The following is a 71,906-nucleotide window of genomic DNA, read 5'->3' on the forward strand; positions in this document are numbered from 1 at the left end:
AAACTAACATAGCATTAAATCAATGCTATTTTAGTATAAATAAAAATCTTTAAAAAATGATCAAATGGTAATTATGTTGTACATCTTATATCACAAGAAATTTGAATAACATTGAAATGAAAATAAAATGGTTGCAAAATATTATATAAATAGAAAATACTTAGAAACCAACCTGACAAAAGAAGTGAAAACTAAAAAGTATTAATAAAGGAATTTGAAATGGAAGAATATCACAAGCTCCTTTATTGGAAGCATTAAATTGTTAATATGGTCATGCTGCTGCTGCTAAGTTGCTTCAGTCGTGTCCGACTCTGTGCGACCCCATAGACGGCAGCCCACCAGGCTCCTGCGTCCCTGAGATTCTCCAGGCAAGAACACTGGAGTGGGTTGCCATTGCCTCCTCCAGTGCATGAAAGTGAAAAGTGAAAGTGAAGTCGCGCAGTCGTGTCCAACTCTTAGTGACCTCATGGACTGCAGCCCACCAGGCTCCTCTGTCCATGGGAATTTCCAGGCAAGAGTACTGGAGTGGGGTGCCATTGCCTTCTCCGTAAAATGGCCATACTACCCCATGAAATCTACAGATTTAATGCAATCTCTATCAAAATATCCGTGAACATGTTTTTATAGAGTTAGAACCAATAATACTGAAATTTATATGGAAGCATTAATGACCCAATATTGTCCAAAAAAATCCTCAGGACAAAGAACAGATCAGGAGGCATAGCCCTCTCCAGACATCAGGCAATACAGCAGAGCAACAGTCATCAAAACAACGTGGTACTGGCACAAAAACAGACCTATGGATCAATGCAACAGAAGAGAGAGCCCAGGAGCAAACCCACACACCTACAGTCAACTAATCTTGCACAAAGGAAACAAGGATATGCAATGGGGACAAGAGAATCTCCTCAGCAAGGGATGGGAAAGTTGGAGAGCTGCATGGAAATCAATGGAATCAGAACACACCCCTCACATCATACATGGCAGTGAACTCAAAATACTAAAGGACTTAAATCCAGGCATCACACCATATAAGTTTTAGAGGAAATCATAGGCAAAACATTCTCTGACATAAAATGTATGAGTGTTTCCTTAGGCTACTCTCTCAATACAATAAAAATAAAAGCAAAAAGAAACAAATGCTACCTAATCGACAGTTAAGTCCACTCAGTTGTGTCCGACTCTTTGCGACCCCATGGACTGCAGCACACTAGGCCTCCTTATCCATCACCAACTCCTGGAATTTACTCAAACTCATGTCCACTGAGTTGGTGATGCCATCCAACTTTCTCATCCTCTGTCATCCCCTTCTCCTCCTGCCTTCAATCTTTCCCAGCATCAGGGTCTTTTCCAATGAGTCAGCTCTTCGCATCAGGTGGACAAAGTATTGGAGTTTCAGTTTCAGCATCAGTCCTTCCAATGGATATTCAGGATTTATTTCCTTTAGGATGGACTGATTGGATCTCTTTGCAGTCCAAGGGACTCTCAAGAGTCTTCTCCAACACCACAGTTCAAAAGCATCAATTCTTTGGCGCTCAGCTTTCTTTACAGTCAAACTCACACATCCATACATGACTAATGGAAAAACCATTGCTTTGACTAGATGGACCTCTGTTGGCAAAGTAATGTCTCTGCTTTTTAATATGCTGTCTAGGTTGGTCACAGCTTTTCTTCCAATGACTAAGTGTCTTTTAATTTCATGGCTGCAGTCACCATCTGCAGTGATCTTGGAGCCCCAAAAAACAAAGTCTGCCACTGTTTCCCCATCTATTTGCCATGAAGTGAAGGGACTGGATACCATGATCTTAGTTTTCTGAATGTTGAGCTTTCCGCCAACTTTTCATTCTCCTCTTTCACTTTCATCAAGAAGCTCTTTAGTTCTTCTTCACTTTCTGCCATAACAGTGGTGTCATCTGCATATCTGAGGTTATTGATATTTCTCCTGGCAATCTTGATTCCAGCTTGTGCTTCATCCAGCCCACTGTTTCACATGATGTATTCTGCATATAAGTCAAATAAGCAGGGTGACAATATACAGTCTTGACGTACTTCTTTTCCTATTTGGAACCAGTCTGTTGTTCCATGTCCAGTTCTAACTGTTGCTTCTTGACCGGCATACAGATTTCTCAAGAGGCAGGTCAGGTGGTCTGGAATTACCACCTCATTCAGAATTTTCCACAGTTTGTTGTGATCCACACGGTGAAAGGCTTTGGCATAGTCAATAAAGCAGAAGTAGATGTTTTTTTGGAACTCTCTTGCTTTTTTGATGATCCAATGGAGGTTGGCAATTTGATCTCTGGTTCCTCTGCCTTTTCTAAATCCAGCCTGAACATCTGGAAGTTCACAGTTCATGTACTGTTGAAGCCTGGCTTGGAGAATTTTGAGCATTACTTTGCTAGTGTGTGAGATGAGTGCAATTGTGCAGAAGTTTGAACATTTTTTGGCATTGCCTTTCTTTGGGATTGCAATGAAAACTGACTTTTTCCAGTCCTGTGGCCACTGCTGAGTTTCCCATATTCACTGGCATATTGAGTGCAGCACTTTCACAGCATCATCTTTCGGGATTTGAAATAGCTCAACTAGAATTTCATCACCTCCACTAGCTTTGTTCGTAGTGATGCTTCTTCCTAAGGCCCACTTGACTTCACATTCCCAGGATGTCTGGCTCTAGGGGAGCGATCACACCATCGTGATTACCTGCGTTGTGAAGATGTTTTTTGTTCAGTTCTTCTGTGTATTCTTGCCACCTCTTCTTAATATCTTCTGCTTCTGTTAGGTCCATACCATTTCTGTCCTTTATTGTGCCCATCTTTGCATGAAATGTTCCCTTGGTATCTCTAATTTTCTTGAAGAGATCTCCAGTCTCTCCCATTCTCTTGTTTTCCTCTATTTCTTTGCACTGATTACTGAGGAAGGCTTTCTTATCTCTCCTTGCTATTCTTTGGAACTCTGTATTCAGATGGATATATCTTTCCTTTTCTTCTTTGCTTTTCACTTCTCTTCATTTCATAGCTATTTGTAAGGGCTCCTTAGACAGCCATTTGGATTTTTTGCATTTCTTTTTCTTGGGAATGGTCTTGATCCCTGACTCCTGTACAATGTCATGAACCTCTGTCCATAGTTCTTCAGGCACTCTGTGTATCAGATCTAGTCCCTTAAATCTATTTCTCACTTCCAGTGTATAATCATAAGGGATCTGATTTAGGTCATACCTGAATGGTCTAGTGGTTTTCCCCACTTTCTTCAATTTAAGTCTGAATTTGGCAATAAGGAGTTCATGATCTGAGCCATAGTCAGCTCCTGGTCTTGTTTTTGCTGACTGTATAGAGCTAATCTTACTCATGAGCTTTTGAACAGCAAGATAACCACAAACAAAATGAAAAGACAATCCATAGAATGGCAGAAAATATTTGTAAACAATGGGACAGACTGGGGACTAATCTCCAAAATATACAAACAGCTCATTCACCTAAATATTCAAAAAATATAACTCATTCACTTCAATATTCACAAAGTGTTTTGAACCCATTCAAAAAATGGGCAGAAGATCTACATAGACATTTCTCCAAAGACGACACGTGTGTGTGTGTGTTAATCACTCAATTGTGTCTAATTCTCTGTGACTCTATGGACTGTACCCTGCCAGACTCCTCTGACTGTGGAATTCTCCAGGCTCGTTAAGAATACTGAAGTAGGAAGACTTTCCCTTCTCCAGGGGATCTTCCAAACCTGGGGATCAAACCCAGGCCTCTTGCATTACAGGCCGATTCTTTACTGTCTGAGGAACGAGGGAAGGAAAAAGACATACAGATGGCCAAAGATCACATATAAATATGTGCGACATTAATATTTGAGAAATGCAAATAAAATCTACAATCAAGGATCACTACCCAAGTATCCACATAATGCTCAAAATTCTCCAAGCCAGGCTTCAACAGTATGTGAACTGTGAACTTCCAGATGTTCAAGCTGGTTTGAGAAAAGGCAGAGGAACCAGAGATCAAATTGCCAACTTCCACTGGATCATCGAAAAAGCAAGAGAGTTCCAGAAAAACATCTACTTCTGCTTTATTGACTATGCCAAAGCCTTTGACTGTGTGGATCACAACAAACTGTGGAAAATTCTGAATGAGGTGGGAATTCCAGACCACCTGACCTGCCTCTTGAGAAATCTGTATGCCGGTCAAGAAGCAACAGTTAGAACTGGACATGGAACAAGAGACTGGCTCCAAATCGAGAAAGGAGTTTGTCAAGGCTGTATATCATCATCTTGCTTATTTAACTTATAAGCAGAATACATCATGAGAAACGGTGGGCTGGATGAAGCACAAGCTGGAATCAAGATTGCCAGGAGAAATATTAATAACCTCAGATATGCAGATGACACCACCCTTATGGCAGAAAGTGGAGAAGAACTAAAGAGCCTCTTGATGGAAGTGAAAGAGGAGAATGGAAAGTGGCGTAAAGCTCAACATTCAGAAAACTAAGATCATGGCATCTGGTCCCATCACTCCATGGCAAATAGATGAAGAAACAATGGAGACAGACTTTATATTTTTGGGCTCCAAGATCACTGCAGATGGTGACTGCAGTCATGAAATTAAAAGACACTTGCTCCTTGGGAGAAAAGCTATGACCAACCTAAATAGCATATTAAAAAGCAGAGACATTACTTTGCCAACCAAAGTCTGTCTAGTCAAAGCTATGGTTTTTCCATTAGTCATGTATGGATGTGAGAGTTTGACTGTAAAGAAAGCTGAGCGCCAAAGAATTGATGCTTTTGAACTGTGGTGTTGGAGAAGACTCTTGAGAGTCCCTTGGACTACAAGGAGAACCAGTCAATTCTAAAGGAAATCAGCCCTAAATATTCATTGGAAGGACTGATCCTGAAGCTGAAACTCCAATACTTTGACCACCTGACACAAAGAATCGACTCATTTGAAAAGACCCTGATGCTGGGAAAGATTGAAGGCAGGAGGAGAAGGGGATGACAGAGGATAACATGGTTGGATGGCATCACCAACTCAATGGACATGAGTTTGAGCAAGTTCCAGGAGTTGGTGATGGACGGGGAAGCCTGGCAATGCTGCAGTACATGGGGTCTCAAAGAGTCAGACATGACTGAGAGATTGAGCTGAACTGAACCCAACTCTCAGAATGTTCATAATTAAAATGTCTACAAAGAAATTCTGGAGAGGTCATAGATTAAAAGGAACCCTTCTATACTGTTTTGAGAATGTACATTCATTCACCCACTATGCAGTACAGTATAGAAGTTCCTTAAAAATTAAATGAAGTTATTTACAAAACAGAAACACACTCACAGATGCAGAGACTGAGAAAACAAACTTATCTTCACCAAAGTGGAAAAGTGGTGGGAGAGAATGAATAAGTTTCAGATTAACATATACACACTACTATATACAAAATATATGATCAATAAGGACCTACTGTATAGCACAGGGAACTCTATTTAAAACTCTGTACATTCTATATGAGCAAAGAATCTGAAAAAAAAAAGAACTTGTATATAAGCACATCACTAGGGTGTACAAGTGAAATTAACACAACATTGTAAATTAACTCTACTCCAATATAAAAGAAAAAGTTTTAATGATTAAGATGATAAATGTTTTGTTATGCATATTGTACCACATTAAAAAAGTGTTAAAAGTATAAAATAAAATTACATCAAAATAAAATACTTAGGAATAAACCTGACTAAGGAGATGAAAGACTTACATGCTGAGAGTCATAATACGCTAAAAGTAAAATTGAAGAGGACTCAAAGAAATGGAAGATACCTCATGCTTTTGGATTGACAGCAGTAATATTTTCACAATGACTATACTACCCAAAGCAATCTACAGATTTAATGCAATCCCTGTCAAATTACCCATGCCATTTTACACAGAACTAGAACCAATATTCCTAAAATACACAGGAAATCATACGTGACCCAGAACTGCCAAAGCAATCCTGAGAATGAAGAACAAAGCAGGAGACATAACCCTCAGACATCACACAATACACTGTAAGTTACAGAATTCAAAGCAAAGAGGTCCTGGCTCAAAAACAGATGCATAAAACAATGGAAAAGGACAGAAACCCCAGTCCCCAACCCAACACACCTATGGTCTACCCCCATGGCCAATCTCTGACAGAGGAAGCAGGAATACACAAGGGGGAAAAGATAGGTTCCTCAGCACGTGGTGCTGGCCAGCCACAGTAAATTCCTGAAAGTAGATCCACATACACACCCTTCAATGAAAAGCAACCCAAAACAGCTTGAGGACTTAAACCGGAAACATCATACCCTGCACTCACAGAGAAAAACACAGGCAAAACATTCTCTGACAGCAATCGTTACCTATTTTTTCTTACATCAATTCTCCCAATAGAAAACAAATAAATAAACAAATGCAACCTAATCAACTCATGAGCTTTTTGCACAGCAAAGGAAGCCATAAACAAAATGAAAAGGTATCTATGGAATGGCAGGAGACGTCTGGAAATGATGTGGCAGATAAGGCACTCATCTCCAGCTCATTCAGCTCAAATGCAAAAAGCACAAACAACTGAATCAAAAGTTGGGCAGAAGATGTAACAACATAATTCCCCAAAGACTTACAGCTGGCCAACATGGAAAGATGCTCAACATCGATACTGATTAGAGAAATGCAAACCAAAGCCATAATGTGGTTTTGATCTGTAACACCTCACACCCATCAGAATGGCCCTCATGAAAAAGTCTACACAAATAATACATGTGGACATGAAAAAATCTACACAAATAATAAACTCTGGAGAGGGTGTGGAAAAAAGGGACCCCTCCTACACTGTTGGTGTGTGCCTGCTAAGTTGCTTCAGTCATGTCTGACTCTGTGACCCATGGACAAAGGAACCTGGCAGGCTACAGGATTCCTGAACAATCCCCATGGACAGAGAAGGCTGGTGGGCTGCAGTCCATGGGGATTCTCCAGGCCAGAATACTGGAGTGGGTAGCCTTTCCCTTCTCCAGGGGATCTTCCCAACCCAAGGATCAAACTCAGGTCTCCTGCATTGCAGGTGGATTCTTTACCAGCTGAGCTACCAGGGAAGCCCAAGAATACTGGAGTGGGTAGCCTATCCCTTCTCCAGGGGATCTCCCCAACCTAGAATCAAACTGGGGTCTCCTTCACTGCATGTGGATTCTTTATCTGCTGAGTTTCCCGGAAAGCCCTAAAATGATAATAGCATCTATTTAACCCAACTTTAGCAGAATGTTTGTTTTACACATCTGTTTTTGTGCCAGGATCTCTTTGTTTTGAGTTCTGTAGCTCACAATGTATTGTGTGATGTCTGGGAGGGTTATGTCTCCTACTTTGTTCTTCGTTGCCACGATTGCTTTGGGAATTCTGGGTCATGTATGATTTCGTGTATATTTTAGGATTATTGGTTCTAGGTTTGGGGATCTGGCTTGGTGTTTTTGATACAGTAGGTTTCCAAAACATTAATTGAGGCCTAATTATAAATAGCATACAGTTAGGAAATCAAAGATTTCCATAGGTAATTTTATCAGAAGGAAATCTTTTTAATGTTGAGGCAAGAATCTTTGTGTGTGTGTTGAGTTTGACTTACTGTGGAGGCCCCAGAGAGGGTAGCATGTGGGAAAGAGAAGGATCTGAGATTCAAAGGGGAATTTCATTTTTACTAAAATAAAATGCACGAGTGAATCATGAGAGCAGCAAGAATTTAAAAGATAGGGAAAAACAGATAATGCATGAAAAAAATGTTCATGAGGAGACATCTGAGAAGGACATTTTTGGTATGAAAAGTGAAAGTCCATCAGTCCTGTCGGACTCTCTGTGACCCCACGGACTGTAGTCCATGGAATTCTCTAGGCCAGAATACTGGAGTGGGTAGCCTTTCACTTCTCCAGGGGATCCTCCCAACCAGGGTTTGAACCCAGGTCTCCCACATTGCAGGTGGATTCTTTACCAGCTGAGCCACAGGGGAAGCTGAGCTTGGACCACCTGAATCAGCAAGACTAACAGAATCCTGTTGACTTACTTCAGGCTCAACCAGTGGGGAGATTCATTTCAGTTCACTTCAGTTCAGTCGCTCAGTCATGGCCAACTCTTTGCAACCCCATGGACTGCAGCACGCTAGGCCTCCCTTTCCATCACCAACTCCCGGAGTTTGCTCAAACTCATGTCCATTGAGTCAGTGATGCCATCCAACCATCTCATCCTCTGTCGTTGCCTTCTCCTTCTGCCTTCAATCTTTCCCAGCATCAGGGTCTTTCCAATGAGTCAGTTCTTCACATCAGGTGGCCAAAGTAATGGAGTTTCAGCTTCAGGATCAGTCCTTCCAATGAATATTCAGGACTGATTTCCTTTAGGATGCACTGGTTCAATCTCCTTGCAGTCCAAGGGACTCGCAAGAGTCTTCTCCAACATCACAGTTCAAAAGCATCAATTCCTCAGCACTCAGCTTACTTGATTTCTCACATCCATGCACGACTACTGGAAAAACCATAGCTTTGATTAGATGGACATTTGTTGGCAAAGTAATGCCTCTGCTTTTAAATATGCTTTCTAGGTTAGTCATAACTTTCCTTCCAAGGAGCAAGCTTCTTTTAATTTCATGGCTGCAGTCACCATCTGCAATGGTTTTGGAGCCTAAAAATATAAAGTCTGTCACTGTTTCCCCATCTATTTGCCATGGAGTGATGGGACCATAAGCCATGATCTTAGCTTTCTGAATGTTGAGCTTTAAGCCAACTTTTCCACTCTCCTCTTTCACTTTCATCAAGAAGCTCTTTAGTTCTTCTTCACTTTCTGCCGTAAGGGTGGTGTCATCTGCATATCTGAGGTTATCAATATTTCTCCTGGCAATCTTGATTCCAGCTTGTGCTTCATCCAGCCCAGTATTTCATATGATGTATTCAGCATATACATTAAATAAGCAGGGTGATGATATACAGCCTTAAATACTCCTTTCCCAATTTGGAACCAGTCTGTTGTTCCATGTCCAGTTCTAACTGTTGCTTCCTGACCAGCATACAGATTTCTCAAGAGGCAGGTCAGGTGGTCTGGTTTTCCTATCTCTTTCAGAATTTTCCACAGTTTATTGTGATCCACACAGTCAAAGACTTTGGCATAGTCAAGAAAGCAGAAATAGATGTTTTTCTGGAACTCTCTTGCTTTTTCCATGATCCAGAGGATGTTGGCAATTTGATCTCTGGTTCCTCTGCCTTTTCTAAAACCAGCTTGAACATCAGGAAGTCCATGGTTCACGTATTGCTGAAGCCTGGCTTGGAGAATTTTGAGCATTACTTTACTAGTGTGTGAGATGAGTGCAATTGTGCGGCAGTTTGAACATTCTTTGGCGTTGCCTTTCTTTGGGATTGCAATGAAAACTGACCTTCTCCAGTCCTGTGGCCACTGCTGAGTTTTCCTAATTTGCTGGCATACTGAGTGCAGCACTTTCACAGCATCATCTTTCAGGATTTGAAATAGCTCAACTGGAATTCCATCACCTCCACTAGCTTTGTTCGTAGTGATGCTTCCTAAGGCCCACTTGACTTCACATTCCTGGATGTCTGGTTCTACGTGAGTGATTACACCATTGTGATTACCTTGGTGATGAAGGTCTTTTTTGTACAGTTCTTTTGTGTATTCTTGCCACCTCTTCTTAATATCTTCTGCTTCTGTTAGGTCCATACCATTTCTGTCCTTTATCGAGCCCATCTTTGCATGAAATGTTCCCTTGGTATCTCTAATTTTCTTGAAGATATCTCTAGTCTTTCCCATTCTATTGTTTTCCTCTATTTCTTTGCATTGATCACTAAAGAAGGCTTTCTTATCTCTCCTTGCTATTCTTTGGAACTCTGCATTCAGATGCTTATATCTTTCCTTTTCTCCTTTGCTTTTCACTTCTCTTCTTTTCACAGCTATTTGTAAGGCCTCCCCAGACAGCCATTTTGCTTTTTTTGCATTTCTTTTTCTTGGGGATGGTCTTGATCCCTGTCTCCTGTAGTGTCATGAACCTCTGTCCATAGTTCCCTTGGTATCTCTAATTTTCTTGAAGAGATCTCTAGTCTTTCTTATTCTATTGTTTTCCTTTATTTCTTTGCACTGATCACTGAGGAAGGCTTTCTTATCTCTCCTTGGAACTCTGCATTCAAATGGGTGTATCATTCCTTTTCTCCTTTGCTTTTTGCTTCTCTTCATTTCACAGCTATTTGTAAGGCCTCCCCAGACAGCCATTTGGCGTTTTTGCATTTGTTTTTCTTGGGGATGGCCTTGATCCCTGTCCCCTGTACAATGTCATGAACCTCTGTCCATAGTTTTTCAGGCACTCTGTTATCAGATCTAATCCCTTAAATCTATTTGTTACTTCCACTGTATAATCATAAAGGATTTGATTTAGGTCATGCCTGATGGTCTAGTGGTTCTCCCTACTTTTTCAATTTAATTCTGAATTTGGGAATAAGGAGTTCATGATCTGAGCCACAGTCAGCTCCCAGTCTTGTTTTTGCTGACCTTATAAAGCTTCGCCATCTTTGGCTGCTAAGAATATAATCAATCCGATTTTAGTATTGACCATCTGGTGATATCCATGTGTAGAGTCTTCTCTTGTGTTGTTGGAAGAGAGTGTTTGCTATGACCTGTGTGTTCTCTTGGCAAAACTCTACTAGCCTTTGCCCTGCTTCATTTTGTACTCCAAAGCCAAAATTTCCTGTCATCCCAGGTGTTTCTTGACTTCCTACTTTTGCATTCCAGTCCCCTATAATGAAAAGGACATTGGGTGTTAGTTCTAGAAAGTTTCATAGGTCTTCATAGAACTGTTCAACTTCAGCTGCTTCAGCATTACTGATTGGGAGATTTGGATTACTGTGATATTGAATGGTTTGCCGTGGAAATGACAGAAATCATTCTGTTGTTTTTGAGATTGCATCCAAATACTGCATTTCAGACTCTTTTGTTGACTCTGATGGCTACTCCATTTCTTCTAAGGGCTTCTTGCCCATAAGAGTAGATATAATGGTCATCTGAGTTAAACTCACCCATTCCGGTCCATTTTAGTTTGCTGATTCCTAGAATGTCGATGTTCAAAGAGTCTGTCTGCCAGTGCAGGAGACATGTGTTCAATCCCTGGGTCAGGAAGATCCCCTGGAGAAGGAAGTGGCAACCCACTCCAGTATTCTTGCCTGGAGAATCCCACAGACAGAGGAGTCTAGTGGGCTACAGTCCCTGGTATTGGTTCATGGTATCGCAAGAGTCGGACATGACTAAGCAACTTCACTCACTCACTCACTACAAATCAATGCTGCTGCTGCTAAGTTGCTTCAGTCATGTCCAACTCTGTGTGACCCCATAGACGGCGGCCCATGAGGCTCCCCTGTCCCTGGGATTCTCCAGGCAAGAACACTGGAGTGGGTTGCCATTTCCTTCCCCAATGCATGAAAGTGAAAAGTGAAAGTGAAAAGTGAAAGCGAAGTAGCTCGGTCATGTCCGACTCTTCGCGACCCCATGGACTGCGGCCCACCAGGCTCCTCCGTCCATGGGATTTTCCAGGCAAGAGTGCTGGAGTGGGGTGCCATCGCCTTGAGAGGAAGACAAACAGCCAGGTGAGTAAAATGAAAAAACAAAAACAAAAACAAAAACATGAGAAAGAAGGAATTTCACACAGAGGACACAGGATGAACACGGGCAAGGATATCCCACCTTCCTAGTAATTAGAAAATGTAAAATAAAACCATGTGATAGCCTTTATATCACTGGACTGGCAAAAAGTGGCACAATGTAAAATGTCCCAGATGTTGGTAGGAACATGAAGCAAGAAATGCTTACCCTGTAAAGCAGTGGTCCCTAAATTTTTTTGGCAGCAGAGACTGGTTTCATGGAGACAAATTTTCCATGGACTGGGGTGGGAAAGATGGTTTCAGGATCTTTCAAGCACATTACATTTATTGTGCACTCTACCTCTCTTATTATTACATCAGTCCCACCTCAGATCATCAGGCTTTAGACTCCGGAGGTTGGGGACCCCTGCTCTAAAAGATACTAACGTGGAGAAAGCTAGGGATCACCTAATACAGTTGAAGATGTGTCTACCCAGTGATCCAGTGCTGTCCCCTCACTAGAGAAGCTCTCCAGTGGGTTTGCAAGAGAATTCTGGCAAGATGATACTGTAGTAGAAGACCTTGAGCTCACCTCCTCTTATGAGCACAGCAAAACCACAACGGCTCAACCATCAATAAAACAGACTGGAACCTAGCAAACAAGTTGTTGTTATTCAGTCACCTAAGTTGAGCGACACTCTTTGCGACACCATGGATGGCAGCACGCTAAGCTTCCTTGTCCTTCACTAGCTTCTGGGGTTTGCTCAAGTTCATATCCATTGAGTCGCTGATGCTATCTAACCATCTCATCTTCTGTCATCCTCTGCTGCAAAGAAGATATTCTACTCCCAAAGACAAAGAAGAAACCACAATGAGATGGTAGGAGGTGATACACTGCCTAGATAATCAAATCTCCTACCACGTGGGTCAGTGACTCATAAACTGGAGAATAATTATTTTGCAGAGATTCTCCCACACAAGTGAGAGTTCTGAGTCCCACACCAGCCTGGGAGTTTGGCATTGGGAGGAGAAGCCCCCAGAGCATTTGATTTGAAGGCCAGCAGGGCTTGACAGAGGGTGCCCCATGGGACTGGGGGAAACAGACACTACGGCCATGGAAGGGGCCCATGATCCAAGGCAGAAGTAGCGGCTTCTTAGAGGGCTGGGCCATGCCTACCTGCTGGTCTGCAGGGTCTCCTAAGGATGTGGGGGGGTGGGGTGACTGTGGCTCATTCTGGCGGAAGGACACTGGGGGCAGAAGTATCAGGGAGCATTCATCAGCATGAGCTCTCCTGGACAGCTGCATTTTGGCACCAAGACCTGACCCCACCAACATCCTATAGGCTCCAGTGACGCAATGCCTCAGGCCAAGCAACCAACAGGGAGGGAACCCAGTCCTGACCGTGAGCAGACAGGCCTGAAGACTTCCTGAGCCCACAGCACCCACCTCTAGATGCACCACTTGACAGGACTCTACCCACCAAAGCGCCAAGACCCAGCTCTACCCACGGGTGGGCCAGTACCAGCACCCTCCCACCAGGACACCCAAACAAGCCTCTAGACAGTCTCATGCACTAGGGTGTAGATACCAGAAGCAAGAAAATTACAGTCCTACAGCCTGCAGAGATGAGTCTGCTAACACAGATCAGAACCTACCCTGGGACCAGCTGGCCCCTGGGTGATGAGAGGGAGGTGTTACTGATGGGGCAACAGGACGTTCCCTACAGAGGCCACTTCTCCAAGGTCAAGAAACTTAACTAACCTTCCACATGCATAAAAATACACATAGAAATTGACACAAAATGAGATAGCAAAGGAATACATTTCAGTGGTGGTTTAGTTACTACGTCATGTCCAACTCTTGTGACCCCATGGACTGTAGCCCCCTAGGCTCCTCTGTCCATGGGATTCTCCAGGCAAGAATCCTAGAGTGGGTTACCATACCCTTCTTGAGGGGATCTTTCTGACCCAGGCATTGAACCCAAGTCTCCTGCATTACAGGGAAATTCTTTACTGACTGAGCCACCAGGGAAACCCAATGTTTTACAAGATGGAACAAAATAAAATCCCAGAAGAATAAGTGGAGAAGGCAATTTACCTAAGAGAGGGTTCAGAGCAACGATTGTAAAGATGATCCAAGAACTCAGGAATAGAATGGAGAAACAGCAAGAGAAATTAAAGGAACTTTTAAAAAAGAGTTAGAAATTATAAAGAACCACCCAGCAGAGCTGAAGCCTACAACTACTGAAATGAAAATACATGAGAAGAAATCAACAGCAGAAAAACTAGGCAGAAGTTAAGTGAGAAGACAGAGTGGTGGATATCACTGCCATGGAATGGGGGGAAAAAAAAGAATGAAAGAAAATGAGGACAGTTCAAGAGACCTATGGAATAACATCAAATACACCAATGTTTGCATTACTGGTGCAATAATGGGGTTCCAGAAGAAGAAAGAAAGGCCTGGAGAAATGGCACACCCCTATGGATAACAGTATGAAAATTCCTTTAAAAAATTACAGCTATCATATGATCCTACAATCCCACTCGTGGACATATATCCAGCCAGGAAAGACAAAAATTCTAACTCAAAAAGATACATGCACCCCAGAGTTCACAGTAGCACTGTTTACAAACAGCCAAGGCATGGACGCAACCTAAATGTCCATCGACAGACAAATGGATGAAGATGTGGTGTATAGATACAATAGAATACTACTTAGCCATAGAAAAGAATGAAACAATGCCAATTGCTGCAGCATGGATGGACCTAGAGAAGTGAAGCCAGACAAAGAAAAATATCATATGATATCATTTATATGTTGAATCTAAAAGAAATTATGCAAATAAACCTATGTACAAAGCAGAAATATACTCATATAGAAAACCAACTTCCAGTTAACACAGGGGAAAGTGAGGAGGGGTAAATTAAGAATTTTTGATTAACAGGTACACACTGCTATATATAAAATAGATTACAAGGATCTCATGTATAGCGCAGGGAACTCTACCATTTTGTAATAACCTATAAGAGAAACAATGGAAACAGTGGCTGACTTTTTTGGGCTCCAAAATCACTGCAGATGGTGATTGCAGCCACAAAATTAAAAGACGCTTACTCCTTGGAAGGAAAGTTATGACCAACCTAGACAGCATATTAAAAAGCAGAGACATTCCTTTGTCAACAAAGGTTCATCTAGTCAAGGCTATGGTTTTTCCAGTGGTCATGTATGGATGTGAGAGCTGGACTATAAAGAAAGCTGAGCACCAAAGAATTGATGCTTTTGAACTGTGGTGTTGGAGAAGACTCTTGAGAGTCCCTTGGACTGCAAGGAGATCTAACCAGTCCATCCTGAAGGAAATCAGTCCTGGTTGTTCTTTGGAAGGGCTGATGTTGAAGCTGAAACTCCAATACTTTGGCCACCTGATGTGAAGAGCTGACTCATTGGAAAAGACCCTGATGCTGGGAAAGATAGAGGGCAGGAGGAGAAGGGGACAACAGAGGATGAGATGGTTGGATGGCGTCACCGCCTCAATGGGCATGGGTTTGGGTGGACTCCAGGAGTTGGTGATGGACAGGGAGGCCTGGTGTGCTGCGGTTCATGGGGTCGCAAAGAGTTGGACACGACTGAGCAATTGAACTGATAAGGGAAAAGAATCCAAAAAAGAGTAGATATAGAAGTGTATAACTGAATCACTTTGCTGTACACCTGAAACACCATATTGTAAATAAACTATACTTCAATAAAAAATAAAAGGTTTAATATCAAGATTCTTTGTGGAAATCTCTGGCAGGTCTAGATTGAAGGAGCCTAGAACCGAACTGAACTGAACATGATAACTATGAGGTCATAACCCCCAGAATAAATGCTAAATCCCTGTCAAACTTCTTAGACTTTTTTTCCCATTTCTGGTAGGTAACCCCTTTAAACATCTGAAACTAACATTGACTGAGTCAAGGAGGGCTAATGAGATTTCCCCGAATAGTGCTTTGTTGTTTAAAACAAAGTAACCAAAAAGAGTACGTTTAAAAAAAAAACAAAAAAACAAAAACAAAAAAAGAGCCTATGTGAAAAAGAACCAGAGCTCATTTTGGGAAAAAAAAAAAAAAAGCTTAATCTTTATTTGGCTATATTTGGTAGAAGTGTAGTTTTAGAGAGAAAAAGAATGTTTCAGAAGATATTAAATTCTAGTTTTGTTAATTGAGGTGTATTGACTAAGGCTGAGTTCCCAGATAGTTCTTTGCTGTTATGTTATACTGTTTCAATGTTTAACTAATTTATTAAAAGGATACTGAGTTTCTAATGCTTATTTCAGTAATCATTAGGATAGAGATCAGATGCCCCATGACCTACAACCAGAAGATCATGCGTAATTAAAAGGCCTGTCTCCAGTTAAGATGGAAAGGCCTTTATTAGCTCCTCTGAACTATCTCCTCTACAGCAAAAGTGATGGGAATTGACTCTTGGATGAATATTTCCACTTAGGGCACTGCACTTGTCTATATAGAGGACTATTGACCTCAAAATCATCGTAAAACACTACTCAGAGAAAAAGCTACCAGATCAGGTTAAGGAGAAGACGACATCTGAAGTGAGAGCTGACCCAAGACGCTGGACCAGACATGCATACCAACCACTTTGATAACTGCTTACATGTTTGCTTAGGAACCAACTGTATTTCACGCTTTTATGCAGAGTTAAGTTAACCCAACGGCTTGGTTTATGGTCAGTTACCTATACACAGTGGGCTTCCCTGATGGCTCAGACGGTAAAGAATCTGCCTGCAATGTGAGAGACCTGGGTTCAATCCCTGGGTTGGGAAGATCCCCTGGAGCAGGGAATGGCTACCCACTCCAGGATTCTTGCCTGGAGAATTCCATGGATAGAAGAGGCTGGTGGGCTACAGTCCACGGTATCACAAAGAGTCGAACGCAACTGAGCTACTAATACACACACCTGTACCCAATATTCTTGGGTTACTTTGGTGGATTTCTCCACTCCGTGGCCCTTATTGGTTGGCTCTTAGGACATTTATTCTAGAGGAAAGAAATCATTGTCTGTTTCGGAGACTATTGACATTACTAGGTGGATTTCCCTCACTTAGCCAATCATTAATATTGCTCTGACCTTGACCATAAATATGAATTTTCCTCTAAAGTTACTCAAGCTCAATCAAGGAAACAAGAAAAAATTTAGCCAAAATTTTATGGATGGATTCTTGTGATTAACATCAGGCTATTGGTCATTTAAGCTTAAAAACTCCCTTTTTGGGGAAACAATTAAATACTAAGCCTAGTAACATTGGGAAATTGGGCTGGGTGTCTTATGGACAATGCCAATAGATAATTTCCCTTGAAGATAAGGATTGGTATAGACTAAGTCAGATGACCTGGGGTATACTGGGCTGCACCTTGTGGAACTTTATAACTTGTTACTTATGACCTTACTGGGGCTTCCCAGGTGGCTCATGGCAAAGAACCCACCTGCCAGTGCAGGAGGTGCAAGTTCGATCCCTGGGTTGGGAAGATCCCCCAGAGAAGGAAAAGGCAACTTACTCCAGTATTCTTTCCTGGAAAATCCAATGGACAGAGGAGCCTGGCAGGCTACAATCTATGGGGTCTCATCGGACATGACTGAGCAACTAAGTGAACACACATATGACCTTACTGATCCTGCTATTAATAGCTGTATTACTTCTAGATCCCCTTTCAGTAATCTCACGAACAAACTGTGTTAACAAGATAGTATCTAAAGAAAAAAGATCACCAGACACTCAGAAGGCTGCATACGAGCCTACACACACTTCTGGTCTTTTCATCGACCTTCAGTGGGGATGGAGCTGTGTCTCCTTGGCTGGGGTGTTCATGAGCACCATCTGCAGGCTGCAACCATGTTCTGGTGAAAAACTTCAGGGTGAGGTCTATCAGAAAGTTCACCAGCTCATTCCCCTCACTGTCACCTTTTACCTGGGTTCCTGTGGGGAATTAGGCACCTCAGGTCCGTGGGAGCCCCTGGACTCCCTGTTCACTCTTCTTTCTACCAAGTGTTCCCTTCTTTCTACCATGATAGAGGCTCTCCTCTTTTGCTGTGTCAACTACAAATCGGCATTTGCCATCTTCCTCTACAAGGATTAAATCAGGTGCTGCTGCAGCTACTGATTTTCAACGCTCCCTAAAAGGAGTTCAGGGTGGAGGGCAGAAATGCAGCATTCTGTGCTCAGGTGAGGAGGGAGAGCCCAAACTCCTCATATCTGTTGTTGCTTAGTCACTCAGTTCAGTTCAGTTGCTCAGTCGTGTCCGACTCTTTGCGACCCCATGAATTGCAGCACGCCAGGCCTCCCTGTCCATCACCAACTCCCAGAGTTCACTCAGACTCACATCCATCGACTCAGTGATGCCATCTAGCCTTCTCATCCTCGGTCGTCCCCTTCTCCTCCTGCCCCCAATCCCTCCCAGCATCACAGTCTTTTCCAATGAGTCAACTCTTCACATGAGGTGTCCAAAGTACTGGAGTTTCAGCTTTAGCATCATTCCTTCCAAAGAAATCCCAGGGCTGATCTCCTTCAGAATGGACTGGTTGGATCTCCTTGCAGTCCAAGCGACTCTCAAGAGTCTTCTCCAACACCACAGTTCAAACGCATCAATTCTTCGGTGCTCAGCCTTCTTCACAGTCCAACTCTCACATCCATACATGACCACAGGAAAAACCATAGCCTTGACTAGACGGACCTTAGTCGGCAAAGTAACTCAGTCATGTCCAACTCTTTGCACCCCCATGGACTGTAGCCAGCCAGCCTCCTGTGTCCATGGGATTCCCAAGGCAAGAATACTGGAGGGGGTTGCTATTTCCTTCTTCAGGGGATCTTCCCTACCCAGGGATCAAACCTGAGTCTCCTGCATTGGCAGGCAGGTTCTTCACTGACTGAGCCACCAGGGAAGCCCCTCCTATTTAGAAAAACACTAAAATCCTTCATAGTGACGACTGCTCCTCTTGACTAGTAGAAACCTTATGTGAAAATATATGTGCAGACGGCATGCACTTCTTCACCAAAATCACATATATACTGACGTTCCCCCTGCATCTTTGGAGTATTTTCTCAGAACTATCTGACATGCCGTCCCTTGGACCACAGAATCCTCATTTTGCTCCAAATAAAACTTAATTCGTAACTCTCACATTGTGCATTTAGAAAAATTTTTCCTCTTAAGTTTTAGCTTAGTGCAACCTGTTTTCCTTGGACTGCAAGGAGATCAAAACCGTCAACCCTAAAGGAAATCAACCCTGAATATTCATTGGAAGGACTGATGCTGAAGCTTCAGTACTTTGGCCACCTGATTCAAAGAGCTGACTCACTGGAAAAGACCCTGATGCTGGGAAAGGTTGAAAGCAGGAGAGGAAGAGGATGACAGAGGGTGAGATGGTTGGATGGCATCACTGAGTCAATGAACATGAGTTTGAGCAAGTTGGGGAGTTGGTGATGGACAAGTCTGGTGTGCTGCAGTCCATGGGGTCCCAAAGAGTTGGACACGACTTAGTGACTGAACAACATTCTGCGTTCCAATGTTATTCCTCCTGACAGTAGGGCATTGTTCCTTCCCCAGTGGTGGCTTAATTTCTTCGGGTTACTTGCCTTCCAGGAATCCAATGCCACTGCCAAAAAAATGGCATTTTTGTTTTTCATATTTATCTTCTGTGTTTGTTCTCCAAAACTGAACACTTTAGGAGCAACATCTACCAATTCAGAAAGTGCATTAGGTTCATTCCAAATGCACTCATTTTGGCAATATTTCTCCTAATATGAGGCACTTTGTACCCTGTCTCTTCAAAAAAGGCCAAATTTACCATTCTAATATTTCCAGGGGCCTTGGGACCTGCATTAGTATGTCTGTAGGCCCTATAAAGCTTTTCCAAGAATTCAAAGGAGTATTTATTATGAATTTCTTGTATTTGTTCAAGTTGCTTTGCTTTCATTCCCTTTTTCAAAGACCCCCATCAGCTTGCACCTTTGCGAGTGCTCTGATAAGGGCACCCTTCCCTCACCGGGGTCCCAGTGTGGTGCATCTGCGGGTGCTGCCAAGAGGGCTTCAGGTGGAACAGATCCTCTCTGTAAGGAGGGTTGCAGTCTTTCCAATTAAAGGAGTCTGAGAAACCCACCTGGCTGGTTGTTTGCATTTAGGTCCCCTAAAAGCTGATTGTGGGGCGAGTGGTAAAGAACCCACCGGCCAATGAAGGACACATAAGAGGCGCAGGTTTGATCCCTGAGTTAAGAAGATCCTCTGGAGGAAGGCATGACAACCCACTCGAATATTCTCTCCTGGAGAATCCCATGCACAGAGGAACCTCCTGGGTTACAGTCCAGAGGGTCACAGAAAGTCAGACATGACTGAAGCAACACAGTACATCACTGATTACATAAGAGAAATTGCCTGCCTTGGGAGTGGTTTTCAAATTAGGGGCCCTGTTGGGTCTTAGATGGCAATACCAGGCCAAGTTCCTGTGCCCCAAGAACTAACACTGGATTTTCTAATTGATTCCTACGAGGAGGGATAGTCCTGGGCTTCCCTACTGGCTTAGTGGGTTCAGAATCCACCTACCAATGCAGGAGACACAGGTTCGATTCCTGGTCCTGGAAGATCCCACATGCCGTGGCACGACTAAGGACAATGACTAAGCCTGTGCTCTAGAGCCTGGGAGCCACAACTTTTATAGCCAAATGCCCCGGGAAGCAAACTCATTCAGAAGGACAGTGTGGATAGTGGAGTGCAATTTATTACACCGGTGGGTCCGAGGCAGAGCTCCCTCTCTAGCCAGGGACCCTGATTTTTTGTGACAACCTTTTATACCCAAAGCATACATGCCCAAGCCCACAACCCCCAAATTCTTTAAAGGCCACCCTGGACAATGTTAGTACAAGATACAATCAGGTAACAGCCATAAATTTACATTCTTGGTCATGCAGTCTAACTTACATCAATGGGTATTATTAAGATTACAGATAGTGAATGATTACATAGAGGTCACTGCATTCCTTTTGGCTCTGGGAGGTCTAGGTATGGGGTCAGCCTGGTCTGGTTTCCAGGTTCCCGGGAGGCCTGCTAGTTGTTGGTGTTTTATCTCCATGGCCTCCCAGATATATAGTCCAAAGTTCACCAAGAGTGTAAGATGGAGTTCCCTTTCTTTTAAAATGGAGTCACTCCAGTCACTGTAACCTGCTTCTTTCCTTCCTCACAGTTACTGAACCCTGTGTACCCTAGCGCCTGTGCTCCGCAGCATGAGAAGCTGCAAGGAAAAGCCTGCATACCACGACTAGAGGGTAGCCCCTGCTCACCGCTAGAGAAAGCTCTCGATGCAACAAAGACCCAGCACAGCCGAAGGAATAAATCTTTAAAAAGGAGGAGTAGTCCTAAGCACGTCAGGAATCGCAGCTGGATAGACACAGAAATTGGGTTAAAAAACGTCTAGGGATTCTTCCCTCTAACAGGGTGCTCCACTCACAAAACAAACACAAAACAAACTGGCTTACTCCACAGAAGAAAAAACAAAAAAGCTCCAAACAAAAGGAAATGAAGTTTCTGGCTGTACAGACCAGAGGGACTACCTTATCTATGGGGACAGCACTTCAGCTCCTAAATGTTGATTCCTTGCTTCAGCTTCCCGGTGCTGAGGCAGCCAGAACTCTGAGGAGAAGCTCCTTGGCCAAGTGGTCCTGGCAACTGTCAGTGCCTTTTCCGAATATTCCCCAACCAGGATGGCTGGCCGTGAGCCCGAAGGTTCCTGGCAGGTTTCATCAAAACTTGTTACCAAGTCTAATTTTATACTCCTCGCCACACAATAGACCAGAGGCAAGTCGCTGGGGAAAGGAATAAGGACTTTATTGAGAAAGCCAGCAGACCAAACATAAAACAGACTACCACCCCCTGAGGGAGCCATCTTGCCTGAGTTAGAATTCTGGCTTCCTTTATACTAAGGGGGGCGGGGCAGGGAGGCGGGGAAGGGAGGGCGGAAATAAGTCAAACACTTCCTGGTTCACCTCCGCCTCTGGAGGGGACCTGTGAATTTCTTCCTCTCTGCAGTCAGTCACAGGTGAACCTCATCTGGCTCTCTCCTGGGAGCTAATCTGAGGTCGTTTTGGCTTAATGATCATTACTTGGGCTGGAGGGTTCTCAGAGATAGGCCATTATGTCGAATTAAAGCTTACAGGCAACATCCCTTTAGTGATTAGCTTGTAACAGAATTCAAAGATTTTCCCTACTACAAAAAGTTTTTGTCAGTATCTGAGATGGGATCCAATGGCACCCCACTCCAGTACTCTTGCCTGGAAAATCCCATGGACGGAGTCTGGTAGGTTGTAGTCCATGGGGTCTCGCAGAGTCGGACACGACTGAGCAACTTCACTTTCACTTTTCACTTTCATGCTTTGAAGAAGGAAATGGCAACGGACTCCAGTGTTCTTGCCTGGAGAATCCCAGGGACAGGGGAGCCTGGTGGGCTGCCATCTATGGGGTCGCACACAGTCGGACACAACTGAAGCGACTTAGCAACAGCAGAGATGGAGACCCAAAATATATGTTCTTAATTATATCTTTTGATCTGTACAAATAAAAGAACATATTTATTTAATCAAGAATGAATCTTTTTCAAATTCTCAGGTTTGGAAGAGCGAAGGAAAAGGAGGGTATATAATTTTGGTGTCAGCTGCTTAAAATGATAATGTGGTGGTGTTTGTTGTTTAGTCGCTACTTTGTGTCCCACTCTTTGCTCTTAATACAGAGGAACCTCACTTAATGCTGATGCCAGGGGAAAAGTAATAAAGATCTCCACTTCTGGCTTACCTAGGGGACCTTGGAGCAGAGAGCCCCAGGGCATCCCCAAGAGCCTTTAAAAAGATCTCTGAAGTCAGTCATTTGCATTGTAATATTAAGACTTTCTTTGTCTTTTTATACTTGTTCTCTGACTTGTGGACAGTAGACATTCTCAGAGGTTATATGACATGTTACATCACAAGAGACTGGATGCTGCTACTGCTAAGTTGCTTCAGTCATGTCCGACTCTGTGCGACCCCATAGACGGCAGCCCGCCAGGCTCCCGTGTCCCTGGGATTCTCCAGGCAAGAACACTGGAGTGGGTTGCCATTTCTTTCTCCAATGCATGAAGGTGAAAAGTAAAAGTTAAGTCGCTCAGTCGTGTCTGACTCTTCGTGACCCCATGGACTGCAGCCCACCAGGCTCCTCCGTCCACGGGATTTTCCAGGCGAGAGTACTAGAGTGGGGTGCCATTGCTTTCTCCTAAGAGACTGGATATGAGAATTCAACTCTCTTGTTAAGTTAGACATTTCCAAACTCTAAGTATGGATATGTAGTGCTATATACAATAATACCACTGTTCTCAATATGTCTGTTTGTTTTGGAAAGTGGAGTTATTTTCCATAAAATATATGGTATTTATATTAATACATAGACAGTTTATTGTCATTATTTAAAATAAGAAGAGACACTTTGCCTTTCCAAGGCAGGGAGGTGCGAATTAGATCCCTGGTTGGGGGGCTGGTATCCCACGTGTCTTGCAGCCAAAATAACAAAAAATAGAACAGAAACAATATTATAACAGGTTCAATAGTCTTTTAAAAAATGGTCCACATGAAATCTTTAACAAGAAAATAAACAAGAAAATAAATGTTTAAAACACTCACCATCTTAATTTCTAACATAGTAAATACCGACAGACATAACTAAAAGCACTTTGGAATCCTTAATCACTTTTTAAAAATGTAGACGTTTGCAAACTGCCGGCTCCCAGTTTATGACAGAAAGCTTTGCCGGCATCCCCCTTTGCTACCATGGTATCTGTCTCCCTGGAATGGCAAAAGGACTTCGCATGAGGTGGCCAAAGTACTGGAGTTTCAGCTTTAGCATCATTCCTTCCAAAGAAATCCCAGGGTTGATCTCCTTCAGAATGGACTGGTTGGATCTCCTTGCAGTCCAAGGGACTCTCAAGGGTCTTCTCCAACACCACAGTTCAAAAGCATCAATTCTTACATTTTATATATTTTTTCTAAGTCTCAGCGCCCTCAGGGATGTGTCTGGGTATCTCCTGATGATCAGGGCAACGAGTCCCTGTGGATATCATTATTTGTTGTTGTTCAGTCCCTAAGTTGTATCCAACTCTTTGCAACCCCATGGATTGCAGCACACCAGGCACTTCTCTCCTTCATTATCTCCTGGAGTTTGCTCAAACTTATGTCCATTGAGTCTATGATGCTATCTAACCATCTCATCCTCATATCATCATAGTTGGAAGTTTCAGACTGGAGCAGTCTAACTTGCTTGTGGTATCTAGAATTCCGGAGGTGTTGCAGGGAAAAGCCAATTCTGACTCCACCTTGGAACTGTTTCTTTGACTTGCTTTCAATTGCTTTTATTACACATAATTGTACATAAATATATATTGATGATATATATCCCATCACAAACAGAGTTTGCTCAAACTCATGTCCATTGAGTTGATGCCATCCAACCATTTTGTCCTCTGTTGCCCAGTTTTTCTCCCGCCCTCAATCTTTCCCAGCATCAAGATCTTTTCCAATGAGTTGGCTCTTCCCCTGCCCATCTCCCTGAGTTTTAAAGTGCCTTTTTTCAGGATTCTGTCCACCTATAGATGGCAGGAAGGAGGAAATAAACACACCCCCCTGCTTGAGGCAGGTCATTCTAGGAGGTATGTGCAAGATTAATGTCCTTTTTACTTTGTTTCCTGACCTCCCCTGCCCATTTCTGAGCCATAAAATAACCTGGCATCCAGACCCCGAACGAGATGATTATTTCAAGACATTAGTCTGCCATTTTCTCAGTCAGCTTTCCAAATGAAGTCATATTCCTTGTCTCGGCACCTTGTGTCTCAGATTCATTCACCTGTCCTGCACCTATCAAATCAGCCTGAACTAGGCAACAGTGGGATGTCTGCTTTACAAAAGTTAACCAACATGATTCAGAAAGATATTAATAAATGATGTTCCTTAAAAGCCATCTGAGTTGGCTCCCACTTTGGGAGCATCCTACACAGGCCAGTGCATGTAATAATTGCTCAAATGGAGCTCAGAAAGGAAGGAAAAGTTCATTTGCTGGAATAATTTAGAATAGATTTCAGCAGACATTTCTGGGGATGGGGATTCTTCCCTGGTGTCTCAAATGGTGAAGAATCCACCTGTAATGCCGGAGACCTGGATTTGGTCCCTGAGTCAGGAAGATCCCCTGGAGAAGAGAATGGCTACCCACTCCAGTGTTCTTGCCTGGAGAATCCCACGGACAGAGGAACCTGGTGGGCTACAGTCCATGGGGTCACAGAGAGTCAGACATGACTAAGCGACTAACACTGCTGGATATGGAGAACTTCTCAGCTGCCAGACAATCTGGCCAAAACCCTTCAAAGCCACTTCCTAGTGTGATGGTAGTCTTCTCCTTAAGCTCCCATTGGGAAGGCAGGCCTGCCCCGCCCACGGTAGTGAGGAACTAGCCTGGTATGGAAATGCCACCACAGGGCTCAACCCCGGGCTGTCAGTCTGCACTTTCTGTGTGATCCCGCGCGCCCATCCAGTCGGGCAGGTACACACCCAGTTGAGGTCGGCGGTGAGCAGCGCGCAGGCGGGGCGCCAGGCACTGGAAAGGTGCTCAGGGAAGGAGGTGGCGAAAATGCGCTCGACTGGGGCGGGGGGCGGCGATCTGCACTCCCGGGCGGCCCCTGTCAGGCTGGGCGACCTTGGGGGAGACAACTCCGTCTCTGGACGAAGGTGTGGAGCATCCGTCCACTGCCCGTGCGTCTTCCTGCCTTTGTTCCTGCCGGCCTTTGCCAAGTAGGCCTAAGTTGGCTCCTCCGGAGTGAGTGGGTGTTTGGAGTTTCCGTGCAGACTGCCCGGCCCAGAAGGATCCCCGAGGTCAAGGGCCCGCAGGGGAGTCTTCGCGCGACGCGCGGGTGGGGACCCGGGCGCCACCACGGGAAGCAGGGGCCGAGGGCTGGGTGACAGAGGGGATGTCGCTGAGCCCCCAAGGGAGGACTGGGCAGCCTGGAAGAAGGGACCCGCCCCGAGGCCCCCACGGCTCCTCCCGGGGCGTGGAGGCTCCCACTGATGCCGGATTCTGGAGATGCCCGCTCAGAGCGGGAACGGGGCCGGGGAGGGAGCAGTCTTGGGTGACACGTCCGGGTACACGGGGGTGCCAGAGTTGGAGGGCTCCGGGTGAAGAAGGGAAGGTGGGTGGCCCGGCTGGGATCTCTGAGATTCAAAGGTCTCACTACCCAGGCTCTGTGCCAGAGGAGCGCGCGCCGTGCCCGCTGCGCCCCTTCCCGTGCCATCTCTCGCAGCTGATAGGGGAATGCTGTCCTTGCTCCTCTGCGTCGTGTCCATCGCTCTTCCGCGCTTTATCAGAGCAGGTACGTCCGGTTAGTTCGGGTCTCATCGGCTGCCCTCCCTCCCGATCTCCCCGCCGCTCTGTGCGAGCCCCCTCTCGAGCCCTGGAGCATCGCGTGCGGTGACTGTTGCCCCAGTGGTCCAGGCAGAATCCCGTGGGATGGGGAAACTGCAGGTTTCAGCTCCCAGTGTCTGATGCCCTGCGGGGAATGTCACCTTTGAGCTTTGAGGTGACTTGAAGCGGGGAGGAGTTGGGCAAAGTTGCAAGTCAAGACTCGAGTTAAAACGCACCAAGAGATTGTGATGCCTCTGTTTTATATGTCAAAGGGACGTTTTAGACCAAGGTAAAAAGCAAAGAAACTAGCAATGGAACAAATTACTTCTAAAGAAAAGCTAAGCAATGTGTTAGAAACGAACTTTAACGTGAGGGAATTGTTCAACAATCCTTTGTGGGACAAAATACTTATAGGTTTTATTTGGGACAGATTGAATTAACTGGAAGGCAGTGCTGAAGAAAAACAGGTCAAATGGGGCTCATAATAGGAACGTTTTCTCTGAAGGAGGAGGATGACGGAGTTAGGGTCTTAGAATAGAAGAAAGTGAAAGTTGCTCAGTCGAGTCCTACTCTTTGAGACCCCATGAACTATACAGTCCATGGACTTCACCAGGCCAGAATACTGGAGTGGGTAGCCTTTCCCTTCTCCAGGGGATCCTCCCAACCCAGGGATTGAACCCAGGTCTCCCGCATTGCAGGCAGATTCTTTACTAGCTGAGCCACAAGGGAATAGTAGGGAAAGAGACAATCATTCCAAATGGGAAAGATGATTTGGGGATGGGGGGAGGATTGGACTCAGTAAATTCCCTCTTAGGAACAGATGGAAGGAGTTTGGGTTATACTTCCACATCAGCAGACTGTTTTTAGAAAACTCTCATGCTGAGAAAATTTGTAAATAAAATTTCAAATTAGCAAGACAATTGAGGTATTTGTGCAAACAAATAAAAACCAACACCAGCACTCAGTGATGATTATTTTTTCCCTTTCCTTCCCTAGATGCTTGCGAGGACTTGACTCTGCAAGAGATGGCATCAGTAGACCAGCCTACAGCTTTTAATTGCATCTACTCTCTGCCAACCTCGGGGAAAGCAGATGCAACATGGTATAAATATCCTAGCAAAATCCCAATATCTAAAAACACACAGTCTAGAATTTACCAGAACCAAAATTGGATTTTGTTTCTCCCAGTGAAAGGGGAGGACTCTGGGATCTACCAGTGTCTTACAAAGTAAGTTCCTCATTCAAAATAGAGCTCTCTCTTACTCATATATGTATATGTATATACGCTGCTGTTGTGTAGTCGCTAAATTGTGTACGACTCTTTTGCAACTTCATGAGCTGTAGCCCACAAGACTCCTCTGTCCATGGGATTTCCTAGGCAAGAATACTGCAGTGGGCAGCCATCTCCTTCTCCAGGAGATCTTCCCGACCCAGGGATTGGACCCAAGTGTCATGCATTGGCAGACATATTCCGTACCACTGAGCCATCGGGGAAACTCTATGTATATATGTGTATATACATATGGGTATAATTCTTTTAGAAAAATTCTTGATAAACTCTTAATCAATGTAGAAAACTCAATGAGAACAATATAGTTTTCGTGATTGTTATGAGATGGTTTCAATGAACAGGCTTTTAAACAGAAGAGATTTGTAAATCAGCTGCTGAAACAGGAAATGCATCTTTTCTCATTGAAATGCTGCCCAAGATCAGCCCAGCTTATAAAGCCTATTTGTCCAATATGATCGCTGCCTTCTTTCTTGAAATAAAAGTTTTTGTGACTGGAAGCTCATCCAGATAGGTATATGCCTTCTTTAAGCCCTTTTTTGTAAGGAATCTGTTGTAGGAATTTAACAGTGTCCAAGCATCAGGTGTGTTCCAGACCTCACACTAAGGCTTGTGTGCTAGGAAGTAATGTGAGTGAGTGATCTGGTAGGAGGTAACTGAGTCTGGCGGGGACTGCAGTGAACAGGAAAACATATGCCTCACCAAAATCGGCAAGCTGTTCAGTTCAGTGGTGGCACAGGCAGTAAAAAATCCACTTGCAATGCAGGAGACCCAGATCCCTGAATTGGGAAGATCACTTGGAGAAGGGAATGGCAACCCACTCCAGTATTCTTGCCCGGAGGATCCCATGAACAGAGGAGCCTGGCAGGCTATAGTCCTTGGGATCGCAAAGAGTCAGACACAACTGAGTGACTAACACACATACTCATTCACTTCAAGGACATCTTCCAAATTGTCAAGGTAACCTGGAAATTAGAATGAGTGTGTATGCGGTTACCTTTCCAATAAGCTTTGTGTGTGTGTCCTAATTAAAACACTTCTGCAGACCTAATTTTGGCTGAGGGTCCCATTTTGTTGTCCTCCTTAGCCGACGGGCCAGAGAAGGCAATGGCACCCCACTCCAGTGCTCTTGCCTGGAAAATCCCATGGACGGAGGAGCCTGGTGGGCTGAGTCCATGGGGTTGCGAAGAGTCGGACACGACTGAGCGACTTCACTTTCATTTTTCGCTTTCATGCATTGGAGAAGGAAATGACAACCCACTTCAGTGTTCTTGCCTGAAGAATCCCAGGGATGGGGCAGCCTGGTGGGCTGCCGTCTATGGGGTCCCACAGAGTCGGACATGACTGAAGTGACTTAGCAGCAGCAGCAGCAGCAGCCAATGGGCATGACCTGCATGAATTATTTGACCTCCACGAGCTTGGCTTTCTTCTCTGTAAAGTGGAAATCAGACCAGTCAGATAGGATTGAAGCAAAAGTTACCCCAGATCCCATGTGAAGTACCCCAGAAATGCAGTTGCATCTTTCCTCTCTCATGGTCCCTAGGGTCTCTAGGTCCTTTTCTGTGTTTCCAGATGACCACATGCCTCTCTGATTCCTGCCAGATTTCTCATTTCTGTGTGATTGACTCAGGGTATGCTGTTACTCAGTGACACACGTGCAAGCACCGGTAGTCTCATCCCCACAGTTTCACTCTCTGCAGACCAGCCGCCCATGTCTTATGGGGTCTGATTTCTGGTTTCCTCTAGGTTATTAATTAACTGGAGTTGGAGATTTTATGTCACGTGAATCTGGCTGTGCAGTCTGGATTTATTCATTTTCTACTCTAACTGGGGCTTTATTTTTCTTTATTTTTGTTGGAGGATAATTGATTCACAATGTTGTGTTAGTCTCAGGTATAGGGCAAAGTGATTCAGTTATACATACACATATGAAAAGTGAAAGTTTTATTTGCTCAGTCGTGTCTGACTTTTTGCGACCCCATGGACTGTAACCCGTCAGGTTCCTCTGGCAAGAATACTGGAGTGGGTTGCCGTTCCCTTTTCCAGGGGATCTTCCTGACCCAGGGATCAAATCCTGGTCTCCTGCATTACAGGCAGATTCTTTACCTTCTGAGACATCAGGGACCCTGATGTATTTCTCTCATTTCAATATGTATTTTCTCTCAACAAGAGTATTTTCTTACATTGTCACCAAATAGTTATCACATTCAGGAAATTTAACCAACACAATGCTTTTATCTACTCCCCGATTCATATAGTAGTTTTATGTATCTTCTACAGGATGACTTTTATAAATGTTTTTCTTCCTTTCCTGTAGAGGATCCAATTCAGGATCATTGCGTTGCATTTAGCTGTATTTTTTTTTTTTTTTTTTAAATTGGAGGATAATTGGTTTACAGTGTTGTGTTGGTGGGCTTTCTTGCTGGCTCAGTGGGTAAAGAATCCACCCACAATGCCCGAGACGACCGCAGGCAGACACGGGTTCCATCCCTGGGAAGGGAAAATTCCCAAGAGGAGAGCATGGCAACCCACTCCAGTATTTTTGCCTGTAGAATCCCACGGACAGAGAAGCCTGATGGGCTACAGTCTGTGGGGTCATGAAGAGTCAGACATGACTGAAGCAACTGAGCACGCACACATACTGTGTTGGTTTCTGCTGTACAACAGTGTGAATCAGCTATAAGTATACATGTGTCCCCTCCTGGTAAGCCTCGCTCCCACAACGCCACATCCTACCCCTCTTGATCATCACAGAGCCCCGAGCTGAGCTCCTGGTGCTATAGAGCTGCTTCGTGCTAGCTGTCTATTTCACACATGGTAGTGTGAATATGTCAATATTACTCTTTCAATTCGTCCCACCCTCTCCTTCCCCACTATGTCCAGAAGTGAAATCAGAAAAAGAAAAATGAATATTGTATATTAATGCATGCATATGGAATCTAGTGGAGAAGGCAATGGCACCCCACTCCAGCACTCTTGCCTGGAAAATCCCATGGACGGAGGAGCCTGGTAGGCTGCAGTCCATGGGGTCTCGAAGAGTTGGACGCAACTGAGCAACTTCACTTTTGCTTTTCACTTTCATGCATTGGAGAAGGAAATGGCAACCCACTCCAGTGTTCTTGCCTGGAGAATCCCAGGGATGGGGGAGCCTGGTGAGCTGCCATCTGTGGGGTCGCACAGAGTCGGACACAACTGAAATGACTCGGCAGCAGCAGCAGCAGCAGCATGGAATCTAGAAAAACAGTATTGATGAATCTATTTGTGGAAGAGAGACTCAGATGAATAGAATAGACTTGTTTATTTTAAATCTCTTTTCATTGGGAAAAGATCTTCAGCTTGGGGTGTGTGTGTGTGTGTGTGAGTGTGAGTGTGTGTGAGTGTGTGTGAGACGTTGACATTCTTAAGGAGTATAGGCAATTATTTTATATTGCATCTCTTAGTTTGGGTTTGACAGATATTTCTTCCTCAGTCGGTGCAGGCTGAGCCTCCTTGGCTGGAACGCTATGGAAGTGGTTTGCATTCTTTTCAGACAGCATACTCAGAGGTGTCTTTTGTTTACATGCTGTTCTTGGGGATGTTCATTTGATTATTTGGATAAGATGTCCTCCCATGTTTCCACAATCCAAATACTTTTTTTTTTTCCTTCTGTAATGAATGACTTGTGAGACGTATGTTGTCTTGTTGAGGTAAAGGGTTGGGCACAGTGCCTGGAAGAGGATCAGGAAATTTTAGGAGATGGACGGAATCATTTGGTTCTGCGACTGTTTGAGTTCCTGAAGTTACAATCTGTTGTTTTCTTACAGTGATACGGACATCTGTCCCAGAATGCGAGTCAACCTCACTGTGTTTGAAAAATATTGGTGTGGTGCTTCCGGAAACAGTCAACTGAACGTGCCTCATGAGTACAAGCAGATTCTGCAGGTCGGAAGAGATGACATCCTTATGTGTCATCTCAACTTCCCAAACAATTTTTATTTGGATTCAGTAAAGTGGTATAAGGTAAAAAAAAAAAAAAAATCCTAATGATATTTTCCTTCCTGTTCTTTGAAACCTTGGGGTTTTTTTTTGTTTTTTTAAAGTTACCTTTTTTTCTTTAATAACTTTATTCGTTGGCTGTCCTCGGTCTTTGCCACTGCGTGGGCTTTTCTCTGCTTGTGGCTACAGGGGATACACTCTCAGTGTGGTCCTCAGGCTTCCCATTGCGGTGGCTTCTCTTGTTGATGAGCATGGACTCTGGGGTGTGTGGGCTCAGTAGCTGGGGTGCTCTGGCTTAGTTGCCCTGTGGCATGTGGGGTCTTCCCAGACCAGGGACTGAACCCATGTCTCCTGCGTCGGCAGGTGGATTCTTTACCACTGAGCCACCAGGGAAGCCCCGTGTTGTGCTGTACTTAGTCACTTAGTTGTGTCTGACTCTCGTCGACCCCATAGACTGTAGCCACCAGGCTCCTCTGTCCATGGGGAATCTCCAAGAAAGAATACTGGAGTGGATTGCTCTGCCCTTCTCCAGGTCTTCCCAACCCAAGGATCGAACCCAGGTCTTCCCTCCAGGGAAACCCTACGCTGTACCTTCTAAAGCGAAATTGCTAAAGAGAGAGATTTGTGACCTAATTGCAATTGATAATTTAACCCTGCAAATTACTTATTTTTAATTTATAGTTATTAGAGCTTTGTAATTGCTTATTTGTATCCACTCCTCCCCCAGTTATTCTGGCTTTTCAGACTATCCTTCATTATTCTTTTTCATTTAAGATTAATTAAGTAGTTTCACTGAACGGATAATGGTTTCTTTGCATGCACAGTTCACGCACAGGATTCAAGAATCACAAAGTATCGGAAGGCACACCCTGAAAAGTCTCCTTCTCAGTTCTGATCCATATTTCCTGGGCCCCGTTGGCTGCTATCATTAGTTCCTTGCAGGCTTTGCATCATCCTTGTATAATTCCATACAAGCATACTGGTAGCAGCTGTCCTGGGAGGCTCAGCATGCTGGCATAAGTCCTTTTGGAGAAGGTCGCTATATGTCCTAGTCTTTCCTTTTTTATGGAAATGGGGCATCATATACTCACCCTTCTACACCTTGCGTTTTTACCTTTAGACTTTCTCCTTTCTTGACCGTATCAGCAGATAATAATGTATAAGGCATAATCCTGGGCCAGCAGGAGCACAGGCTAGCATAGTATTTAATATTTGAACTAGTTTTTCCCCGCCACTGCCCATTAGCCCTTGCCAGTACAACCACCTGGGTCATAAGTTCTCTCTGTGGGAATGTTTCCATCTACTGACTCCATTTATTTAATGGCCATAGGATTATACAAATTTCTTGCTTATTCTTGAATGGGTTTTGGTAAGATTTTGTTTTCTAGCAAGTTGTTCTTTTCATTAGATGTTACAGATGCTCTGGTGTGAAATTACTAAACAATTTCAATGCTCTGCTTTTCACGTCTCCTTCTATAGTAAGGGTTACCTTTGCTCCCTACTTCGCTGTGTTTCTCTGCATCTCTGTCTGTCTCTCTCACACACTCTCTCTCTCTTATTCAGTCTCGTAAGAGATTTGTCAGTTCTGTTACTCCTTTCGAAGAACCAGTCTTCGCCTTTATTGATCGTCTCTGTTGTACATTTGGCATTCATTGAGTTTGTTTCTGTTTTCTTCTCTCACAGGAATGTGGCGATGAATGTCCTTTTCCCTGCCTTTTATCTTATTTTTTCTTTTCCATTATGGTTTCTTACAAAATCTTGACTATAGTTCCCAATGCTGTGTAGTAGGTCTTTGTTGTTTGTTTTATATATGGTAGTCTATATCTGCTAGTCCCAAACTCCTGATTTATTCCTCCATCCCTTCCTTTGGCAATCATATATCTTGAATCTGTTTTTGTAAATAAGTAGTTGTATCACGTTTTAGATTCCATATATAAGTCATATCATATGATGTTTGTCTTTCTCCGTCTGACTTACTTCATTCAGTACGATAATCTCTAGGTCCATCCATGTTGCTTCAGATGGCATTATTTCATTCTTTTTTATGTCTGAGTATTATTGAGATATAGATAGATAGTTGCAGATATATACCTCAGATCTCCTTTATCCATTCATTTGTTGATGCCCGCTTTTTCAGTCAAGTCCTCACTTGGTGAATCAATCAGAAGGACTTGAGTATATGAGGGGGCATTCCTTACTCACCTGGGCTTGCAGCCTTACTTGGTGCCATTGGATGGTGGTGCACTGGGGGACTTGGGCTCTTGTGGGTGGAGGACATTCTTGCTTGATCACATCCTCCTACCAGACTCCTTTATGGAGCAGGTGTAATCCTTCCCCGTGAAGTCTTACTTCCTGTCTATGCAGGCTTCTTTTCTCTCAACTCATGTTTATAACACTCACTCTAGCCTGTAGAATACTCTTTGTCAAATTTTCTGGGGATATATGTTTCATATATATATATGTATATACATATACTGTTATACTCAGTCGTGGCCAACTCTTTGTGACCTCATGAACTGTAACACCAGGCTCCTCTGTCCATGGAATTTTTCAGGCAAGAATACTGGAGTGGGTTGCCATTCCCTTCTCCAGGAGATAATATATATGTATCTTATAAAATATATATCTTATATAAATATATAAATATCTGGTGGCTCAGACAATAGAATGTCTGTCTGCCTGCAAGGCAGGAGACCCAGGTTCCATCCCTGGGTCAGGAAGATCCCTTAGAGAAGAAATCTGGTAGGCTGTACAGTCCATGGGGTCGCAAAGAGTCAAACACGCCTGACCTGCTTCACTATATAAATATGTATGTCTTCAATTAGCTTATACATTGCCTAAGGTCTAGAGATCACATAGATTTCTTGTCTCCCCATGGTTCATGGACTGATGCTAATTAGGAATGTAACTGATACCCTAAGATACTCTTTGAATTGAAAAAAAGTGTTTTGTTTTGTTTTTTTAAGGACTGTATAGAGATAGAAGGAGAACGGTTTATTTCTCGGGGAAAAAAGCTCTTAGTGAAGAATGTCTCAGTGGAGGACAGAGGGAACTATGAATGTCAAGCCAGCCTCACACATGCAAAGAAACAGCACACTGTTTTCAACAGCATCTCTGTGACTGTCAGTAAGTACGCGCTTACCCTTCACCTTGACTGCTCGTGGGTTTGCTCGAGATGAGTGGTTTTGGGCAGAAGGTTTCTCCATCTGATTTTCCTGAGGACTAACAGGCTCTCAAATATGTCTTTATTAGGATCAGAGGTTAGGGATAGTGGGTGAAAGGCCATGAGCAGTTTAATTTTCTCATCTGAAAAAATAGAAGACTCAAAACTCCTGGTTTGTGCATGAAAATTAAATGAGATTGTGTCTATAGAAAAGCTCATGGGGTGCCTGAAAAAGTATAGATAGTCAGTAAAGGTGAGAGTTGGACTGTAAAGAAGGCAGAGCGCCAAAGATTTGATGTTTTCAAGCTGTGGTGCTGGAGAAGACTCTCTCTTGAGAATCTCTTGGACAACAAGCAGATCAAACCAGTCAATTTTTAAGGAAATTAACCCTAAATATTCATTGGAAGGACTGATGCTAAAGCTGAAGCTCTAATATTTTGGCCACCTGCTGTGAAGAACCAACTCATTAGAAAAGACCCTGTTGCTGGGAAAGATTGAAAGCAAGAGGAGAAGGGGGCGGCAGAGGATCAGATGGTTGGATGGCATCACCAACTCAATGGACATGAGTTTGAGCAAACTCAGAGAGAGAGTGACGGACAGGGAAGCCTGGTGTGCTGCAGTCCACGGGATCTCCAAGAGTGAGACATGACAGCAACTGAACAACAGCAAATACGTCTCCCCAGAACAAGGCACCATCCTTGTCTTGTCCAGCACTGAATTCCCAACATGTACTCCAGAGCCTGACTTAGACTACACACAAATCTATCAATGAACTGAATGATTGACTACTCTTATGCTTTAGTATTACATTGGGAGTTCTTTATCAGGTGAAATTTCAAAGGCAAAATGAAGAATACCTGAAGGAATCGTTGAGTCCAATCATCCATATGCACATCTTTGCAATAAACTTTTACTTGTAATCTGTTATGTGCCAGAACTTGTTAAAATGTGATAATAGGAAAAACTTTAAAATTCTTTCTTCTGCTGAGGAGCTATCAGCCCAGTTGTAGTGGAGCTGGAGATATACATGGATTGTCTTAACATTATGTGGCAAAGAGAGAGTTATAGACAGGGTCTGGGGAAGCAGGAAAAAATCAAAAGTAGATGCATGCGTGGCAAATAAATAAATGGTCTTGGAAGGCTTCCAAGAGGAAGTATCTTCTCTACTGAAGTTTGAAGGATGAGCAGGATTTACAGAAGTAAAGAAGAGAGGGGAAAGGCAGAGATGAGAGCCTCAGACAATGCATAGAAATGTGTACCATCATAGTTCATGTTGGCTTTAAGAGTAATCTTGCTAGGGCATATAGAAGTGTGAGCTGAGGAGTGATGGGAGTTGAGGTCGTGGAGTTAAAGAGGGGCAAGGTCAAGGGGGCCGATTATACACTGGCTTTATCAAGTTGCCACTGAGGAGGCCTTGAACGCATGCAAGTGCAGAGCCCCAAGGCTGCACTCGTGATGAACAAGATCAGTTATGAGATGGTTTGAGGAGTTGAAGAGGGTCTTGAGATCTAGAGACCGCTTGGGAAGCTGCCATAGCACCTTCTGGGTGTGGTCATCCACACTTGGCTGCAAGTGGTGGGAGACTGCTCTTCAGGCAGTCATGGATGGACCCTTTACTGGGTGCTCATCAAGGTCAGGTCCGGTGCTGGGCAGGGAGATCATGATGATGGGAAGAGCCGTGACCGCTGCTCTGACCGAGCCCTGAAGTCTGAGTGGGAAAGAGGCAGAGATGAATCACACGATTCACAAATGAGACGGGTGATTTTTTCACTTCTTTCGTTTTGGCCGTGCTGGGGCTTTGTTGCGCGCGGGCTTTTCTCCAGTTGTGGGGAGTGGCACTACTCTCTAGGTGCGGTGTGCAGGCTTCTCGTTGCACTGGCTTCTCTCGTGGCACACAGGCTCTCGGATGTGCAGGCTTTGGCAGTTACGGCTGCTGCAGCACAGGCTCAGCAGCTGTGGCGCACTTCCTTAGTTGCTCCAAGGCATGTGCAATTTTCCTGGACCTGGGATCCAAATCTATGTCTCCTGCCTCAGCAGGAGAATTCTTTAGCACTGAGGCCCACTTGCCAAATATTGGTAGACAAATGGAGAAGGGAAGACATGGAGAAAGTCAAAGGGTTGGGGAGTCAACACAAGGAAGACGGTTATAACGTGAGGGAGAGGGATGAAAAAGGTGAGGGACACAGGGGACAAACGGCGTGAAGAATACAGGAGGGCAGAGTTGGAGAATGGAAGAATGGAATTAGCAATAGATTGTTAGGGTTACTATTTCTCTCTGTCTAGGACTCAAGTCAGAACTTCACTTATTGCCACTGCTTAGGAAGTATATTGGATGACTAGGCAGTGAGAATTTATCACACAATCTCATCCGTTTATATTTACGTCCTTTGGTGACATGCCTTTGGTAGCCCAGCTTTCAGATTTTTCCCTTAGCAATTCAGTGATAACCTGGTTGAAAAATATGCATTTATGGAGTGATATTTTGTCGCACTACGAGTTTTGTTTTTCTCTTGACCAGTGTTTATTGAAGGTCTACCATATTTTATGTTATGATTGCATTCAAGTAGTTGAGTATGTTTCTAACACAATCTCACGTGTTATGATGTTTTTAGCAGAAAAAGTGGGGAGTGGAGGAAGAATCCCTAAGATCATTTATCCAAAAAACAATTCAATTGAAGTAAAACTTGGTGAGTAAACTTATCGGAGCCTCTGAAGTTGCTAAGGGCCGAAGGCTCGGGGCAGGTGCCGGGCAGAATAAAAGAGGGAGAGGAAGCTCCAGCCAAGTGAGTCTCTCAAATGCAGAGAAACTCAGACATTAAAGACAGAGGTGAGAAAGCTTATAAAGCAAAATAGGAAATCAGATGTGTGTGTGCTCTCGGTCATGGCCAACTCCTTGTGGTCCCATGCACCACAGTCCACCGGGTTCCTCTGCCCATGGGATCCTCCAGACCAGAATACTGGAGTGGTTTGCCATTCCCTTCTCCAGGGGATCTTCCCGACCCAGGGATCAAACTGAGGTCTCTCGCACTGCGGGCAGATTCTTTACCATCTCAGTGACCAGGGAAGCCCATTTGCTTAAAAGCCTCTGGACCCACACGTTTTAAGGAGGGTTCTTTAGTTCTTTCGAATTTTCAAGGAAAGTTCAATAATAATAATAACAATTAGGATATTTGTTTACAAATCACTCACCATGTGAATACTCTTGCAGATTTCATAAACACCTAGACAAGATAAGTATAGTTGTTATTAACTCTCAATTAACTTTGTTCTCCTCTCCTGTCTTTGAAAATTCTAGTCATTGTGCTTAGATAATTAAGAAAGAAAAGATAAGCGTTGGCAGAGCAAAATAGTCATATAAGTTAATTTAAAATCTTCCCTCAAACAGAAATCGGGGTTTATTTGGCTTTCCTGGTGAATTCTGAAAAACATTTAATAAAGAATTAATACCAATTTTCAACAAATTGTTTAAGAGAGAAGAAAAAGAGGAAATAATCCTTATTGCATTTTATAAGGTCAGGAAAACCTTGACACCCAAACCCAAAAAGGACATCATTACAAACGAAAATTTCAGACCAAATCATTCATAAATACAGATGAAAAACGTTAAGCAAATTGCTAGCAAATTTATTTTAACAATGTACGTAAAGGGCAAAACTGGGGTTACATGGAGCAATGCAAACTTGTTTAATGTTAGATAATTCATCTTTTGCATAAACTAGCTTAAGGAGAAAAAAAAATGATACACTTACTGCATAGATACTGAAAAGTTATTTAGAAAACTTGAACTAGGAATTCATCATTTTAAAATAAAAATCTTTTAAAATTAGAAATGAAATGTAATGTGCTTAATCTGACTGGATTTGGAATTAGAAAACCAGAGTTCATGTCTTGCTCCTTCCTCTAATGTGTGACCTTGAGCAAGTCACTTGATCTATCTGGACCTCAATGTTCTCATCTGTAAGATGGACATAATAGCACCACTTCTTTTCTCCTCTGTAGGAGTGTTTTAGAGATGAAGACCAAAACATGTGTGAAATACTTTTTAAATTGTAATGTTCTTTGCTAAGAGTAGAAGTAGTATCTGCGCCCCTGATGTCGTGACAAACACTGGCCCCAACCTGGTGGCGTCTGGCTGCTTGTTCTTGTCTGTGCAATACGCATCCTGTGTGGTTTCATGTCCTCCTCATCTCTGTCCAGGGAGAGAATAAAGCAGATGGATGTTGACCTCAGGGAGGATATTTTTGGTAATTGAAAGCGATTCAAGGTTCAGAAGCAAGGTGCCTTTATGATGCAGGTCACCTTGGTTGGGATCTCACGAAGTGTTTCTGAATTTGATTGTACAGGCTCCATGCTCATTGTCAACTGCAACATAACAGACACGCGGGACAACACAAACCCACGCTGCTGGAGGGTCAACAATACCCTGGTCGATGACTACTACGGGGAATCCAAGCGCATTCAGGAAGGAATTGAGTGAGTGTCTTGCTCTCGTGGCTTCTCTACAACCTAGCGCGAATTTCCCCATCTGAATGACACTGGTGCCGGTACTGCTTGTGACTCTCACAGCCTCTCCCTCACTCCTTGTGGTGGTATGCTTCAGAGAGCCAAGCATCTGGGTCAGAGAAGATGCTCAGAGACTTTGCTGGTGGTCCAGTGGTTAAGACCCCAAGCTTCCACCGAAGGGGGCACGGGCTCCATCCCTGGTCAGGGAACTAAGATCCCTCATGTCCCGCAGGGCTGCCAATCAATCAATCAGTAGTAAAAAATCATTTTTAAAAAGATGCTCATGCTACCAATCCTGCTTACATCTTAGAGAAAGGAGGCAAAAAATTAAGCATGGCTTAAAGCATCCTTAGCTAGGCCTTACAATCAGTCTCCTTCATTCCTGCTTAGTTATATTATGAGCCATGGGCCTTCAAGGCTTAAACAGTGAAGTGGACAGTGACATGGGGATTCTTGGGGGAGACAGTGCATGATCATTAGCTAATAGAGCAGTACAAACCCAACTGATGATGGTTTAAGCCGAGCGGTAGAAAAGAAGGCGCATGAAGTCAGAGGACAGACCGATGTGTATTGGGTGTTGCAGTGTAAATAAGTTAGAACGGGTGGAGAGGAACAGGGGAGGACCCCTTAGGGCTGAGGACGGTGTCTCGAATGAGAAGGAGCGCACTTTTGTGTCACTGTCTGAAAGAAAATGCACGTTACATTTGGAGCTACATAATCCATTGCCTCATTGAGCCAGCGGGGTATTCTCAGGGTAAAATAATGGTTCCAAGTGTACTCCAAGAGAGAACTTTATCCTCCAGACAAAAGTTCACAAAAACCTGGTGGGTAAAGACAGCTCATGTACGTATTAATGATGGGCTCTTTTCTTTTATAGAAACTACACTATTTTTCCAGAACATATTTTTTACACAGTGAACATAACCTTCTTAGAAGTGAAAATGGAAGATTATGGCCGCCCTTTCATGTGCCATGCTGGAGTGTCTGCTGCTTTCTTTATACTGAAGCTCCCAGGTAATGTCCTGCTGGGGGGTGACTGCCCAGAGAGTTCCAGATGATGGCAAGAAAGCACACAGGAAAAGAGCATTAAATGCTTGCTGTGAGACAGCAGAGCGGTTCTGAGTAAGGAGACTCAATATGAAATCTAATTAAAAACTGATACCCTGTCTGAATTTGCTCTCGGGGTCAGGCTGTTTTTTCACTGCAATGTCCTTAGAAAGCTCCTTCTGAGCATACATTGAGATTTTATGCATCAGCACTCCAGGAAGCAGAGGTACTCCTTTATTACACCTGATTTGCTCAACTGGTAAAATCATGTGCTTGTGATGTTCAGCTTTTTGGTTGTTTATTAGAAGTCATGTGATGTAAAATGCCAATGTATATTTTCATCACGTAGCTTTGTAAAATTACCGACAGAGGCCAAATTCCGGTGTTCGAGCAGGAAGCACCCTTGTCTTCTCTTGTGTCGTCAGCAGGGGTGAATTGCTAACATCGTTAGCTGCCCGGAGCCTGGACTTTGCCTCCCTGGGTGTGCAGATAGTACACTTAGCGGCGTACAGAGTGTGCTCATTATCTGATGGAGGCAACGGGATCCGAGAGTGGAAAGTGAAGGGTGAAATCATCTGGAGAAAAGTCAGAGGCAGGGTTTGAAGTTCCTTGTAGGAGACTGGCCTGTGGTTTCCCAAGACAGCTTTTTGAAAATAATTCTATTAACATCAACTCTTTACTTTTCGGATCGCTTCGCACAAGAGAGAAGGCTTTGATTTGCAGCAGTACTCTTGGAGAAGCGTTTCTCTGTGGTTCATCATCAGGAGTAGAATTGCTGGACAGTGTACCTCAGCGTCCAGCCCAGAGGAAAGAGGGGACTCTGACTGTGGGAAACCCTGGAGCTCGCTCAAGACCTGAAATGGCTATAACTGAAATCTGCCTCAGCTAGACTGAGGATGAGCAGTGAGAGTTCTGTGTCAATACTGGCTTATAGATACTGATCGTGCAAGCACTGTGTTCAGAAGGATTCTGAGGCTCAAAACAAATGAACGGTGCTAGCTGTGAACATCTGCTTGATCATACAGGAGAAGGAAAGGGTCCTTTGTCCACTCTGTTTTCGGTTAGTTAAGAAACCTACGCTTACTGAATTCATCACTGTTCCTGTTAGCGCTTATTTCATATCTCACATGCAAGGTATTTCTGGACAGGTGCACTCTGGTTTGTTTTCCCTAAATTCTTAGGAACTTAAATTCAAGCCTCATCTTCGTTTACTTGAAACCAGAGGTAAGATCACAGCTTCTCCGTTAGACTTCCTGATTTTTCTTAAAGACACCTATAGGTGTGAATCTGATTTTGTTTATGAGAAGTAGGATCTCCAGAGAGTTGTTTGGATTGGGTGTGCCCTTCTGTAAATTTCTTTTAATCACTTGTTCTTGGCTTGCCATCTCAGCTTAAGGCTGGTGGTGGCCATGGGGACCCAAATGAGAAATCCCACCTTAAATAGAGTTTTCACTCGGATACCTGATGTCTCAACAGAGAGTTTCCCACTTATTTCAGTTTCAAAGCCAGTACTCCCTTTGAACGTATTCATTAGTTTCCTGTTTTGAATGTCATCGTCTTTTACTTCATTTATAGAGCAGAGGGAATCGACACTCCTCAATGCAGTGAATGATCAATCCAAGAATTTCGGGGCATCACTCCTGTCTACTTTACCGGGGGCTTTTTGAATCTCATAAATATTGTGGGCCTGATCTCTTTATCATGATCGTTTATAATGCCAATATCCCTGACGTATACAGTGAAGGTCCCCAGACGCAGTGTTCCTAAAGAGACAGGTGGTACAGTTGGTCCAAGAGCTGGTAAAGGGTGAAGAAATCAGGGGTGGTGGGAGGGAGGAGGAGGAGAATCCATCAAATAGTTAGGAGCTAGAGGCTCAGACAAGAGGTCAGGACCAACGGCACCAGCGTGCAGAGCAGCTCCAGTTGGCAGGGCTGGGACTTCATCAGTGGATTGATTTTAGGGTACAGAAGGTGTTTTTATTTATCATGCTTTATTGTGCCATGTATTTGAAGACATACAAGTGTGCATAAGGATTTCTTTGCAAAATGTTTGCAACATGGTGTGGCCCGGTGCAGGTTGTGATTGACTCTTTAGTAAGCTCCCCTTCCCCCACCCCTACTCCCTACCCACGCACACTTTCCAGTGGGGACCTGAGGTCCAGGGAGGATGAAGGAAGTGGTAGACATGCGGTGGATTCTAAGAATGGACAGAATTTCTCTTCCCCTCTCCTGGTTCCTCTTTTCTGATTCTCTCCCTCCTGGAGCCTCCTTCTTTGGCAACACAACTTTGGGCCCTGGTAAGGCAGAAAGCTGTGGGCTGTTCCTCTTCTCAGATGCGTAGAAGCATGTTCTCAGGGACTTGGAGTTCCAGAGAAACTGGTTCTGCTCCTAGGACATCTGCCCACTGCTTTTTGCCTTAATTGCTCAGCAAGGTGCTCACAAAACACAACCAGGTGTAAACGCCCTTCCTGAGCTAGTGCCTTGCAGACAAGTGCCTCCCCGGCTGCTGCTGGTGAACAGGGCAGATGAGGCTGGACTTTGGCTCTTGGCCAGTCTTGTGCAGCCATGGGGATGGCTTCCAGGGGCAGCAACTGGTGGTTCTTTATCTATGATGGGGGCGTGTGCGTGCATACTAAGTTACTTCAGTCATGTCCGACTCTGTGCTACCCCATGGACTGTAGCCAACCAGGCTCCTCTGTCCATGGGATTCTCCAGGCAAGAATACTGCAGTGGGTTGCCATTTCCTTCTCCAGGGGGATCTTCCCGACCCAGGGATCGAACCCGCATCTCTTATGTCTCCTGCATTGCAAGCGAGTTCTTTACCACTAGTACCACCTGGGAAGCCCCACGATGGGGGTCCTGCTGCTCAATTCTGAGTCACTGGGAAGGTGATTATAACAGTAATAGAACAGAATCAAGACTGTGCTCAATATTACGTAGCAACCTAAATGGGAAAAGAATTTGAAGAAGAATAGATACATGTGGATGTGTAACTGAATCCTTTTGCTGTACACCTGAAGCTAATACAACATTGCTAATCAGCTGTAGATGGATAGATAGATAGATGTGCTCCGTGTTGTCTGACTCTCTGCTGCCTCATGGACTGTAGATGACCAGGCTTTTCTGCCCATGGAATTTTCCAGGCAAGATTGCTAGAGTGGGCTGCCATTTCCTGCTCCAGGGCGTCTTCCCCACCCAGGATCGAACCCATGTCTCTTATGTCTCCTGCATTGGCAGGCAGACCCTTTCCCACCAGTGGCACCTGTTGTGGTTCGGCCGCTAAGTGGTGTCTGACTCTTTCTGACCCCATGAACGGCAGCACGCCAGGTTTCCCTGTTCTTCACCTGAGAAGCCCACTGATCAACTATGCTCCAATATAAAATAAAAAGTTAAATTAAAAAACAATAAGTAAAGATGGTCAATAGCAGCTAAAAGAAAAAAAAAAAATAATGACGAATGTGCAAGAAGGGATGTCCCTGGCAGTCCAGTGGCTAAGACTTCGCCTTCCAATGCAGGAGGTGAGGGTTCTACCCCTGGTCAGGGAGCTAAAATCCCACTTGCCTTGCGGCCAAAGAACCGACACATAAAGCAGAAGCAATACTGTAACAAATTCAATAAAAACTTTAAAGATAGTTCGCATTAAAAAAAATCATTTTCTTTAAAAATAAAAAATTGTGCAACAGAATCACCTGGAGAACATTGCCAATAAATGTGCTCAGGCTCTGCCTCTGGAGAGTCTAGCGATGAGTAAGGAGTTACTTGCCCAGGTGTGCTTTGACAGGTGAGCAGTCTTCTGCAGTCAGAGCCGTACGGCATCTACCATCCGGAGCTAGGCGTCTACAGAGTTTCCCTCTCCAAGTTCCCAGGAGCACATTTATTCCTCAGATTCATGGCCAAGACCAGGTTAATCTGCTCCCCACACCTATAATTTAACTGTGAAGAGATTTTTCAGCTTCCCAGGTGGCTCAGTGGTAAAGAATCCTCCTGCCAATGCAGGAGACGTGGGCTTGATCCCTCGCTTGGGAAGCTCCTCTGGAGGAGGAAATGGCAACTCACTCCAGTGTTCTTGCCTGGGAAATGCCATGGACAGGGGAGCCTGGTGGGCTACAGTCAAGCCCACAGGTCGCAGAGAGTCAGGCATGACAAGTGACTAAACAGCAATCACAAAAACCTATTATTTAACTGTAAAGAAGTCTTTGTGTTATTCTCAATAACATTCAATACATTTCTATTTGGCATATGTAATGAGATCCGTATAAGTAAAGTGGGTAATTGACTCTTTGTAGTATTATTATTTATTTATTTTTGCTGTCATTTGCAGTTCCAGATTTTCAAGCTTACTTGATAGGAGGGCTTCTCATCTTGACTGGTGCAGTGGTGTCTGCCATGTGTATCTACAACATTTTTAAGATCGACATTGTACTTTGGTATCGAAGTTCCTTCCATTCTGCAGGGCCCATAGAAGGTGAGTGTACTTGCTGTTGTTCAGTCGCCAAGTCATGTCCAATTCTTTGCAACTCCATGGACTGCAGCACGCCAGGCTTCCCTGTTCTTCACTGTCTCCCAGAGTTTGCTCAAACTCATGTCCATTGAGTCGGTGATGCCTTCCAACCATCTCATCCTCTACTGCCTTCTTCTCCTTTTGCCTTCAGTCTTTCCCAGCATCAGGGCCATCAGATGGCCAAAGTACTGGAGCTTCAGCTTCATCATCATTAAATCTGCTTTAATCTCTCTTAATTGGATAGAAAAAGGCATACACGGCTGAGAGAGGTCTGTCTGTGCAGCTTTCTGCACGGAGATCCATGGAGGCATCACTTTCAGGTCCACAGACTTGCAATGCTGATGGGAACTCGGGGGCTGGGGTGTCCAGGCACGCGTTAAGAATCCTTGTTGCACAGAAGGGCGATATTCACACGAAGTGCCTGCCTTTGCATAGAAAAAAACACATGCTTGTGCACAGGTTTGATGAAGCATAGGTGTCCTAACTTGGAGTTTAAATGAAATTTCAGAATTCAACATCAGCAGCCATTGAGCAACCTGGGAAACAATGAATTCTTTTTTGAGAGCAAAATTCACTTGTGGAAATTGGCTGTGTGTGACCAGTGCAACCTGAAGCTCTTTTTTCTTAAGATTTTTTTTAAATGTATTTTTCATTGGAGGTTAATTTCTTTACAGTATTGTGTTGTTTTCTGCCATATATTAGCATGAATCAGCCACAGGCAGACATATATCCCCTCCCTCTTGAACCTCCCTCCCACCTCTGACTCCGTCCCACCCCTCGAGGTTGTCACAGGGCACTGGGTTGAGCCTCCTGTGTCACACAGCAGTTTCCCACTGGCTATCTGTTTTACACATGGTAACGTGCATGTTTGCATGTTCATCCCACCCTCTCCTTCCCTGGCTCTGTGCACACGGCTGTTCCCTATGTATGCCCTGAAACTCTTTTAGTGCTATGGGCAGTGGGCTGGGCTGAGCTGGGCTGTGGTCCCTGGAGAGCCTGTTCCGTGTCAGCCCATCTCTGCCCGTGATCTTCCTGCATCCATCTGAGAAGAGGCTTCAGGGCAGCAAAGCTGTTTGTCTTTCCTGATACAGAGCTGCTTCATGCGTTGATGGACAGGGCCCTGCTGGGGTGTACCCAGAGCTCTGTCTCTCTGACTCACTGGGATTCCAGGGAGCGTGAGTGCAAAGTGCATGGTGAAGCTGCCGCGGGTGAAGTCAGATGTAGCAGGAAGAGGAAAAGGAATTGCATGGTGTTTCATCCCAAGCGGGGGAAGCTGGACAGACAAGCAACTCAGGGAGCCCCGCCCTCTGTTCAGACCGGGCTGCTGACCAGGATCAGAGCCAGCGGGCTGAGGACTTGAGACGGGAACGGCCAGTCAGCCAGGGGTTCTCTTCTTCTCCTTTAAGTCAGCAAAGTGCACGCGTCCTTTGTGGCTACATTTCCTCCAGCTCAGTCGCTGATTCCCCTCTGAGTGTGGCTTGAACATTGATGAGACTCTTGAGGTGAACCCAGATGCTCTTCCCAGCTTTGTGTCCTTTGAGGACATTCTCTGGTTATTTGGGAACATACGGAGTCAGCAGCAGCAAAAACCAATGAAGAAGAGAAAGTGTGTCCTTCTCCTGATAAGTTTATTCCAACCAGATTAGTCAGGCTGCAGAAGTGATTCATAGTGAGGTGTGTCTAATTCAGAGTTTTATTAAGTAGTTCTGGATGGCCTTGGCCAAAGTCCATAAGTTCTATGTATTGTCTGTTAAAAAAAAATTTTTTTTTGGGCATGTAGTTGCTTAGCAGCGTTGTGTTCGTTTTTACTGTACAGCAAAGTGATTCAGCTATATGTGTATATACATCCCCGCTTTTTTGGATTTCCTTCCCATTTAGGGTCTGTCACCACAGAGCGTTAAGTAGAGATCTCTGTGCTTTAGAGTAGGTTCTCATTGGTTATTGGTCAATATTTTATGCATGCCTGCTCAGTCCCTTCAGTTGTGTCTGATTCTTTGCGACCCCATGGTCTCTAGCCCACCAGGCTCCTCTGTCCATGGGATTTTCCCAGCAAGATACTGGAGTGAGCTCTGAAGTGCTCAGGCTTCTCGCTGCGGTGGTTTCTCCTCTTACGGAGCCTGGGAGCAGTAGTTGTGGCCCACAGGCACACAGGTGTAGGTGCCCTGCAGCACGTGGAATATTCCTGGACCAGGGATTGAATCCGTGTCCTCTGCATCAGCAGGCGGATTCTTAACCACTGGACTACCAGGGAAGCCCTCCCCTCTCACCCACATAGTTTTTAAAATGACTCAGACCTTGGATTCCTAGTGTCAGTTCTACCATGTTCACGCATCAAGGCGGCTGCAGAGTCTTACCCAATGCTAAGGGAGGGGAAATTGAATTGAATCCTTCTCTTTATGGGTGTGGCGAAGTTTGAAAAGAGCCTGCGGGACTGGAAATACTTCTGGGGCTATTTTTGGAAAATACAATCTGACCCAGTTGCCCATAATGACTCAGGGATGAACTTTGTGAAGCTTCCCTTTCCTAATTTCATCAAAAGAATCTATATAACAAACCCTCCATACAAACCCTAAAGGACAGGGTTTGGAGAGCTTCTGGGCTGGTGACCAGGTAGAGTCTAGGGAGAACGGGGCCCTGGAGAGGGCATTGAGCCTCTGCATTCTTTGCCCTGTGCATCTTCTCATCTGCCTTTTGATTCATGTCCTTTAAAAATCCTTTTATAATAAATCAATGATGTAGTTATTAATAGTTGCATATTTCTCTGAGTCTGTGCGTTATTCTAGCAAAATATCAAACCCAAGGCAGGGGTCATGGGAATCTCCAGTTTATAGCTGGGTGGTCAGGAGCAAAGGGCACACTCTGGACTTGTGACTGGTAGCCTGTTATTGTGTTGTGTTAGTCTCTCAGTCGTGTCTGACTCTGCGACCCCATGGACTGTAGCCCTCCAGGCTCCTCTGTCCTTGGAATTCTCCAGGCAAGAACACTGGAGTGGGTAGCCATTCCGTTCTCCAGGGGATCTTCCCAATCCAGGGACTGAACCCGGGTCTCCCGTGCTGCGGACAGATTCTTTACTGTCTCAGCCACCGGAGAAGCCCTAGTAGCAAACGTTACCAAACTCAGCTCCAACTGCTCACCTCTCAAAAGCCACTATTCGGGAGACGGGGATTGGTTGGAAAATGAAAGGCTACTTTATTCAGGAGGCCGGCAACCTGGGAGAGGGTGGACTAATGTCCCAGAACTACTCCCTGAGATTCTGCTTGGCCGGGAATGTTTTTAAAGGGAAAAGGAGAAGTAATTTTAGTTAATCGTCAAGATAGGGGCCAGGCTGGTTGCCATCTCCCACTGCAGGCAGGCTCCTTGACTCCTTGGGGTCTTTCTTTAGGAGCTCTCTTGTTCACACAGTGAGCCTGTGAGCTGACTGAAGGGGAGGCTGGGGGAGAGATCTGGTCATCGCAAATTACTTATTCTTCATTTTAGCTTCTTTAAGAAAGGAGTCAACAGGTTAGGCAAGGTATTATGTGATCAAAATATTTGAAAGGTGTGCTTCAGACAGAGATGAGTTAAGGATGGAGGCGCCTGATGTAAAAGGTTAAATTGAAATATAGCTTTGCTGAGTGACAAGACAAAAGGGCCTCCTGCAAGATTTTTGGATTTCCTTCCCATTGAGGTCACCACAGAGCATTGAGTAGAGTTCCCTGTGCCATACAGTGGGTTCTCATTAGTCATCTATCAATATTTTATATCTTCAAGAAGCTGCTTGCATTAGGGAGGTGTCCCCGGTGGCTCAGTGGTAAAGAACCTGCCTGCCGATGCAGGAGACAGGGGTTTTATCCCTGTGTCAGGAAGAGCCCCTGGAGGACGAAATGGCAACCCACTCCAGTATTCTTGCCTGGAGAAGTCCATGGACAGAGGAGGCTGGTGGGCTCTAGTCCATGGAATTGCAAAGAGCTGGACAGAACTGAGCGACTCACATAGACACAATTTGGTAAGAATAATTCCACGAGCTTGCCCTGTTTCCTTTTCAGATGGGAAGCTGTACGATGCTTATGTTTTATATCCCAAGCCTCAGAGAGAAAGCCAGAGTCATGATGTGGACACGCTGGTGTTGAAAATTCTTCCTGAGGTGCTGGAGAAGCAGTGTGGATACAAGTTATTCATATTTGGCAGGGATGAGTTTCCGGGACAAGGTATGTTTTCGGTGAGGTATAAAAATAAGAAATGAAGAAAATGAAAAGGAATCAGAATTCCCTGGTGGTCCAGGGGTTAGCATTCCTTACTTCCACTGCAAGGGGGCATAGGTTCTATCCCTGGTCCAGGAACTAAGATCCATCATGCTGAGACTCAATTAGAAAAAAAAAGAAACAGAAAATGGAAAGGGATCTCTCTCTTCCTTCACTTCGCAAATGGCGGGAAGTATGATTGCCTTCTGTATGGAACCACAGGGAGCCCTTCACCTCCTCCGCCCACAGCCCCCAAGCTGAGGAGGTGAGGATCAATCTCTTTTCTTTCCTTAGGCTCATTCCTCTGACAGGAAAACTGTGATCCTGGTTGGGTATGGATATGGTTGACGCATTTGTATGACCAGCCGGTCGATCAGATACCTAGCCTTGACCAAGAGACCCAGAACAGACAACTGGTCATTGGCTGTGGAATCCTTGAGCCTAATCACTGAGTACTTTCTGTTGGTTTGAATATGTAAATGAATACATGTTTAAAGCCGGTTTTTATGAGCTTCAGTCACCTCCAGTCCTCTCCTTGTCATTCAGTCAATAAGTTGTGTTCAACTCTGACACCATGGGCTGCATCACGCCAGGCTCCTCTCTCCTCCACTGTCTTTCAGAGTTTGCTCAGATCCATGTCCATCGAGTCGGTGATGCTATCTAACCATCTCATCCTCTGCTGCCCCTTTCTCCTTTCTCCCTCAGTCTTTCCCAGCATCCAGGTCTTTTCTAGTGGGTTGGCTCTTCGCATCAGGCTGCCAGAGTATTGGAGCTTCAGCTTCAGCAGCAGTCTTTTCAATGAATATCCAGGGTTGGTTTCCTTTAGGATCAAATAGTTTGTCTCAACTAAAAGTCCTGCATGTGAGAACAAATATCAAATATCCGATGTGCCACAGCTAAGACCTGGCACAGCCAAATAAATAAATAATTGGATAAAAAATGAATAGGGCTTCCCTGTTGGCTCAGTGGTAGAAGAATCCACCTGCGATGTAGGAGGCACAGCTCGATCCCTGGTCTGGGAAGATCCCGCATGCCACCGAGCCGCTGTGCCCATGTGCCACAACCACTGGGCCTGTGCCCTGCTGCCCGTGCCCCGCAATAAGAGCAACCCCCGAATTGAGAAGCCCAGGCCCCGCAACTAGACAGTAGCCCCCGCTTGCTGCAACCAGAGGAAAACCCCTGCAGCAACAAAGACCTAGCCCAGCCAAAAATATGTAATACAATTTAAAGAAATGAAGAAAAGGTGTCTAAGTACCTTGGTTTCGTAGGCTGCTCCTATCCACACCTTATCACATCTTTTCAAGTTATGAAATCCTTCTCCAGAAAGAAATGAAAGTGTGATCCAGGGCTTGTTACAAACATGCAGAAGAGCTCATGTTTCAATAACGGTTCATTCATTCACTTCTTCAACAAACATTTATTGAGCCCCTGCTGTGTGCCAGGCAATGTCGTAGGCACTAGAAATATTAGAATAAACCAAAGAGAAGAAGGACATGCTCTTGGGGAGGTTACAGTCTGTTCTTATATCCTAAGGATAAGAGTGGTATAAAACTTGGTCTTTATTTTTTAAAGACCCCAAGTTTATCTCCCTTCCCTAAGTCAGCAGAATATGTTATTTGGTTTCAAGTTAGTCCTGTAAGTCTTGGGCATTTAAATAGCCACACAAGAAGCACAAGAGGGAAACACAAATAAGATTAGTACATTTGAACTGAGTACATATGTCCTATCCTTTAAAAGTCTGTTATTTAAAAAAAGAAAAGCATTTATCCTCTAATATATACCAGACTTTTAGCTAAGTTTCGATATACAAAGTTAGACATGATAAAAATGGGAATTATAACAAATACTGAATATTTACACATATGCAAGTAAATTATATACTATGAGCTTAATAAGTTTTGCATTAATCCAGAATGATTTACCATAAAACAGATAATAATAGACTTTTCACTAGAATAGTTAATTCAGACAGTGGATTCTAGATATTATGGATCTTAGTCAATAAAGAAAATGCTTTACTAAAAATTTATTTATTCAGGTGGAGAAAATTCTAGAAGCCCTGTACTTCCCATAGGAATTCTGTTTTGGGGAAATAAAAAAGACAGAAACCTTAAAAAAAATGATTAGATATAATAAGATCCTTGTTCTGAGTATTTCATAACCAGTGGCTGTTTTTTTTCATTTATTATTTTATTATTATTTCTAAAATTTATTGATTTGGCTGCATTTGGTCATATGGGATCTTCTGTTAAAGTGCATGGACTCTCGAGTTGTGGCTTGAGGACCTAGTTGCTCCAGGCATTTGGGATCTTAGTTCACCAAGCAGGCATTGAACCCGTGTTCCCCGCATTGCAAAGCAGATTCTCACAGGACCACCAGGGAAGTCCCTGTGGGGCTGTTTCCATTGTGAGCTGTTTCACATCTTCTTCCTTAATTTCCAGCTGTGGTCAATGTCATCGATGAAAATATTAGGCTGTGCAGAAGACTGATCATCATTATCGATCCCGATGAGCTGAGCTTTGACCTATTAAAGAACCTGTCAGAAGAACAGATTGCGGTCTACAGTGCCCTCATCCAGGACGGGATAAAGGTCATCCTGATTGAACTGGGGAAGGTCAAGGACTACACTGCCTTGCCGGAGTCCATTCAGTATATCAAACAGAAGCATGGGGCTGTCCAGTGGAGTGGAGACTTCACAGAACAGTCCCAGTGCGCGAAGACCAAGTTCTGGAAAAAAGTGAGATATCACATGCCTCCCAAGAGGTGGCCACCTTCTTGTCCAGCTGCTGAAGTACACGCCCTTTGACCTCACAGCCAGCAAGTGGGAGGCCCGTGTGGGGTTCATCTCCCCTGATGGAAAGAATATCATCCCAAGGGTTGTGCACAGTTAGACAAGGAAGCCTTGCATCGGGGCTGTTTGCTTGAAGCTTACTGTTTCTTGTTGTGTCCTTATGGAAGGACCTGGGTTTATCTGCTGCCTTTGCTCAGAGCTATTTCTTTAGGGGAAGACAGCACCTCTCGAGAAGCCCTCATTAACTGGCTGGCTCTGAGCACTCATGAAGACTTGTGAACATGGAGGAGTAGCCTTTGAGCCCCTGGAGAGGAGCCTTGGAGGGTTTGAGAGTTGTGGTTCAGCTGTCAGGAGGTTTTGCACATGGTCTGACCCCCATGGGGCTAGAGATGGGAGCCTGGGTGGTCAGATCCACAGGAGGACCCTGTGGGCTTGGGTAGGGCTGGCAGAAGCCACGCCTGACCAGCCTGCTGGGGCCCTGTCCTCAGCCCCTCTCACTCCTCTCATGCAAATAAACAGTTGTGATGCTGCAGTCTGGGCACCTTGGCATTGGAAGCAACTTGGAAGTCACCTAGACCTGTGGGGACCAACTCTGGTTGCCAGTGAATCCCCCCGCTGGTGGGCCTCCTGCTTTGCCTGTCCAACCAAAACAAGTCATGAGGCCCTTATTTTTCCCAGTTGGCCTCTGGCAGCCAGAATTCTGAGCCACCTGTGGTAGACACGGTCACCACACCAAGAGGATGGAGCTCCATTCTGAGCAGACAGTCACCCACCTAGGGACCTGCCTTCTTCACAGGTCAGTTCATGAGTGAACAACTCAGAAGGGTCGTCGGCATTAAAATCAACTATAAAACCTTATCAGTAGTTTCAAACCCTGACATGGAGGAGCTTAGATACAGTCCGGCTCTTATTCTGTGATTGACAACTGCTAAGCTGCTAAGTCACTTCAGTCATGTCTGACTCTGTGTGACCCCATAGACAGCAGCCCACCAGGCTCCCCCATCCCTGGCATTCTCCAGGCAAGAACACTGGAGTGGGTTGCTATTTCCTTCTCCAATGCACGAAAGTAAAAAGTGAAAGTGAAGTCGCTCAGCCGTGTCCGACTCTTCGCGATCCCATGGACTGCAGCCCACCAGGCTCCTCCATCCATGGGATTTTCCAGGCAAGAGTACTGGAGTGGGGTGCCATTGCCTTCTCCAGGCTGTGGTTGACAACAGCAGCCTGCGAAGGTGGCTGCTGTCCTTGGAGAGTTCCTGTCCCCAAAAGTCATATATTTGAATGCTAACACCTGAACTACGGTGTTGGAGAAGACTCTTGAGAGTCCCTTAGACAGCAAGGAGATCAAACCAGTCAGTCCTAAAGGAAACCAACCCTGAATATTCATTGGAAAGACTGATGCTGAAGCTCCAGTCTTTGGCCACCTAACTCGAAGAGCTGACTCATTGGAAAAGATCCTGATGCTGGGAAAGATTGAGGGCAGGAGGAGAAGGGGATGACAGAGGATGCCCTGGTTGGATGGCATCACCGACTCAACGAACATGAGTTTGAGCAAGCTCTAGGAGATAATGAAGGACAGGGAAGCCTAGTGTGCTGCAGTCCATGGGCTTGCAAAGACTCGGACATGACTGAGCGATTGAAAAACAGCAACTCCTGGCATCATACTTTTAGGAGGTGGAGCCTTTGAGAGGTGACTGGGTCCTGAGGGTGGAGCCTGGGTGGATAGAATCAGCGCTCAAAATAAGAGACCCCAGACAGCTCCTTTGCCCCTTCTGCCACGTGAGAATATAAGAAATCTGCCACCTGGAAAGGGGACCCCCCCACTCAGCCATGCTGGCACCCTGGTCTCAGACTCCCAGCCTCCAGAACACTGAGAAATAAATTACTGTTGCTTATAAGCCTCCCAGTCTATAGCATTTTGTTACAGCAGCCAAGGAGACTAGAGTATGGCCCTGATGAAGCATCATAGAGGCTGGAGGGGGTCGGCCTGTGGGCAGTCCTTAATGTGTGCATTTTCACTAGTTTGGGGGCATCCTTTAATATTTTATCTCAGCAGCTGAACACATCTCTAAGCTGCTAAAGATCACAAAGTGTAAACCTCAAGTGAAATATCTGCCATTGTGAATACCCAAGAATTCTCAAATTCTATTTTATTACTGCAGCACTTTCATTTTTAATTTCCACTCATTTTTTAATGAAATTGTAGGAAAGCAAAAGGTGAAAAGACAAATAATTCGGTTAGACTGGCTTTGCCCCTGAAATGTAGGTTGGCCGGTAAAGGGCTGAGAATGTTTGTTTGTCAGCTGACAAGGCGTGCGTGCGGCTGTATGCAGTCGCTCAGTCGTGTCGACTCTGCGACCCCATGGACTGTAGCCTCCAGGCTCCTCTGTCCATGGGATTTCCCTGGCAAGAATACTGAAGCGGGTTTCCATTTCCTACTGCAGGGGTTCTCCCTGACTCAGGGATTGAACCCTGCATTGCAGGTGGATTCTTTAACTCTGAGCCATCAGAGAAGCAACTCAGCTGACAAGGGCTCACACTCAATGGACATAAAACAGAAGGTTAAAAAAGGCAGGTTGTATTCACCCATTTCAGCGGCTGGGCTTGGTGAGGTGAAAGGCGCTGTGTCCCCCGGCCTTGGGGGTGGGTCCCATGTTGCCTGGGCAAACCTCAGGGGACAGAAGCTGGCCTGGAGGTAGGGGTGATGTTAACACAAGTTCATGCGCCTGGTGCACAGTGAGGTCAAACAAAGCTGAAACATCGGAGGCTGGGCAGAGAAAGGTGTATTTCAGGGCCATGCAAGGAGAATGGGTGGCTCGTGCCCTAAGAAGCCCCGAACTCCCTGAGGGTTTCAACAAAATCCTTTTAAAAGCCTGATGAGCGAGGAGGATCACAGATGTGTGATCAGCTCGAGCACGATTCTGATTGGCTGATGGTGAGGCAGCAGGTGATGTCATAGGGACAAGCATCATCAGTCCCAGGGCACGGGCCCCAGGGTTCAGTCCCTGGTCAGGGAACTGGATTCCATGTGCCACTGCAACTTAGAACCTGGGGCAGAAAAATAAATATTTAAAAACAAAACATTATCAGTCCTTAGGCTCCAAGAGGCCTGGGGCTGGTTGTCAAGTAGTTAACATTTTCCATTTGTTGAAGAGGGAGATTTTTATTTCATCTACAAAAAACCTCAGGAAATGTGCACCAAATACTGTCATCCAGGTGCTTCAGCGAGGAGGTAAAGCGGAGGAAGCAGGGGAAGGCCCCACGGGGTCCTGCTCCCTTACAGTGAGAGGTGAAGAGGTCAGTCAAGGTGACACGCAGGTGCTACACCCCTCTAGCTTCTGGTTCATTCCTGTAATGACTAAGTCGCCCACAAAACCCACTTCCTTTGGTCTCTCCCCTCGAACACCATGCATCTGTCCCTGAGAAAGGGCAGCCTCAAGGTTGAGTCATGTCAAACAAAGAGTCCAGAGAGGGCTGGTCTTTCCCCAAAAGACTGAGAAGCAGACACACACGTGAAAGTGCTTGGCACGCTCCGAGGTCGGACGACGAGCTGTCTGACCAACAGGGAGTGGGTGGCAGGGCTGGTTCCTCAGTGCCTCCTGGCACCCCCTCTGTCCCCCTGCCCCCCACAGTGACTCAGAGGCTTCCTGCTGGCCCCAGGCAGCTGACCTTTCCCCAGCGCTCCATCCCACTTCACAGTTATAAACTTTCCTTCCACGCTCACTCCTGTGGTTGATTTATCCAGGGTGTGTGTGTGTGCAAAGTTCAGAGAGTGGAAAATTCCTCCTTGGTTTCCTTCTTAGAGGCTTCTCTACAGATGATGAGCCCACAACATCTGGAATAGATAATGGGGGTTGGGGAGCCCTCAGAGTTACAGGACGTTGGGACGAAGTCCTGGAGGCCACACGTCTCGAACAGAATTCTCCTGGGGCCCTTGAGTGACGGAGGATGGAAACTCTGTGCCTCTGTCCCTCTTCCCCTGCCAAGCCCAGGCAGCTTCTAAGGGATGCTGGTGTCTGTTGCAGTCAAACTGAAACCTCACCCTCCTCTTCTTCTTCCTAGAGGAAGGCGGAAGCAGACTGTGAGCCCTGGCTCTTGCCCTTGTGAGTCACCTCTCCCCAGAGGCTCTTTTATTCTCCTTAATTTTAAAAATCAAATCCACAAAATTGAGAAAGCCAGTACAGTTCCTGCCTGTGAGTTGTAAAGGGAAACACAGATTCCGAAACCTGCACATTTGCCAATCTGTTTAGGTAGATTTTTCAGGAATGTGTCTGCTTTTCCCTAAATAATCTGTTGGTTGTGGTCTACCATTGACTCAAACTCTTGAAACAGAGCAGGACCTTATGGTCCTTCCCCCAGCAGGTCCTCTGCCTCTCCTCTGTCCGTGGAAAACTTTAGTCAAAGAATAAGTTTAATCAGAGAAATGAGAAACGCAGAAACAAAGGGAAACAGTCAGAGGAGAGTGAATAATGAGGCAGTCATTAAGCACAGTCAAGGACCTTTAGTTTCTTGTCAAGGGCTATAGATAATATTCTCGGCTGTATCCTGTGAGCTGTCTTATAGATACTAAAACACCAGATGGGGAAGTTAACTATATGAAGAAAAGATTGTACAGAGGACATAAGCTGCCACAAATCCAAGAACTGGCCTCAGAGAAATGGGAACAAATGGACCCTGGAACTGAAGATTAACTTCACCTAAAACAGTCAAGAAGACACTGGTGAGGCCACCAGTGACAATCTGAAGATGACTGTCAAGCTGACTCTGCTGTTCTGCATGTATCCCCAACCCCAGCCTATAAAAGTTCTGCGGAGGGAGTTGGCTTTCGGACAGATGTCTGCCCTTAGCCCCAAGTTGCTGGCATCTGAAATAAAGCAAACTTTCCTTTCCACCAACTTGGCCTGTTTATTGGCTTTTGGGCATCGAGCAGTCAGACCCACACCACGCCTTTCAGAAACAGTCTGACAAAACACAAAAATTAGCTTTTTGCTTCTTTGGCAGGATATAAACAAGCTGCTTTAATATGGCACGTGGTTGTTTGGTTTTCCCACCTTTCTCGACTGCTTTGGGAAGGTTTGCATTTTAAGCTGTCTTGATCAGAGGCTGTCTTATTAACAACAACTGCCAGGCCCCACCTCTGACGCTCTGATCTGACTGTTCCTAGGAGCACAGCAGATGTTGGTCTGCAAGGACCTCAGGACTTTACTGAAGGAGAAGGGCGAGCAGAAGAATGGAATCCACAGGGAGACTCATCAGAGGACTGGCCCTCAGGTGGTTTTCTTGTCTTTACCAGGAGGCTGCCCAGCCCCCACCTCCCAGCCCCTGGGAAGAGCAGAAAGCACATCTTTTCTGAATGCAGGTGCAGAATGGGGCCGTGGGGGACAGGGCTGCACTCGAGTCAGCTGAAACGGTGGCACTAAAATGTTTCAAAGGGCAGCTCCTGCTGTGGTTTGCTCTGTCTCCTCTTCCCTGCCTGCCTCCAGTTTCCTGATGCAGGAGGCACTGGGGTGGGATTCTTAGACCCACCTGAGCTCTGCCACAGAGGAGAGCTGGATGGGGTGAGAGCCAGCGGTCCCAGTGGACTCAAAGCCTGTGCCTGAAGACTGTGTACCCCTGACCCTGCTCTGTCCACAATGAAATACTGTGTTGTTCAGTCGCTCAGTTGTGCCCTACTCCGCGACCTCACGGACTGCAGCACACCAGGCTTCCCTGTCCTTCGCTATCTCCCAGAGCTTGCTCAAACTCATGACCATTGAGTCAGTGATACCATCCAACCATCTCATCCTCTCTCATCCCCTACCTGCCCTCAATCTTTCCCAGCATCAGGGTCTTTTCCAGTGAGTTAGCTCTTGCATCAGGTGGCCAAAGTACTGAAGCTTCAGCTTCAGCATCAGTCCTTCCAATGAATATTCAGGGTTGGTTTCCTTTAGGATTGACTGGTTTGATCTTACTGTTCAAGGGACTCTCAAGAGTCTTCTCCAGCATCGCAGTTCTAAAGCATCAATTCTTCGGTGCTCAGCCTTCTTTATGATCTAACTCACATCCATACATGACTACTGGAAACACCATAGCTTTGACTATACGGACCTTTGTTGGCAAAGTCACACCTCTGCTTTCTAATACACTGTCAAGGTTTACTATAGCTTTTCTTCCAAGGAGCAAGTGACTTTTAATTTCATGGCTGCAGTCACCATCTGCAAGGCTTTTCTGGTGGCTCAGACAGTGAAGAATTTGCCTGCGAATGCAGGAGGTATGAGTTTGATCCCTGGGTCAGGGCATGGCAACCCACTGCAGTATTCTTGCCTGGGGAAGGCTATGGACAGAGGAGCCTGGCAAGGCTACAGTTCATGGGGCCACAAAGAGTCAGACCTGACTGAGCAGCTAACACTTTCACTTTTCAGCCATTGTCCACAGAGATTCTGGGGACTAAAAAAAGTAAAATCTGTCCCTGTTTCCACCTTTCCCCCCTATTTGCCATGAAGTTATGGGACTGGATGCCATGATCTTCAGTTTTTGACTGTTGAGTTTTAAGCCAGCCTTTTCACTCTCCCCTTTCACCCCCATCAACAGGCTGTATCAAGCGGTGAGTCTGGCTCCTCTTGGGTTGCGTAACTTCTGGGTCAAAGGGCTTTGTTCTTCTGTGACCGCAGGGCGGCGGAAGTCTTCCCTATAGCCAAGTCTTGAGCCAACAGGACTTCCTGCCTGTGTAACAGGATGACATCAAGAGGGAAAGAAAGTAGCCCCGTGGGTGAAGGATCTTGTGAAAGAGAAAAGCATTTCCTCTCTTGAGACAGGGGGAACCGAGGTTAACGCCCCAGCTTGGAGACATCAAAGGTCTCCCCGAGGCGCTACTGCGCCCTCTGCTGGCGAATCCGAGTGAACGCGCCCCTTGTGTGGGAGCCTGCAGCATCCCGGACTGAGAACGCAGCATCCTTACCCTCGCAGGTGCCCGCGCAGCCTGTCGGGGTCTCCACCTTAAGGCCATTTTGTCTCCTTCTTAGGCTGTGGGAAAGGTTGAGAGAGGGCCATTTTCTAAGCCTGCCACTGAGTTTCTAACCCTCGGGCTTCCAAGCCTGCAGCCATCTGTCCACGAGTTGTGACGGGGACCAGGAGGCTGCGCTTTTATGCCCACAAGGCAGGGGTCTGAGGTGGTGATTCCTGAAAGATTGCCCCGCCGCATACTGCCTGGGTTCCAACCACACTCCACACCTACTAACTGAGTTCATTTGCTAAATCTGACTTCTTAGTCCCTCAAGGCAAGTATTCTGTTTTAGTTTCTTCCTCTGTAAAAAACAAAAGCAAAAACAAAAACAAGTGTCAATATTGCAGGACAACCAGCCAGTAAAACTGGTGCCTAGTGAGACCTCAGTGAACGCTGGCTTTTATTATTCTTACATTGTTACAGTAATTCATGGGCTTCCCTGGTAGCTCAGCTGGCAATGCATAAGGCGCAGGTTCCATCTCTGGGTCAGAGAGATCCCCTGGAGAGGGCATGGCACCCCACTCCAGTGTTCTTGCCTGGGAAATCCCGTGGACAGAGGAGCCTGGTGGGCTACAGTCCATGGGGTCACAAGAGAGTCGGACCTGACTCAGTGACTAAACACCACCAATAATAATTCATATTGTTTTTACTGTGGTGTCATTTTTACTATAGCTGTTATTTCACAGTTATTAATTTTGTTGCCGCACTAATGATAACAGCGATCAGTAACATTTACGCAGCGCTCACAACATTTCAGACATTTTCCTACATGCTTGTACTAATGGCTCATCATCAGTGCTGCGAGGAGGCACCCTAAGGATTTCCACTTTGCAAGTGAGGAAGGAGCCTTGGTCTGGTGTTAGAGGGGCTTGGGAGGCAGAGAACCTGGGTTCCGGGTGGCTAGTCTCTCTGTTCCATTAGCCCAGTGAGCCATCTCTAGAATCCAGGTAACAGTAATACTTTCTTGATAGAGAGTAGTAAATATTAAGTGCAATCTGTGGAAAGGGCTGGAAGTCCTACACACAACTGCTAATTAGTATTACTGTGAATATAGTTTACCCAAAACTAATGTATGTAACTGAGTTCAGAGTAGTTCCACCTTATGAAAAACCTGATTTTACATATATAAAAAATAAGCTCATGAATTCAGAGAGTGATTATAACGGGTTGTCCAAGACATTTGTTCAATGTTTTACATAACATCTTACAGGAAAAAACATGAGTGAGCTTTTGACCAACCCAATATTTTTGCTTTTTTAGTGAAACTAGATTATGGGGCTCATTTAGTGAGTGACTCTCAAAGTTTATATGAACCAAATAAAAAAAATGTAAAAACACAAAACACTGAAAAAATATAGATATATATTATATTGGATCCAAACAAAGGAAAGGAAGGATGTATTTTCCCACATAATTGTAAGTAAAATAGAAAAGCATAGAATAAACTGAAAAAAATGTGAGCAAGCATAAGAAAGATAAGGATTGCTATTCTTAATGCCCACTAGAAAAAGGGCCAGAAGATATGAATAGGAAATTCATAAAATAAGGGCAAATGCATAGAAGAGAAAGTGGGGAACATGGCAAGTCACCTGTCGCTACAAGTTCAGGACACTTACAATGTGCCAGACTCCCATACTAACCTTTTTAATATAATCTCTCATTTACTACTGTCAGTGACCTTATATTTTCTCCACATTAAAAATGAAGAAGTTAAGGATATAAGAGGTCACCCAGGAGTAAGCAGTTGCAAGAAATGGGCCTAGGGAAATGCATCACTAAGTGTTTAATGATACTGTAGCTTTGCCCTTAAATGTCTTGATGTGATAATAATAGCATTGTTATGCTTCCAAAAGAGTCCTTGCGTTTTGGATGGGATATAATCAAGCATTTATGGATGAAATACTAGGATGTCAGAGATTAGCCTCAAAATAATTCAGCATAGAGAGAGGAGGAACCCTTTAGAGAATGGGTGAAAAAAGATGACCGTGAACGATGTTCATGGGGGACCATGGTATTATTCTCTCTATTTTTGTATATATGTGAACTTTTCTCCAAAATAAGTTTGAACATTCCAGTAGGTTAAAAGGAGATTTTAAAAAAAACATCTATCTCTCAGACACTTGAGCAAATTTGCCTATGGAAAAGATTTGTTTTTCTAGCTAAGGGAAAAGGCATGTGGTTTTCTTTTATTTTCAAAAATATAAAGAGCTTTTCCTTTTCCTGATTATTTGCTCATTGGAAACATTTGTAAAAACATGAAAGTATTAAAAATGTTTACTAATATTTTTGTGTATATATGAATATTTACATAGATCTGATCTCACAATCTGTACCTAATTGTTCCCCAATAACAGACTAATATATCAGCATGCCAGCATATCGTGGACATAATTACAATCCAATAAGATAGAACTACATGGTTTTTGTTGAGATATAATTGACATATAACTATACTAGTTTCAGGTTACGACATAATGATTTGATATTTGTATTATTGTGACATGGTCCCCACAATAAGTCTGGTTAACATCCCTCATCATACATAGTTACCATTTTTCTTCCTGTAATGAGAATTTTCAAGATCTCCTTTCTTGGCACCTTTCAAATATACAACACAGGATTATTAACTATATTCCCCACCCACCAGTTTTAATGGTTGCCTAGCATCCTATAGGAATGCCCTCATTGCTCAAAGAGTAAAGAATCTACCTGCACTTCAGGAGACCTGGGTTTGATCCGTGGTCAGGAAGATCCCCTGGAGAAGGAAATGGCAACCCACTCCAGTGTTCTTGCCTGGGAATACCATGGACAGAGGAGCCTGGAGGGCCACAGTCCAGGGGGTCGCAAACAGTCGGACACAACTGAGCAACTAACACTAGCATCCCATTGGATGGAAGTATTATAATTTTTAAACTAATCCTTGATTTAAGGATCTTTCGGGACTTCCCTGGTGGTCCTGTGGTTAAGACTTCACCTCCCAGCGCAGGGGATTCGATTCCTGGTCGGGGAGCTAAGATTCTACATGTCTCATGGCTAAAAATCCAAAACATAAAACCAAAGCAATATTGTAACGCATTCAATAAAGACTTTTAAAAATGGTCCATAAAAAAATCTTTAAAAAAATTTTATAAAAAAAGGGTCTTTAGGTTTTTTCCAATTTGTTGCTTTTGCAAATGTGGTGCATTCATCTGGTGATTTGCCTTGGATAGGTGACTGGAAATAGAATTTCCAAGTTAAGACATCTGAAACACCCTTCCAAATTCCCCTTCAGAAAGCTTGTGGTTGTGACTCATACCATACTGGTTGAAGATACCAGAGAGTGAAATCTTTATTCATAGATGAAGAATTTCAGGCTCATGTTTGAATTGTTATTTTGGTCATAACAATGGAAAATTTCTTGTTTATACATTTGTGTATGCTTCAAAAGAGATGATCAACAAGATGGGGTGGGATATTTGGGGCTTGAAGAGCCAGGTTACACACTTCTCGGGGCGGGGGAAGCGTGTAACCTGTGTAAAGGAAGTGTGTAACCTGTGTAAAGGAGTTCAGTTCAGTCGCTCAGTCATGTCCGACACTGCGACCCCATGAATCGCAGCACGCCAGGCATCCCTGTCTGTCACCAACTCCCAGAGTTCACTCAGATTCACGTCCAACGAGTCAGTGATGCCATCCAGCCATCTCATCCTCTGTCGTCCCCTTCTCCTCCTGCCCCCAATCCCTCCCAGCATCAGAGTCTTTTCCAATGAGTCAGCTCTTCACATGAGGTGGCCAAATTACTGGAGTTTCAGCTTCAGCATCATTCCCTGCAAAGAAATCCCAGGGCTGGTCTGCTTCAGAGTGGCCCGGCCGGATCTCCTTGCAGTACGGCACAGGTCTGTCTCCGTGGTGCGTGCACCTGTGGGACCGTGTGTGCGCTGATGCTGGTGGCCCTGGGGGGCGCTGTCTCCAGCAGTACCTTGACTTGATGGCAGGGCCGCTCCTGCAGGTCTGGGCTCTCCTGCTGCCCCATCCAGTTGCATCCTAAAACCTGACAACCCATAGTACAGAGACGAGGAGAAGTGCAGGGCTCCAAACAAATGATGGGGAGGGTCAGCCAGGCATCTAGCCTGCCTGCTATCCACCTCGGTAGAGTAAGTTACTTACACAGCAGCCATGTCCCAGCTCTATTGTGTTCTCTCCTTTCCCTCCCCGCCCCAGGTGAAAGAGGCTGAGGCTTTTGGTTTTAAGAGAAGAGGACCAAGGTGAGTCAGATGGGCTGCCGTGGAGAGCTGCTTCCCTGCGAGGAGGAATGTAATCCCCTAAAATTAAGAGGAGGCTTGTGATTGGAGGATGTCCTTGCCCTGCTCCGATGTCACTCGCTCTGAGTTAATTTCACATAGCACAGGTGACAGGCACAGATATTCCTGAGAAGAGACGCTTGGGAAGGCTACAGGTCTTGTGAGTAGGTATTAACATCAGTTTGTTGGGAAGCTGGGTCACTCGTAGAAATGTGGCTGGACCTAGAGACTGTCATACAGAATGAAGTCAGAAAGAGAAAAAAAATATCTTATATTGACACACAGATGTGGAATCTAGAAAAATGGTACAGTTCAGTTCAGTTTAGTTCAGTCACTCAGTCATATCCAACTCTTTGCGACCCCATGAATCACAGCACACCAGGCCTCCCTGTCCGTCACCAACTCCCAGAGTTCACTCAGACTCACGTCCATCGAGTCCGTGATGCCATCCAGCCATCTCATCCTGGGTCGTCCCCTTCTCCTCCTGCCCCCAATCCCTCCCAGCATCAAAGTCTTTTCCAATGAGTCAACTCTTCTCATGAGGTGTCCAAAGTACTGGAGCTTCAGCTTTAGCATCATTCCTTCCAAAGAAATCCCAGGGCTGATTTCTTTCAGAATGGACAGGTTGGATCTCCTTGCAGTCCAAGGGACTCTCAAAAGTCTTCTCCAACACCACAGTTCAAAAGCATCAATTCTTCGGCGCTCAGCCTTCTTCACAGTCCAACTCTCACATCCATACATGACCACAGGAAAAACCATAGCCTTGACTAGACGGACCTTAGTCAGCAAAGTAATGTCTCTGCTTTTGAATATACTATCTAGGTTTCTCATAACTTTTCTTCCACGGAGTAAGCGTCTTTTAATTTCATGGCTGCAGTCACAATCTGCAGTGATTTTGGAGCCCCCCCAAAATAAAGTCTGACACTGTTTCCACTGTTTCCCCATCTATTTCCCATGAAGTGATGGGACCAGATGCCATGATCTTCGTTTTCTGAATGTTGAGCTTTAAGCCAACTTTTTCACTCTCCTCTTTCACTTTCATCAAGAGGCTTTTTAGCTCCTCTTCACTTTCTGCCATAAGGGTGGTGTCGAAGGTCAGGAGCGGTGGCGGTAAGGAGATACACCTCGTCCAAGGTAAGGAGCAGTGGCTGTGCTTTGCTGGAACAGCCGTGAAGAGATACCCCACGCCAAGGTAAGAGAAACCCAAGTAAGATGGTAAGTGTTGCAAGAGGGCATCAGAGGGCAGACACACTGAAACCATACTCACAGAAAACTAGTCAATCTAATCACACTAGGACCACAGCCTTGTCTAACTCAATGAAACCAAGCCATGCCTACGGGGCAACCCAAGACGGGCGGATCATGGTGGAGAGGCCTGACAGAATGTGGTCCACTGGAGAAGGGAATGGCAAGCCACTTCAGTATTCTTGCCTTGAGAACCCCATGAACAGTATGAAAAGAAAAATGGTACAGATGATCCTATTTGCAAAGCAGAAATAGACACACAGATATAGAAAACAAATGTTTGAACACCAAGTGGGAAAGAGGGATGGAAGGAACTGGGAGATTGGGATTCACACATATTCACTATTGATACTGTGTATACAATAGATAGGGCTTCCCAGGTAGCTCAGCGGTAAAACAAAGAAAAAGAAAAACAAAAAACAAAAAAGTCCATCTGCCAATGCAGAAGCCTCAGGAGAGGTGAGTTCAATCCCTGGGTCTGGAAGATCCCCTGGAAGAGGGCGTGGCAACCCGCTCCAGTGTTCTTGCCTGGAGCATCCCATGGACACAATGCATGGGGTCGCACAGAGTTGGACGCGACTGAAGTGACTTGGCACATACAGTAGGTGACTAATAGTAACATACTGTAGAGCACAGGGAACTCTGTTTAATGCTCCGTGGTGGCCTGAATGGGGAAGTCTGGACAGGAGGGCATATATTTGTATGTACGATTGATTCATTTTGCTGTACAGTAGAAACGTATAAACGTTGTAAAGCAAGTCTACTCCAATACAAATCAATTTTTAAAAATCTGCTTCTTTGAATAAGTCAACAGTGAAAAATCCTTTCCTGGGGTGGGTGGAAAACAGCAGGACGTGTACTCCTGGCCTCCGTGTTTGAAAACCATTCCCTTCTGAGGCTTCCATCTTTTCCGTCTCAAATAACATCAGTCAGCTGGGAAAATCCCCACACACGACTGAATGAACGAGAGGCAGGCTCTGTCCATCTCACTCAGGGTGAAAAGAAAGCATCCACACTCTGACTCGGATGGAGGGTGGTGGCGGCCCCAGATCGGGGGAAGGTTCTGCTTTGCTGACGACAGAGAGTCTGGAAGAGAACGACTTGTCGTCAGGGCTGCTGCCCCCATCCCAGGGCGACCCCCAGCCCCCTGCCCCGCCCCCAGTCATGGCTGGCAGGCCACTGGGGCACAGTCTCTCCAGGAACCTCCCTTGTCTGCCCTCAAGGACCAGAACTGACTTTAAACGCCCCTGTAGACGGACAATAGCAACCCACTCCAGTGTTCTTGCCTGGAGAATCCCAGGGACGGGGAAGCCTATTAGGCTGCCGTCTATGGGGTCGCACAGAGTCGGACACGACTGAGGCGACTTAGCAGCAGCAGCAGCAGACAGACAAGGGCTTTCCTGGTAGCTCAGCTGGAAAAGAATCCTCCTGCCGCGCATGAGACCCCAGTTCAATTCCTGGGTAGGGGAGATCCCCTGGAGGAGGGCATGGCAACCCACTCCAGTATTCTTGTCTGGAGAATCCCACGGACAGAGGAGCCTGGCGGGCTACAGTCCATGGAGTCACACGACTGAAGCGTCAGACACGACTGAAGTGCCTAAGCACAGGACAGCAGGCAGACAAGCCGCGGGAATACGCCCGCACCTCAAACCTGGGGCTGGTGCAGGCCGCCCTCGAGGCATCGATGGTTGCTCTACGCGTCCTGCAGGGGGAGCCCTGGCATTTTAAAAAATTCAGTTTCAAAGGGTTTCTGGGAAGAATTGCAACGTTGATTTGACACAAAGCAGTAAACATCTCATGCTTCTGTTGCTCAGTCGGGTCTGACAGTTCACTCAGGGACAATTCTCTCGGGCTTTGCCCCACCAGGAGAGCGGAGAAGGAATAGGGTCTTTCCATGAAACAAACACTCTTAGCAGAGGTGGCCCATGGAGTCTCTTCAGACTTGGGGAGGTTGCTCCTTGGGGTGGGGAGTGGGGAGGAAAGCGGCCGGGCTGTTGCAGTGAAAAGGAAAAAGGAAATTTTTTTAAAGAAGGAGTTTTTTTTTTCTTTCCCTTCCCCAAGAACAAAGAAGATAAAGAGAACATTGAACAGGCCTGACCGTTCCTAGGTTTTTTATTTTTATTTTTTTCACTTTAACTGCTCCTAACTCTCCCTGTCTGTAACTGAGTTTGCTTTTCTGCCCCTCAGCTCTGCGGGGGCTGCACTTCACCCCTATTATCCTTGGACTCTGTGTCTGATACATCCTGTATCTGGTGTTTACCTTTACAACGCCCTTCCCCTTGTAGTTACATATCAGAAAGTAGGCCCCAGAGCTACCGGACTGCCAGACTCAATTACTGGGTTACTGACTCCAGCCTATGACTGTCTTTGAAACAATGCAAGAGAAAAATCAAGATCCTATCACCTTTGTTCCTCATCACCAACACCTGACTGCAAGCCCTCATGTACACCCCTAGACTTCTCATGGGAGGGGCCCGGTTCTTGTAGCACGAGCCTACGTGTTCCCCTCTCTGCTGGCTGAGAAAGCCACCTTTCTATTTCCTCCAAACTCTGTCTCTGTATTTTTCATCTGGCTTTGGTGGGCAGAGGAGGCCAAGAGTTTGGCCAGCAACAAGGCTGCGTCCTCTGCAGCACCCCTGCCTCTCCGTGGTCCCGTGGCTGTAACTGTCTGCATTTAGGGTGAACTAAGCACATTCTTCCCTCCATCTCAGGCTCAGCTGAAAATCGGAGACAGGAGAAAAGATCCTGCTTAGATTCCCTTTGGCAGAGATTTTCAGACAAGGAAGATAAAAGGTTCAGGTGCCAAGGCCTCACCTAGGTCTCTTGATCCAGCGCTCTTTCCAGAATCACCACCCTCCCTCACCCCCGCCCCACTGCCCCGAGGCATGGAGCTGGAGGTAGCCCATTCCCTCTGTTCACTCAGCTCTGTGAATCAGTGTTGGGGGAAGAAAGGAGACAGAAAGGGTGGAGGGAAGGAGCGTGAGAGGCAAAGTCAGATCTGGGGTCTTCCTGACACAGATCGGAACAGGCTCAAATGGGAGAGAGCTCTTAAAAAGACAAAGTGAAGAGCTTGTGAATGACAAGCATCTGACTTTCAAGTTACAGAAACACAGTCTCGGATCTGTCTTCTGGGTGGTCACTTAGCATTGTGACCTTGGACAAATCATTTATCAAAACTGAGCACTGGTCTCCCCATCTGTAACAGCGGGACAAACGCGTCACCCTGCAGCGCCCTGGGAAGATTAGCTTTAGCACCCATAATTGAAAGGAGGAAGGACCCTTGGTGGAAAATGTTACTGATCTTTGTAACGTCATCCAAAGGAAAAGTCGACTTTCATAGAAAATTTCCCCAAAGTCCTTAAAATTAAAATTGCATTACAATATAAAATTATATTACAAAGTATATTAAAAATTACTGATCAGGAGGAAGACTTTTAAATGAAACATTTTAAAAATTTAACTGTCAAAGAAGATCCGTGTTTGTATGCTCGGTTGTGCCAGACTCTGCAACCCCAGGGACTGTAGCCCACCAGGCTCCTCTGTCCATGGGATTTCCCAGGCAAGAATACTGGAGTGGGGTGCCATTTCCTCCCTCAGGGGATCTTCCTGACCCACAGATCGAACCCACATCTGTTGTGTCTCCTGCATTGGCAGGCGGGTTCTACTTGCTCAAAATAACAGAAGATAAATATCTGAACTATGACAAGAAATCCTAAATATTAAAAAGAGAGAGAGGAAAAAAAATAGAAAGGTGATATAAACAGGAAAACCAAACCAGGACAGGAAACGAAATGGCCCAGACCCACAGGGAAGCCCAGTCTCAAGAGCAGTGAGGGAAACACACGAAATGGCGAGATGTTGCCACATAGCCAACAGGCTGGCAAAGCGCCAACAGTCTGCCAACACTGGCAAGACGCCGGGGCGAAGGGAGTGCTCCTCCACTTCTGACGACTCCGCAAACTGGTGAAGATCACTGTGGAGAGAGTTTGGCAAAAACCAGCATAGCTGTCTAAGGTCTGACCTAAAGAAATTCTCACATATGTGAACAAAGACCCACGTGTGAGAATGTTACCGAGTCCAAGGGTGCTCTGCTCAACGTGTGACAGGCCAATGAATCAGAGACAAGGGGTTGAGGCGAGGAAGAGCCTTTACTTGGGAAGCCAGCTGACTGAGAAGATGGCACCTCAAAATAACCACCTTGTCAGGGTCTGGTTGCCAGGCTCTTTTATGGATCAGAAATGGGAGGAGGGGAGGTGAGGAAACAATGTAAAAAAGCTATTCAATCTTGCAAATATCCCCTAGAACGGCACGCCTCAGACTGGGCGATGTGTTAGTTTCACTTCCTTACAGCCCTTCACAGGTGGGCAGCTCAGGTTATCTCCCCAAGGCAGGCCATTATGTATGCTTATAAAAACAAAAAAGGGTTAAAGGCACAGAAGTAAAGCCAGTGTAAAATTAACCCTTCCCTGTTAAAAGAATACTTACTGGTGCATTGTTTGTAAGAATGGAAAATCGGGAACAAACGAAGTATTCACACATAGAGGAGAACACCAAAGCTGTAGTATGTTCCCCAGATCAATTCTTATTCCCAGTTTAAAAAGAATGAACTTGGGCTTCTCTGGTGGCACAGTGGTTTAAGAATCTGCCAGACAATGCAGGAGACGTAAGAGGCGCAGGTTTGATCCCTGGGTCAGGAAGATCCCCTGGAGGAGAGCATGGCAAACCACTCCAGTATTCTTGCCTGGAGAATCCCATGGACAGAGGAGCCTGGTGGGCTATGGTCCATAGGGTCACAAAGAGTCGTTCACAACTGAAGTGACCTAGCATGCACCCACGCATGCAGTGTAAAGAAGAATGGTTCCTTAAAATGAGATGTCCCCAGGGGCTTTATTCACACACTTGCAGGGGCAAGTTAGCTGATTGTGTCACAGTGGGACGGTAGCTGAGAAGGAGCAGAGCTATCAAAGGGGAGATTTGCTCCTGGAAAGGGACAAGGGACCGACATTCAGTGTGGGCTGCTGTGGGGAGATGGCATCGTGGCCCCACTCTGGGGTGCAGTATACGCTGTTTGCAAAGAAGAGGAAGGGAAAAGTTAAAAGAATGTGGGTGTTTGTAAAAACACGTGAACATGTTGCAGGGCACACCTGGTAACTTCAGTGACTGTAGGGGTTAAGTTTCGTTGAGCATCTTCCATGTTCCAATCACTTAGCTCACACCATTCTTGTGAGGTACATTTTGCAGATGCTAAAACTGAGCTTCAAAGTTTAACTCTTTTTCCTAAATGCACAACAGTATTTGAATGCAGCATTAGTTGACTTAAGACTTCAATATGCCATGATGTCACTAAATGATGGTTTTCCTCCTGTTTTATTTCTTGTTCCTACACAGGACCTGGGTTTGTGGTGGACCACACTTGGGGTCTATGCATTTCTATACATTTCCTCACCCTTCTTTTGATCCCATTGAGAAACTCCCGCTTGTATGTAAATGGACTCTGTGGTCTATGACCCAGGCTCAGGCAATCCTAATAAACCATTATCTGCACAGGTTGGAGACAGTCTTGAGACCCAGGATGGGTGAACCAGAATCCTCCATGGTTCTTTTCAGCTGGAATAAGTGGGGAAAACCATCTGCTTTCCTCTCTGTCTCTCTCCACCTTTCTTTCTCGCTTGGAAGTGGATTGCCAGGAGCAAATTTTCTTCCCATAAACATAGAAATTGTCAGAATTAAGAAAGAATAATGCCCAAAGTGAAGAGCTACAGAGATAGGCAGAATGAGAGAAGGAGAAAGAGAGCTGGAAAGAGAAAGCCTGACTCATGACCTTGTTGGAGACGCTGGATCCTGCCGCACCTGAATTCCCTAGAATGCTCAAGTTCAGGAATTAGATCTTCCTCCTTTCTGCTTAAGGTGGATGTCTGTTTCTAGCAATTGAAAAAATTCTGACAAATATAAGCCTCCTCAATATTTTCACCTTTTTCTTCATATGTTTTTATTGATATCAACCACAAGCAATGCAAGTTTTCCTATAGAATAGTATCTATTTCTCCATTAAAAAAAAGCATAAAAGAACTGTATTAGGTTTGAATCTCCTTTGATGAAAGGGATTTGAGCCATTATAAAATGACTCTGGCTCAGAAGCAATTTTTAATGTATCTATTTTGTATAATCTAGCCAAATAAATAGGCTTTTCAGGTGGTTCAGTGATAAAGAATCCACCTGCCAATGCAGGAGATGTAGGTTTGATCCCCGAGTTGGGAAAGTCCCCTGGAGAAGGAGATGACAACCCACTCCAGTATTTTTGCCTGGGAAACCCCATGGACAGAGGAGCTGGGCGGGCTATAGTCCATAGCGTTACAAAAGAGCTGGATGTGATTGAGCAGCTAAAGAACAACAACAGCAACACAAAACCTCATAAATGCTTTTGATAGTAAAGTGAGATGAAAGCTGAGCCTCCAATGGCACGCTTCCCTGGCCCTCCTTCAGGATGCCTTCCCACCACAAGTCGGGAGTGAATGAGTAAGAGCTGGTCCTCGCTACTAATCCAGCAGCTTGCAGCAGTGGGTCTTTTATTAGTGGGCCTCCTCTGGGCAGCTGGAGGGCAAGTAAGAGACAGCACACCCAGGAGAGAAATAGCACTGTCACCGCTATATTTGGGGGGTCCAAATGATGCTGCAAGACAGGAGGACAAGCACGCATCAAATGACGCAGCTTCCGCATGGCAACAGGCAATCAGCCACGGAAATGAGGGCTGAGCACAGGGAGGCTTTACTGTGAGAGGCATGACTGTCATCTCAGGCCAGGCCAGCTCACAGGTCCCGAAGGGGAATGTCCCAGCTGTGAGCCCTTTCCATCTTGGTGCCAACTGGGCCAACTGGGATGCTGAAGGATTTTCCTTTTTATACCTGACCCAACCAAACAGAGAGATGAAGCCTCTTTCTCTCCCTCTCTCTGTATTTTCCCCAAAGCCTGATGTAAAGACCACTTAAATCACGGGCTTTAGATAGGGCGTCACGCAACGGTGACCTGCCAGAATGAATCGGGTGCTGATCATGCCAGTGGCTCGGCGTGCTGGCTTCTGTTCGGGTTGTTTGAAGGAGGGGAGCTTCAGGGAGCTGCTGCCTGCGATGGCTTTACTAACTGTGCCTTTTATTTTAGCTGAAACGGTGAGCTAGAATTAGCAGGGCACGATGTGGTTTCTTTTCTTCCGTCCTTTCTTTCCTTCCCCCTCTCTAGCCTCCTTTCCTTTCTTCTTTCTTTCTTTCTCCTCCTTTTCTTCTCCTCCTACTCATCATTTGTCTTCTTCATCTTCTTTTCTCTGATGTTGCTCCCTACCATGGACAGGATAAACTGCAGAAATATAACACAAATTCTGCAGAAAAACATGCAGTTGTTTTCTCTGGCCAGGACGTTCTGATTTACTTACCGCCTCATCACCTCTACCTTGTGTGAATTCACAGGTGAAAAGACAAGTCTGCTTACTCCTAGTCGTTCCTGAACAAAAGAGTGGATTTATGTTTTGCTCCCAGGCTGGGCTTACTAATAGGATGCCTTCTTTTTTTTTTTTTAAGAGGAAAACAAAAAACCAACAAGCAAATATTGTAGAGAAGAAAGAAGAATTGTAAGATCCCCACTGATGGGCGGACATTCAAAAGGAAACCACCCAAGATCAGAAAGAGATTTGGATCATTGATGTGAACGGGTAAAACATAAACAGAATGGGCAGAGACCAGAGAGTTTTTCAACAATAAAACATGAAAATTAGTGAAGCCTGTGATGGGAACCGTTTCTGCCTTCCTTAGAAATCTCAACAAAGGGTTATTGTATAAAGACTTTAAACACCTCTCTAGTTTAAGTTTCT

General features: G+C 45.1%; 1 protein-coding gene across 8 annotated transcripts; it reads left to right on the forward strand.

The window, feature by feature from the left end:
* IL1RL2 (interleukin 1 receptor like 2) lies at positions 25,140 to 52,573 on the forward strand. 8 transcript variants are annotated; one of them, XM_013967466.2, is made up of 11 exons: positions 25,140 to 25,267; positions 25,898 to 26,028; positions 27,057 to 27,288; positions 31,152 to 31,347; positions 34,290 to 34,449; positions 37,099 to 37,173; positions 38,830 to 38,959; positions 39,867 to 40,003; positions 44,357 to 44,500; positions 48,562 to 48,723; positions 51,198 to 52,573. In XM_013967466.2, the coding sequence occupies exons 2-11, from the start codon at positions 25,971 to 25,973 to the stop codon at positions 51,560 to 51,562; spliced, it is 1,659 nt and encodes a 552-aa protein (XP_013822920.2). In that variant the 5' UTR covers positions 25,140 to 25,267; positions 25,898 to 25,970; the 3' UTR covers positions 51,563 to 52,573. The 8 variants fall into 8 exon arrangements, with proteins under 8 accessions (XP_013822920.2, XP_017910449.1, XP_017910450.1 ...); XM_018054960.1 differs by having other exon boundaries at positions 25,160 to 25,453; positions 37,102 to 37,173; XM_005686298.3 differs by having other exon boundaries at positions 25,161 to 25,453.

This window comes from Capra hircus, chromosome 11, assembly GCF_001704415.2.
Source record: "Capra hircus breed San Clemente chromosome 11, ASM170441v1, whole genome shotgun sequence".
NCBI classification, from domain to species: Eukaryota; Metazoa; Chordata; class Mammalia; order Artiodactyla; family Bovidae; genus Capra; species Capra hircus.

What these genes read in the sequence shown, in the direction of transcription:
- IL1RL2 (XM_005686298.3), top strand. Translation starts at nt 25,293, where the DNA reads ATGCGCTCGACTGGGGCGGGGGGCGGCGATCTGCACTCCCGGGCGGCC. An exon ending in ATCTACCAGTGTCTTACAAA is followed by an intron (nt 27,289 to 31,151) that starts GTAAGTTCCTCA and finishes GTTTTCTTACAG; the next exon opens with TGATACGGACATCTGTCCCA. An exon ending in CTTTATACTGAAGCTCCCAG is followed by an intron (nt 40,004 to 44,356) that starts GTAATGTCCTGC and finishes TGTCATTTGCAG; the next exon opens with TTCCAGATTTTCAAGCTTAC.